General features: G+C 33.0%; 1 long non-coding RNA gene across 1 annotated transcript; it reads left to right on the top strand.

Moving 5' to 3' along the window:
* The first annotated feature begins 44,036 nt into the window (after nucleotides 1–44,036).
* LOC140695262 (uncharacterized) lies at nucleotides 44,037–47,471 on the top strand. Its single transcript, XR_012070958.1, has 2 exons — nucleotides 44,037–44,308; nucleotides 47,288–47,471. It is a non-coding gene; the product is annotated as an uncharacterized lncRNA (long non-coding RNA).
* The last annotated feature ends 24,618 nt before the right edge of the window (nucleotides 47,472–72,089 follow it).

Raw genomic sequence — 72,089 nt, 5'->3', positions numbered from 1 at the left:
TCGCAGGCAGAGAATACAAAGTTTTGATTGCCAAGTCAGTGGGGTGTGGAAATAGATATGCTGGGATGTTAAAATTGTAAAATAGATAAACAGGATTGTACTGTATAGCACAGGGAAATATATAAAACTTCTTAAGGCTGCTCACGGGGAAAAATGGGACAGCAAATATTCATTGTAATTAAAAAATTGTGTTCTAAAATGGAATTTGGAGACAACTATTTAAAATGATTAAAAATTAAAAAAAAGTTAAAAAAAAATGACCCTAAATATTACAGGTGTAAATATAAATTAGAGAGAAAAACAACTATGCCAAAGAGCAGTAAAATCATAGATTTTGTTTTTGGTTTCTTCTTAAGATATGCAGAATCAAAAGACTTCTAGCCAGGTGCATCATGAAGAAAAGAGACATGCTTCAAAGAAAAAAAGTCAAAAATAAATGTGGAGAAATAACAATTGTTCCCTCAGAGATACAAAAAAGCGATCATTTTGTCAACTCTTACATGCCAATAAACTGGACAACTCAGAAGAAATAGACATATGTGTAGAAAGAGACAGAGATAAGGAGAAACAAATAATTTGAACAAATTCATTAATAGAACAAAGAAAGAATCTGCATTAAAAAATCGTTAAGTAGAAGTGCAGATTTAAACATCTCCAGTGGAAAATATACAAAGCAGGACTTATACTCTTCTAAACATTCAAAAATAGTGAAGATGTAGGACACTCACATATTAATTCTGTGAAGCATTCATCACCCTGATAGCAGAGCCAACAAACAAAGTACAGGCAAAGAGAATTTCAAGCCAATATCTTTGATTGATATAGATTCAAAAATTCTTAAAAATATTATTAGCAAACTAAATCCAGCAATACATAAAATGAATTATACATCATGATAAACTTTACTTCATTGCAGGGTCATAAGAGAGGTGGAACATACATGAAATCAATCAGTTTGATACATCACATTAACAAAAGAAAAAGGGAAAATGACGTGGTCATCACAATAAATTGATAAAAAACATTTCACAAACTTCATCTTTTATTCATTAAAATAGCAGCAACAACACCAACAACAACAACAACAAAAAAATCAGAAAATACAACAACAACAGAAAACTCTTACCAAAGTAGGATTCAGGAAGTATATCTCAACATAAATAAAGTCATTAATAACAGACACACAGACAACATAATATGCAAAAGTGAATAACTGAAAAGCAAATTAAGGAATAAGAAAGGAATGCCCACTCCCACCATTTCTATTAAACACAGTATGGGAAGAAACTAGCAACAGCAATTGGAGAAGACAAAATTTATTCAAGTTGGATTGAATGAAGTGAAACTGTTATCAATTTAGATGACATGATAATCTATATAGAGAACCCTAAAGATTCTCCACACCAAAACAACTAAAACTAATAGAGACATTTAGCAAAGTAGCATGATTCATGATTAATATACCAAAACAGTCACATTTCTTTACACTAACAATGAAATACTCCATAATTTTAAAAATCCATATGAAATTAGATCAAAAAATGAAAAATCTATGAAAAAACCAAGATAATAAAATCTATAGGACACTGATAAATAAATTTGAAGATGATGCAAAGAAATGGAAAGAAATCTCAAGGTCTTAGTTTAGAGGAATTAATATTGTTAAAATATACATACTACAAAAGATGTCCACAGATATAAAGTGATTCAGATCGATATACATGATATTTTGCACAGAAATTAAAACAATCTTAAGATTTTTATGGAACTGCAAAAGTACCAGAACTGCAAAAGAAACAATGAGGAAAAAGAACAAAGTTGGGGTCATAACACATATCCCCCCCAGATTTCAGACTATATTACAAAAACAGTAATCAAAACAGCACAATAATGGAAAAAGAACAAATATCTATATCACTGGAACAGAACACAACTAAACTATGACAAAGGAAACAAAAATATACAATGCCTAAAAGACACTCTTCAGCAAGTGATGTTGAGAAAGCTAGACAGCTACATGTAAATAAATGAAATTAGAACACTCCCTCACACTGTACAAAAATAAACTTAAAATGTTTTAAATATCTGAATCTAATACATGACACAATAAAACCCCTGGAATCTAACATAGGCAAAACAAGACATAAATTGTAGCGAAATTTTCTTATGTCAATCACCCAAGCTGAAAAGTATAAAAGCAAAATAAACAAATAGGTCCTAATTAAACTTAAAACCTTCTACACAGCAAAATAAACAATATGAAGAGATGAAATTCCAAATGAGAGAAAACATTAGGAAACAATGCAATCAACAAAAGTGTGATTTCTAAAATACACAAATCGTTCATACAACTCCATTTCAAAAATCTACATACAACTCAGCCAGAAAATGAGCAGAACACAATTTTCTAAAGAAGGCACACAGATGAAAATCAGAGACATAAAAACATGCTCACAAAGCTAATCATTATACAAATGCAAGACAAAAATAAAATAATGTTTTACCTCACACTAGTGAGAAGGGCCATCATCAAAATGTCTACAAATAATAAAGACTGGGGAAGTTGTGGAGAAAAAGGGACTCTCCAACGCTGTTGGTGGGAATGAATATTGGTGCAACAACTTTGGAAATAGTATGGAAGTTTCTTTAAATAATTAAAATAAACCTATCATATGACCCAGCAATTCCACTCCTGGGGATATAAAACATAAACCCTGAAAACAAAGAATCCTAGGGTAAAACATAAGAAGTACACTCTGACATTGGACTTAAATTGATTCTACATATGTCTCCTCTGGCAAAGGAAGCAGAAGCAAAACTAACAAAATATGATTGTATCATTCTAAACAGATATACACTTCAGAAGAAATGATTAATAAAATGAAAAGTCAACCAACACATTGGGAGAATATATTTGAATATGATATTTTCCAATTAAGTGTCAATATCCAAATATATGGCAAACTCTTACCCCAAAACAACAACAAAAACGACCAAACAATCCAATTAAAAAAATGTCCGTAGGAACTGAATAGATAGATCTGAATCAATTAACTGTAGAAAACATACAGTTGGCTAAATGACACATGAAAATATGTTCAGAGTTATAAATTATTAGGAAAGTCATAACCCAAAAATGAAACAAGACCTCACAATTGTCAGAAGGTTGTCATCAAAAAAAAAATTAATATATGTTGGTGAGATTGAGGAGAAAAAGATCACTGTGGACAATGTTGATAGGAATGCAAAGTATTGTTTCCATTGCATATATACATAAAATTTATTCATCCATTTTTCTATCAAGGGATATTGAGTTTGTAGGCTCCTGTCTGAAGCCTCTAGAGAATAAGCCCATGGGCTGAACTGATAATCAATTTGTGAGGAATGTCACATATCCAGGCTGGATAAGAAATGGCCTGATCATTGCATCCAGTATGGATGGCTGGAGAACCTATGCTGGGTAAGATCCCCAGAGGAGGACAACCTAAGACAGGCACAGCCGGCTGGATAAGAGATGGCCTACTTAATGAAGATCCGTGGTGAACTTTAAAACAATCCTTGATCATTTAACATCCTGTGCCTACTGCAGGAGTATGGTGACATATATAGCTTAAGATTATTAACATTCTTAAAATTTAGATGATATGTGAGGCATTGTGTATATCCTATATAAACCCTTTTTCTAAAAATCATTAAAAAGAAAACTGCTCCGCTTCTCTCCACACAGTGTTTGTGTGTATAATATATCGTGCCCCTGACAGGGTTAATTTAATTTGTTGGGAGTATCTTAAAAGGATGTTGCATTAAATACTATGCTCTTTTTGCACCTATTGAAATGATTATGTGAGTTTAATTTCTCATTCTATTAGTGTGGCATGTCACCTTTATTGATCTGAATATTTTGAAGTATCCTTAAACCCAGGAATAAATCCCTTTACTCATGTATGTGTATGATACATTAAATGTGTTGTTGAATTCATTTTGCTTGTGTTTTGCTGAGAATTTTGGCACATATGCTCATCAGGGATAATATTCCATATTTTGCATCTAATGTCCTTTCTAGCATTGTTATGCAAATAAAGCTGGCATCATAAAACACGTATGGAATCTTTCACCCCTTCAAATTCTTGGAAGATTTTTGGAAGAATTGGTGAAAAATTGTCTTCAAATGTATGACAGAATACACAGGCAAAGTAATCTTGTAAATTTTTTCTGGTTTGGGAGGTTTGAATTACTGATTTACTCATACACAATTTTGCCCTATTTAACTTTCTAATTACTTCTTCATTCAGTATTGGAAGAGATATGTTTCTGGGAATTTGTCTTTTGTTCTAGGTCATTCAAATTGCTGGCTAGTGTTAATTTCTTATGATGCTATGCATCTCTACAACATCAGTGGTAATATCTTCTCTATTGTTTCTGAATTTATTTGAGTTTTTATTTTCTTATCCAACCTAAACGTTTGTCTACTTTATGTTTAAAAGAAAAAGACTTTCGTATGTTTTTTATCTTTTCAATTGTTTCTCTTGTTATTTGCCTTACTCTCATTGATTCAATTTTCTTCTTTATTCTTTCAGTTTTCTCCTAGATTCTTGATCTATAAAGTTAAGTATTGTGAATCTTTGTATTTCTTTTATTATTAAATATTATTTATTTATTTATTTATTTATTTACATATTTATTCATTTATTTATCATTGAAATATCCCATTTACAATGTTTCAATCTGTTATGTATAGCATAGTGTCCCCATACATGCATATATTTCTGTGCCTATAAAACTCTACTTCACAATATTTAACATGCTGCTCTGTGTCATACAAAAAAATTTTGAAAACTTCTATTTTTATATATAGTGGATAACATTTATAAATATACAGCTCCCAAATATATCCTCTCGCAGCCCCTTTCCATAGTTTTCATAAAATTGTTTAGTAGATCTGCGAGTGTATTTCAGTTTTGTAGATGAAATCATAGTGTTCTTATCCAAATATTATTTTAAGCTTCTTCATATGTAATGCCATGTATTATATTTCTTTCTTTTTCTGGCTTACTTCAATTAGAATGACACTTTTTGGAGAAATCTATTTTGCTACAGTTGTAATTGTTTTATCATTTTTTATTGCAGAATATTATTCCATTGTGTAAATATGGCATAACTTCTGTATACTGTCATCTTTTGTTGGACAATTAGGTTGCTTCCATGTTGTGGCAGCTGTATAAAGCACTGCTAAAGACAATGGGGTGCAGGTGTCTTCTTGAAATAGGGTTCCCTTTGATATATACCCAGAAGTGGAATTGCTGGATCATATGTTAAATTTATTTTTATCCATTAGAGGAAAATCCATCCTGGTTTCCAAAATGACTGCACCAAACTACATTCCTACCAGCAGTACAGGATGGTTTCCTTTCTCCACAGCTTCCCAGCATTTATTGTTTGTGGAATTTTGTATGATGACCATTGTGACTACTGGGAAGTGATACATCATTATAGTTTTGAATTGCCCTTCTCTGATAATGATAGCGAGCAATTTTTTTTCATATATCTGTGTGGCATTTGAATGTCTCTATTGGAGAATTGCTTGTTTACGGCTTCTGCACAATTTCAGATTGGGTTTCTTGTTTTTTTTATTATTATTAGGTTGTATGAAGTCTTTATATTTTGGAAATTTAGCCTTTGTCAGTTGCATCACTTCTAAATATTTTGTTTAAACCTGCAGGTTGTCATTTTGCTATGTTTATGGTTCCCTTTGCTGTGCAAAAGCTTATAAGTTTTATTAGGTCCCATTTATTAATTTTGCTCTTACATCCCTTCCCTGGGTAGTTTATTCTAGGAGATCATTGCTGAGATTTATCTCAGAGTGTTTTGCCTATGTTTTATTCTAGGAGATTTACTGTGTCTTGCTTATATTTAAGTCTTCAAGCTATTTTGAGTTTATTCTTGTGTAAGGATTGAAGGAGTGTTCTAACTCCATTGCTCTGCATGCTGCTATCCAGTTTTGCCACCAGTTGGTGAAGAAATGGTCTTTTCTCTGTCATATTCTTGGCTACGCTGTCAAAAATAAATTGAACATAGGCCTGTAGATTTATTCCAAGGCTCTCTATTTTCTTCCATTTGTCCATATGCCTTTTTCTGTACCAATATCATGTCATTTTCATTACTGTAGCTCTGCAATAGGGTTTGGAGACCTGATGGGGTATTCCTCCAGCCTCTTTCTTTTACTTCAATATTTCTTTGGAAACTATGGATTTTTTATGATTCTATGTAAATCTTAGTATCAATTGTTTCAGTCCTAAAAAGAAATGTTTTGCATAATTTGATAGGAAATCAAATTTTCTTGCCTGATCATTGTGGCTAGGACTTCCAAACGATATTGTATGAAATTGTGAGAATGGGCAACCTTGTCTTGTCTCAGGTTTTTGTGAGAAGGGTTTCAGTTTTTCACCATTGAGTATTTTGCTGGCTATATATTTGTCATAAATAGCTATTATTATGTTGAGATTTGGTCCCTCTGTACCCACTGTGATAAGAACATTTTTTGAAGATAGGTTTTAAATGTTATCAAATGTTTTTTCTGCATCTACTTAGATTATCATGTGGTTTTGTGTCCTCTCTTTATTTGATAAGGTGTATCACAATTGATTGATTAATTTGCATACATTACACCATCCTTGTGTTCTTGGGATGAACCTAACTTGATAATGCTGTATGATCTTTTTTTAACTGCTGTTGGATTCTGTTTGTTAATAATTTCTTAAGGACTTTTACATCTATGTTTATCAATGATATTGGCCTACAATTTTCTTTTTAGGTAGTGTCTTTGTCTCGTTTTGTTATCAGGTTGATGTTGGCCTTATGGTGTGAGTTTTGGAGTACTCTCTACTTATCAATCTTTTGGAAGTGTTTGAGGAGGACTAGTATGGATTTTCCTTTGTATGTTTGGTCAAATTCCCCAGTGAAGCTATTTGGGCCTGAATTTTTCTTTGCAGATATTTTTTATTTTATTGATAATTCTCTTCCATTTCTGGTGATCTGTCTGTTCAAATGGTCAATTTCTTCTTGATGCAATAATGGTGGGATGAATGTTTCCAGAAACTTCTCCATTTCTTCTAGGTTATCCAGTTTGTTTCCATGCAGTTGCTCATGGTATTCTCTTATGATATTTTGCAAATTTGATGTACTCTTTGTAGTTTCCCCATTTTCATTTCTTATGCTACATGTGTTCTCTATCTTTTCTTATTGGTGAGCCTGTCCTGAGTTTTGTCAGTATTGTTGACTATTTCAAAAAACAGTTTGATTGATTTTTTCTATTTTTTAATCTTTATTTCAATTCTTTCTCCCTTGATCTTTATTTTCCCACTTTCTGCTGACTTTTGGTATTGTTTGCTCTTCTCTTCATGATTAGTTAACATAGAATGCTAGATTGGTTATTTGAAATTTCTCTTCGACATTTAGGTGGACCTTGTCACTATGAACTTCCCACTTAAGCCTGCTTTAATTGTATTCCATAGACTTTGTTTAGTGTTGTGTCATATTTCTCAAGATATTTTTTATTTCTTCTTTTAATTCATCACCTCCCCCACTTGTTATAGAACCATGTTTTTTAATTTATATGCTGTCATTTTTTCTCCCTGTATTTCTGTGATTGATTTGTAGTTTCTTGGTATTATACTCAGAAAAGATGCTTTTTTTTTTGATAAAATGCTAATTTTTATCTTCTTAAATTTGTTGAGGCTTCTTCTGTACCTCAGTACATAAACTTTCCTAGAAAATGTTCCATGTGCACTGGAAAATAATGTATATTCTGTTTTGGAGAGAAGTAGTGTTATGGAAATATCAACCAAATACAATTATTTTATCATAACTTTTAGCATCTTTGTTGCCTTAATAATTTTCTGTTTGAAAGACCAGTCTAGTAATGGTAATGGGGATTTTAATTCTCCTACTGTGATTGTGCTCCCATTGATTTCTCCTTTTTATCTATTAATAATTGCTTTATGTATTTAGTTGCTCCTATATTGAGGGCATATATATTAATGAGTATAATATACTCATTTTGTATTGCTCCTTTAATCATTATATCATGTCCTTGTTTATCTTTCACTATGGCCTTTCTTGTAAAGTCTATTTTGTGTGAAGTCAGTACTGCTAGTCCTGCTTTCTTGTCTTGTGCATTTGCATGGAATATATTTTTTCATCTTCTTACTTTGAATTGATGTGCGTTACTCTTTCTAAATCGGGGCTCTTGTATGCTTCATAATGTAGGGTCTTGTTATATTATCCCATCTGACAATATAAATCTTTTGATTGAAGCACTAATTCCATTAACATTTGAACCAATTATTGATAAACTGGTGTTTATTTCCATTTTGAACTTCATTTTCCAATTAATTTGGTATTTCCTTTATGATCATTTCTTTATCTATTAGTGGCTTTATAAGTTTTCTTTTATTATCTTGGTTTTTTTCTGGTTTTGTGACCTCATTATTAGATTTTGACATATGGTTACCCAGTTTTGTATTTATATTGACCCATTACTATATCTGTTTATATTAACTGAAATGAATACAAAGTCAAACGCATAATACAGAGAATAGAAACAAGAATAAAATACTCTGTTTTGTCCTGTTTCATGTTCTGACACTTAAATATTTTGATGTCCTGTTTTACAACATCATGTTTATAATGTTTTAAGTCATTTTAGCTATTGCCTTTCTAATTATGCTTTTCTCTTTTCTATAGCATCCTGCTTCTTTATTTTTAGGGTTGATGCTTCATTATTTCTTTTTCTGTTGCTAAATACTTTTAGTATTTGCTTGTGTGGAGATCATTTATCTCTCCTTCTATTCTAATGGGTAGCCTTGCTTGATATATTATCTTAGATAACATATTTCTTTCATTCTGGACTTTGAATATGTCTTGCCACTGCCTTCTGCCTGTTGTATTTGTGTGGGAAACGTGTTTAAAAATATAATATATATAATTATATATATGTAAATAATACCTTCAAATGAATTTAACAAATAAGATGAAAACCTATTCTTTAAAAAATAGAAAACAATGATGAAGGAAATTAAAATTGATCCAAAGAAATGAAAAGAACTCTTATGTTAATGTTATGAAACAATGTGGTTGAAACAACCATACTACCCAAAGGAATCTACATTTAATGTGATTCATGTCAAAATACCCATGAGATTTTTCCATTAATAAGAAGAAATAATTTCAAAATTTATATGTAACCACAAAGATCTTGAGTTGCCAAAATAATCTTGAAAAAGAGTATTAAATATAATAGTGTAATGTTCTCTATTGTTAAACAGTCCTACAAAGCTTTAGTAACTTAAACAACATGATACTGTCTCAAAAACTGACACCAATCAATAGAAGAGAATAGAGCAAGCAGATATAATCCCTCTCACCTATGATCATTTAACCCATGAAAACGGAAGCAGGAGTATGAAAACAAGAAAAGAGATTCTCCTCAATACGTAGTGCTGGGGAGTTTGAACAAGCGAAATATAGATTAGTGTATTTCCTCACATTGTATTCAATCAGTAAACACAGAATTTCTTTTATTTATTATGTTTACTTATATTTCTTGCACCTGTAATTTACAGATCTATGTTTCGAACATTTATTTCACTTATCAAATGTATTCCTATTTTATTCTTTTTGGTATAAATTTACACAAAATTCTTTTCCTGATTTCTCTTTCTGATAATGTGTTTTTACTATATAAAAATGCAATGGATATTTGTATATTGATTTTGTATTCTGCAAGTTTACTAAGTTTATTCATTATTTCTAACAGTGACTGGAGGAGTGTATGGAGATTTCTATCTATGTATAATTATGTCATCTATAAAAATTTCACTGCTTGCTTACAAGTTGAATGCCTTTTATATTTTTTCTTGACTAGTTGTTCTGGCTAGAACTAAAGTAGTGTAATTTAGGACTTGTGAAATGAGGTACTTTTTCTTATTACTGGACCAGGGAAAAACCTTCCTGTATGTTAACATTGAACTTGAAGATAATCATGGGTTTTTTATATATGGTTTTTATTATGTTTAGTCATATTCTATCTAGAGCGAATATGTTAAGAATTTTTTTTAAGTTAAGACCAGATCTGTGAATAATTCTCCTACATATTTTGAGATTGTTGTTTTTGAATTCTTTGTTATATAATGGTTGGTATCACATTTGTTGATTTGTGTATGTTAAATAAAATTTATGTATCAGGACCAAGCCAACTTAACTATACTTTATAATACTTATAGTATGCCATGAATTCAGCTTGCTAATATTTACTTAGAATGGAATACACACATACTGAAGGAAAAATTACATTGTAGCTTGAGTGAATATTTATTTATTTAAAAAATTTATCTCCCATTTGAATTTGGCTTATGTTTAAAGGAATTTATGTCAAAATAAAGAATACAACTTTTAGTAGTGCTGGATTTACTACAGTTTAGTGATACAGAATCTAGCTATTATTAACAATTAATGTACAAAACACTTGCCTTAAAATGCCGCATTATACAAACAATGCCAATTGTTTCATGTCTGAGAAACATATTGCTTCCTAAAATGCATTACCTGATCTTTTCCTCCCCAACCCACATATACTGTTATTACTTTGTTTTTGATTGCTTGTTTGCCCCTTAATGGAGTCACTGTTTATTGAACCCAGGATCTTGTTTATACGTGTATTTATCAACATCATTTTGGAACACTTAACAGAAGCCCCAAGAGTATGGATTATAAAGATGACAAGAAAATTTATTCCTTCTAGGGACTGAAAAACCTCTGAATGAAATAATGGCAAAAGTAAACTTTTGTAAGTATACAATATGATTTTCTGTTAGTAATTTTAAAGAGGAATACTAAGTTACATTTGTTTTACTTATAGCACTGAAATATAATTTAAAACAAAAATTACCCCCTTTGAGATTTCTTAAATTTGATTCATTATTTTAATCTAGTTTTATTTCATGCATATTTACCATTTATTCATAAACATACCAAATACACTGATAAGTATTTTACCCATATTTTGAATAAAGAGCTACTTATTGTAAAATGAACAGATAAATAACTACTTCCATTTCCAAATCAAATTAAGATTCACCTTAATTACAAATTATAAAGTAATAGTTATAAATTTTCAGTACAGGTTTTACAAAAATTTCACTTAAATTTCCATAACTTTAAAATTATTTTCTACATTTTGTGCATTATTTATTCTCTGTTCACCAATCTGGTATAAATTTGTGTACAAAAGGATGGAGATTGGTTTTATTTCATAGACCACCAAATTAAATTATTTAAAAAGAGTTTTGGGGGATAATATTTGCAGATCACACTATATAAATAAGTATCCTATATGTTTCATTTTAACTGTATGAATGAGAAGTAAACACTGACTGAATGTTACACTTGAGTTGCAAGGAGACAAGTCGTTTTGTGATGTCACATCTACTGAAGTTGAGAACCATTGTGAAGGCCTAGCAGTTTATATGTGCAGGCCTGCCAGAGCAGCATTTGAAGCTGCAGTGCCCAAAATCTTGCAGATTAGAAAATTAGCTGTAGAAAAAGTTATTTGTGATGGAACATATTTCTTCAGAAATTCAAGATGTGTCTTGTAAAGATGGACCAACTGGTTCAGGAAACTCTGGTAGATCGCTACTGTGTGATCAAACATTCTCTGGGGACTTGTCTTGATGTCTATGATTGAAGTAAATGCTTTTCAGAATTTGTCTGAAGAATCCTTGATAAAAACACCATGTTGCATACATTGTATCTCTGAAGCAGATGAAGATAATGATTTTCGTTCCCTGACATTTCCAAGAAAACTCTGGAAAATGGCTGGGAGTGACAAATTTAAATCCATCTGGTGGGATGATAATGGAACTTCCATAGTGATTGATGAAGATGTCTTTAAGAAGGAAGTTTTGGAAAGAAAGGCCTCTTTCAGAATATTTGAAACTGGAAGTATGAAAAGTTAACTTAGACAGCTTAACATTTATGGGTTTAGTAAAGTGCGGCAGAGTTTTCAAAGATCTGTTTGTCTAGCTGTCTTTATGGCAGAAGAAAAAGAAGTCTCTATTTTAAGCAAGAAATTCAGTGATTGTAGTTATGACTTGGTAAAGTATATATAAAATTTTATTTTGTACATCAAACTATGGTAATATAAATGTAAAGCTAGATTTTGAAAATTGTATACAACTGCAAAAGCTAAAACTCTTTATTTTTTCTAAATATGAGGACAGTGCCTTAAGTAATCAAGATTATGAGAAATTTTCCTAGCAACTATGAAACTTAAGAGAAATCTAAATAAAGGTATTAAAGCTGCTTTTAAAAAGTGGATTTCACCATTACTGCAAATGCTAACTTTTTAAACTTGATGACTATACTATTTCAATGTGTATATTCCAAATAAGGAATTTGAAAAAATAGTCAGCAATGTACATATTTTGATGATATTATCTTTGCATAGTAACCTTGAAATCTGAGGTTTTATAGGTTAGGCTTATTGTAGTCTTTTATTTTGGTTTGAAATATTACTAAAATTTTTCTCCTTGTATTTTAGCTTCAGTTCTGCTATAATCCAAATCTTAAACGAGGCTGTCCCCAGGTTGTAGTGAGAATAAAAAGAAGAGTTGGGATTAAAAATGCATCTCTGGTGTCTTCATTGGCTTAAGATTTCAAAAAGAAGCACTATAAAGCAGGGGGTAATGTGCATAATCACAATTTTGATTTTCTGGCTGACACTAGTGGAGAAAGTGCATTTTTACTTTCAGCAAATTTAAACATGCCTCTAATAAGAAAGCCCTCTACTAGCCACATAAATGATGATACAACTACCCTGATCAGAGGTGGTTTTTCTCCTCCATCATCAATGTCATTTAGACCAACAGAACAAATTGCAGTGGATCAACGTACTATTTTAAATCAGTTGACCACAGTCCACGGGCACTCTCAAAGCAGCTACACTGAAGCAAATGGCCGTGTTGTGAACTTCATTACAACTACAAGTTCTACTTCTCAGAACAGCAACTTGTCTCCCATACAGACCAATTATTTTGTACTAATGGTGGATCCTTCTAATTTTCCAAAAAGTTATCACTACATAGCTGCCAATGAAGGTCATTTTTCTAAACTTCAACCAGGGAGAACCAACAGTTTCCAGTGACAGTGATAGCTGATACATCAACTACTACTCTTTAAAGGCCAACTCATCAGCCATCTTCAGGTTATGAACGTCATCCTAATTACAACTGATCTACCAGAGGATAACCAGATTATGCAGGATAACAAAGGTTAATATTAATGTTGGCAAATGTCAACAACTATCTGCAATTTTCTTATTTGAACAACAAACATAGATGTGTACCTGCATTTTCCTATATTTTTTTTAAAATAGAGTAAAGAGTTAAACGGGAGACTAAGTTACCATTTAAAGAAAAAAGAGATATTTGATTGATATGATCATTTGATGGAAAAATTTGGCTGTAAATTTAAATAATTTCTTTAAAGGAAGAAGAGAAAATGGAAGAAATAAGAAAAAGACTAAAATATGTAGAGAGGGAAAAGTACTAAGTGGTTTCTGGTTCATCCTGGAAAGTATTAAACGTGTTAAGTCAGGATAGGTTGCAACGGAAGATAAATACAGGAAGCAGCCAGGATTCACGGTCTCTATTATCTCATCCCTGGAATCATAAGGGTCACATGATGTAGTCTCAGATGGGACATTCAGCATGTGGTAGAATTTAATAAGTATTTTTATCTATGGTCTTCTTTGTGCTGTTCTCAAAGCATTTCAATTGGTGCTTTTATTCCTGCCCTGAAAAATCTACGCTATATTTTGTAGTCAATACTTTATGTTGCTTTTATGTTCCAGCCAAAGTCAAGCTTGTATCCTCAGGGTGGCCTTTAATGCCTTTCCAACTCTAAGCCCACAAACTCAACATAGTTTAGTCATTTCTTAATAGATCTGGCATCTGACTACCTTCACAGATCTTTATGTTTCACTGTTTCTGGAGATATATCCAGGCAACTGCTTGTCAACAGAGTTAGCTCCAAATTCACAACTTTTGCTCCAGGTAATCCTTGGACTTAGGATGTCCTCCTTTTACCTACTTAGATTTTCCCAGTCTCAGCACAGAAACCACCACCTCCAGATGTTTTCTGTGTATCACCCTTTCCTTGTCTAACTTGGATACCAGCACAGTAAGCACATCACTTGCCACAGGATACATTTTATTATTTAGTGAATGAAAAATACATGTTGACTTTAAGCAAAATCTACTTTCCTGAAACAACAAAACTCTCATGGTTTTCAAACTATTTTGTTATGGACTTTAGTCTTCACCACAAACTAGCTGTTTTCATATCGCAAGGAATAGTCACTCAAGACAGTAATTTAAGGTAGGTACAGGAGACAAAGTATTATTTTCTTCTTAACTCAAGCCTCCAGAGGCCTAAAGCATTCCATTCACACTTGCTGTATTTTTTTTTCCTGTCTCTTCATCACCCACCCACCCCAAAATAGCTGATTCTCTTCCCCTTATCAATAAATATAGTCTTCTAATTAATTTACTTTTTAGAATCAGAGATTTGTCCAGAAGAGACAGTGTCATTGCAAACATTTAATGCAGGAATATACACCCCACATAAATTGTGCCATTTCAAACCTTCACACAGTAAGTATCTATGTGGTACTAGACGCTTGGTTGTGGTGGTCATATTCAGTAACCAAATTGCAATCTTAAATGTGTGGACTAAAAAGAGGTGAGGGTGGTAGATTTAAAAATTTGTCAAACTGCAAGAATGCCAAATTTATACAGATATTAGGAAATATAAAATATTCATCGAATACTTTGTTTATATCCCATTAATTTAAAATAAAATGTGGAGCATTTTCAGAATGTGAAATACCATGTAATGCTGGAAAATTGTAGGCAAGTTCATGGAGCCTAAGGCTTCTGCTCACAATCATGCAGCCAGTGTCAGCTGATAAGACTGGAATGACAACATTGAGTCCTGAAAATGTGTCACCATTTGTGAAAAAGCCTTTGATAATCTGGAGAATGGGCAAATGGGCCAGGGTTAACTCCAGCATCATCCCACCAATATGACTTTTATCTAGAGAAGAAAAGAGCCCACTTGCAGCAGGAGATCTGTGTCTGGACAGCAGTGGTTTTTCCTAAAACAGAAACATCAAACTTTTAAGTTTGTCAGCTCAAATCTGATGGTGAATATTTTGTTGCTACATTAGCAGACTGGGGTTCAGATGGGCTGGTTAAACAGCTACTTTCCAGTTCTATTATCACACAGTGGGTCTTACTGTGATCATAATAACAAGTTTCTATACTGATAATTCAAACTCTTCAATTTAATTTCAAAATTAGAAATCCTAAAAAGAATATTATTTGTTTGTCCATCTGTAGTTTTCTACCTGGGAAAACCTAGACTATTGGCAAAACTACAAAAGTTGGCTGGTGTTTGAAATCTATTCTCTGAGCTCTGGCCACTGAATTCTTCCCACTAAATACTACAAATATGAGTACCACTGTGTGTGTGTATGAAGATGAATTGTTAAGCTGTAACTAAGTTTGTCTTAGTTGAGTCACCATTGAATTATTCCTCTGCATCTGGCAGAATCTCTGTGAATTAAGAGTTTCATTTCAGATTTTCTTTCGATCAGGGAGAGGTAGATTATATTTCTCCCAGTATACTAATTTTTACCTGTTCACTTAATCCCAAGCTAATGCTAGGGCCAAGCCACTGAACCCTTGAATTGGACAGAGGCATATACATTCTCCAGTCCCCAGAGCCCAGCACAGGACAGTGTCTCCTTTTTAATTTAAGCTTATGTCAAATTTTTTTCTTTTAATTCTCATTGTTGACACAACTTATTTTGTCTTTGAACACTCCTTGACTAATTTATTGAGGCTGAACTGCTGATTTATTCCCTTTAAGCTACAAATTGCAATAACCTTTCTTTCCTTGACTACCTGGATTAGAGTGAGCGTAGTCATCATTTTGAAAGCAGTCCTCAGTACTAAAAATGCAGAACCTTTACACTTCTTTGCCCAGCACTTCAGCGATAATGTTTGTTGTGGATCTGAGGAATTATCCTCACATCCCATAATGCAACCATGAGAAAACAGCACATTTTTATCCCAAATCAAGTTTTTGTCAGTATTGCATTCCCATTGCAAAAGAGTTAAGAATTATAGGAGTTCTGAGATTTTACCATTCTGAGATTTTTAGCAACCTAGCATGTTTATTTCTTACAGATGCTCTCGTGGAAATGAGACTTTCGGTCTGAGACAGTGAACTTTTGCATTCACAGCAAGAGCAGTCAGTTTTAAATTTGTATCCATTCCCTAATCTCAGATGAAGACACAAAATGAAATTTTGTTGCCTACAGAAGCAGTGGGCTAACATGATGAAAGTTTAAGGCATGGTAAAACACTAATTTTATTCATATCTTTATGTATAATTTAGTGGAATCACTTATTTAATTGTATCTTAACTAGGATAAGTATATCATGACTAAAATTAACTTGCTGCAAAAACAATCATGAGAAATGACATGGGAAAAAGTGACCAGTGACTTTCCATTTTTTCTTCCGCTTTTATTGAGATATAATAGGCATAAAACACTCTGTAAATTTAGGGGCACAGGATAGTGATTTGATTTACAAGTATCATGATATAAATATCATAGCAACTTTAGGGAGATTTCATTATCTCATTTAGATACAATTGTAAAGAAATACAATTTCTCTTTTGGTTGTGATGAGAAACATTATGGTCTACTCTCTTAACAACATTGATATAGAACATAAAGCAGTATTAATTGAAATTTTCATGTTACTACGGGGCATCCCTAGAACACGATTATTTTTCGGCTGGATGTTTAAAGCTTTTGAGTGCATTAATCAAATGCTCCATTCCCAACCCCTGCCTCTGTTAACTACAAATCTAATTTTTTTCTATGTGTATGTTTGTTTGTTTTTGAAGTGTACTTTTATCTATAACACTGTGTTAGTTTCTCTTATACAACATACTGTTTGCTGTTTTTAATATATTTCAAACAGATCACCAGAATATATCTAGTTATGATATGTTGCTATTTAAAGATATTTAATAGTTATTGGCTATTTCCCATACAGTACATTTCTTGTCCCTGACTCATTTAATTTGCAACTGGAAAACTTTCTCCCTTAAATTCCTCAAATTTTCTTTTCCTCACCCCATTTCCCTCCTTCTTCTGAACAACCTGTTTCTTTCTATATCTATAATTAATTTTCTGAGTTGTTATGTCCATTTGTTTTAAATTCCAAATATGAGTAAAATCATTCAACATTTGTCATCATTTTTTGACTTATTTCACTTGGCATATTACACTCTTGGTCAACCCATTTATTGCAAATGGCAAGAACTTATTCTTTTTAGAGCTGAGTAATATCCCATTGTATTTTTATGTGTGTGTGTGCATATATATATATATATATACCTATATATGTGTATATATATATAATGCATATATATATATAAAGTGTGTATGTGTATATATAGAGAGAGATTAATCTGTACTTAAGATGGGTAGATATATATACTATAAACACACATCTTATTTATCCATCATCTATTGATGAGCAATATATTTGCTTCTATATTCTGTCTATTGTGGATAATGCTACAGTGAATATAGGGTTGAATTTATCTTTTCTAATTAGTGTTTTTATTTTCTTGGAATAAGTATCCTGATATGTATACTTTGGATTAAATTTCATTATTAATTTTTATTCAAAGCTCCATGTTGTTTTCCACAGTGGCATCACATATTTACATTCACTCCAGCAGTGCATCAGGGTTGTTTTTCTTTCATCCTAACCAACACTTATGTTTGTTATCTTTTTGATAATAGTCATTCTGACAGGAGTGACGTAAAATCTCATTGTGTTTTGGACTTGCATTTTTCTGATTGTCAGTGATGTTGATCGGTTTCATGTGCCTGGTGGTTACCTTTCCCCGACTGTTTATTCATTTTTGGAATGGGCTTAATGACCATAAGTGTCTGATTTCATTTTCAGGCATTCTGTTGTGTTCCATTATTCTGTTTGTTCTTTGCCACTACCATATTCTTTTTAATACTGTAGTTTTTTGTTATAGTTTAAAATAAGGGACATTAACACATCCTCTTTGTACTTTGTTAAAGTTGTTTGTGTTTTTAGTTTGTTTGTTTTCTTTCCTTTCTTTCTCTTTTTTAGTGATTTCATCTCTTTTGTGTTTACATGTAAATTTTAGAATTATTTTTTGTAAGTGTCTGAAAATGCCCTTGGTATTTTGATAGGCACTGAATTAAATTTGTGTATTTTGATGGCTAATATTATCATTTAAACAATAGTATTTCCTCATCTATGAACACATTATATACTTTCATATGTTTGCATTAACTTCAATTTCTGTTGTAAATATTTTATAGTTTTCTGAGTACAGGTCTTTTACTTCCTTGGTTGTATACATTTCTTGATATCTTTTTGTAATGCAACTGTAAATGTGACAGTTCCCTCACTGTCTCTAACTGTTAGCTTGTTCTTTGTGTGTAGAAATGCAAGATTTCTCTATGTTAAGTTTACATTCGAAAATTTTACCTAATGCATTGATAAGCCCTAGTAGGTTTGTGGCGTCTTCTTTAGTATTTCTGTTTAAAGTATGTCATCTGCAAACAGATACTTTTACTCCTTTTCTTAATTAGCTAAATTTTATTTACTTTTATTTTGAATAGCTATGGCTAGAATTTCTATACTATACTGAATAAAAGTGGTAAGTGTGAGCATTCTTCTCTTCTTTCTGCTCTTATTGAAGATGCTTTAAGCTTTTAATCAGTGAGTGTCATGTTAGTGAGTTTCTTGTGATATATGACCTTAACTGTGTTGAGGTATGTTTCCTCATGCCCACTATGAGGAGGAATATATTCATAAATAGATACTGAATTTGTCAAAACATTTTATGACTCTATAGAGGTGACCATATAATTTTTATTCTTCAGGTTGTTTGTGTGGTGTATCATACTGATTAATTTTTGGGTATTCAATCACTTTTGCATCCCTGGAATAAATGGACTTAATCATAATGTATAGTCCTCTTAATGTATTGTTGGATTTGCTAACAATTTAGTGGTGATTTTTGCATCTATGCTTATCAGTAGTATTTAACCTGTAATTTTTTGAGGTATTTGTTCCAATTCTAGTTGAAGTGTGATACAGAAATGTGGGGTAGAAAGCCTACTTTCCTCTTGAATTTTTTGGAATACACTGAGAAGTATAGATGATATCTCTTCTCTAAATGTTTGGCAGAAATCACGTGTGAAGCTGTCTAGGACTGGAATTTTGTTTCTTGTGAGATTTTTTTAAATACTTATTCAATTTCTTTAGTGATAATCTGTTCATATTTTCTTTCGCATTCCATTCTGGAGATTACGTCTTTCTTAGAAATGGTCCGATTCTTCTAGGGTTTCCATTTTATTCGCATATAATTTGTTGTATCATATTATGATGCTTTGTATTCCTTTAATATAACCTGTAACTTCTAATTAGTTTCTGAGCTTATTAACCTGTAACCTTCTTTTTGCTCATGTGTCTGCTTAAAGTTTATCAACTTTATTTATTTTCAAAAGCCATTATTTAGATTGATTAAATGTTTGCATTTTTATTCCTTATCTTATTTAATAATGTTCTGTTTTTTCAGGTGACTTTCCTTCTACTAACAAGTTTTATTTATTATTTTGCTACGTCCTTGGTGGTAAGAGTATGTTATAAGAGAGAGATATTTCTTATTTGGATATGTGGGATTCTTTTGCTATAAGCATCCCTATTAATACTGCTTTTGTTATACCCCATGGATTTTGTTTTTGTTGTCATTTTTCTTTATATATTTTTTCTTTGATTTATACAGCTATCTAGTTGTTGTTAATAATGTTTGATTTATCCTCCACACTTTAGTATTTTTCTGAGGTTTTTTCTTTTAGTAAATTTCTATTTTCACAGAATCCATAAGTTTCTTCACACAAGGAGAAAAATAATAAAATTTATACATACATGTGAAAGACCCAAATTTTCTAAAATTATTTTTAAAAATGAACAAAGCTGTGGGTATTACCCTCCCTGAGTTTAGAACATACTACAAAGATATAGTAATCAATACTTCAAGATATGGCACTTATAAAAACACATAGATCAATGGAACAAAATAAAGAGTTCGAAAATAAACCCACACACATATGGTTATATAGTCTACAAAGATGGAGGCCAGAGTATACAATGGGAAAAAGGCAGACTCTTCAACAAGTAGTTCTGAGAAAACAGGACAGTACATGTAAAAGGAAGATGTAAAAGCACTTCCTTCCATAGTATAAAAAATGAGATAAAAATGGATTGATTTCCTAAATGCAAAGCCCGAAACTATAGAATTTCTGACATAGAACAGCAGCAGAACTGACATTGAGATAAATCATAGCAATAGTTTTTGGTGTCTCCAAATTGAAAAAAAAGGAAAAGTAGCAATTACAGTTTTTGTTTATGAGGAAAAAATAGATGTACTCTGCGATTCAGGGATTCTATTTCTTGGAAAAATGTGAAGTGCAAAAACTTTTGCAGAGCAAAGGAAACTTTCAACAAGACATACGATGACAGACAGAAGAGAAGGAAAAATTTCAGACAATGAGACCAGCAAGATGTTAATATCCATAATATATATATATATATATATATATATAGCATATATATATATATATATAGCATATTAGACTCAATATTTAAAAAATAAAGACCCCAAATTAAAAACAGTTGAAGAATCTTCATGGAAACTTTTCGAAAACAGACATGTGGATGATTTTCATGCTCATAAAAATAAACATAATGTTGTTATTCATTAGGAAAACATAAATTCAAACCAGAATGAAATATAATCTTACAGCAACCAAAATGGCCATTAACAAAAAGTCTACAAATGACAAACATTAATAAGAATGTTGAAAAGAGGGAACCCAGGTACACTGATGGTGAAAACATAAATTGATGCATCCACTATTCTGAAACTGTGGACAGTGCTCAGAAAACTAGACATAGATGCATTATATGTTGCAGCAATTCCTGTTTTTGGTATAAATCAGAGAAAACAAGAAAAGATTAAGTTAAAAGATATATTACCCCCAATATTCTTAACATCATCATTTAGAAGCCAAGGGTAGAAGCACAAATCAACTGCCCATCAACAGTTGATTGGCTGAAATAGATGTGAGATATTGATAACATAATAAATACTTCATCATTCAACATATTAAAAAGTAAAATTCTGCACTTTGGAACAATGTGACTGGATCCAGAGTGTGTTGCACATAGGAAAATAAGTCATACAGAGAAAAACACTATAAGTTGTCACTTAAATGAGGAAAATAAAGAGATAAGAGAAATAATCATTAAAAAAACAGAAAAAGAATCACATATATATGTGTAGTGTAACAAGTAGTGGTTTCCTGTGGGGAAAGGGAAGAAGGATGGAGAAGACAGAAATGCGCAAGCTACAAGTAATAAACTTGAGAACCAAAAGGACTATATTTACAGCACAGAGAATTATTTTAATAATTTAATTTATTTTAAAGAGATTATAGGGATAAATTTTAGTAAAATGTGCATGTAGGTGGGAAAAACATTGAATAAAAGAACCCAGGAAATCAAAATATTTTGTAGTACTATGACATTAAGGGAGGAGATTTGTTCACTTTCTTTAGTGTTCTTATAATGTCCTAATTAGTATTTAAGCTTTTAATTGAAAAAGTATATAATTTTAAAATTGAAATAAGTTTAAACTATTTTTGTCTCTCCCCTTACATCTACAGTCAGTAAAACGTTCACATCTGAACAAGAACAACTACAACACAAAACAATACTCCAGAACGCATGTGAACAGGTGAAGTTTGGTGGACAAAAACACAAAAAGGAGACTGAACTGAGGAAAGATCAGTGTTGGTGTCTGCAACCAAGGCCAACTAAATAGGATATCTGAGTCCACAAGTTCAGAGAACCCAGTAGAAACAGGGTCTCATCAGTTCACACAGCTTCAGCCTCCAACTGCACCAGAACTCATGGTCAAAAGTAACCAGGAGGCAGCCACAATGGAGACAGAATTTCCATATTTCAGACAATCAGACATTCATGAAACTGTCCTTAATCCCCGTTCACAGTGGTGGAAACAAGTTACATTGCAACACTGGACATGTCAAGGGCACTTGTCTGATTCCAAATACCCACCTGTCTTTACAACTTTCCTCAATGTGTACACTGATTCTCAAGGGATATCAGATAAAAGGAAGGGTTCGTTGTCCCAGTGGCATTAACTACCAGAGAATTCTAAGAAGTGACAATGAAAGCACATCTTTTATCCAGACAGTAGCGACCGCAAAGTGCCATTTTGAAATATTATCAGAGGTAGCTCAGGTAAGCAAACCAAAAATTGTGAAATAATGCAAGCTACCAGAAAACATATGCAAGGACTCCAACTCCCAATCTGTTATTTAGTGTAATCAGAGAAATAATTTATCAAGATCATGACCAATCTCAGTAACATTATAGGGCACGCTAACACACAGATAGACACACACAGACACTGAGACAGACACAGACACACATGCACACGCACACGCACCTGCACACACACACACACACACACACAGTGTCAACCCTGCAGCAAACAAACTTAAAGACATGGTATATTGCCATATAACTAATACAGAATCCAAATAAATGTCATACAGAAACTCAATACAAAATACAAAACTAAGAAAGCAGTTTAGTGAGCTTAGGAATAAATGAAATGATGAAAAGGAATACATTACCAAAGAGACTGAAACTATAAAATAACCAAACATTATTAGAGGACCAGGAGAACTTAATAAATGAGATGTAGAATGCAACAGAAAGCATTGGTAGTAGACTGTCTTTGTGGAAGAGAGATTAGCAAACTCACCAATACAAAACTAGAAATGATAGGAGATGGCAGAGATTCAAGATATTAAAACGTGAGGAAATTCTACAGTAGCCATCAGACTTCCTCAGGAAGTGCACATTAGAGGGGAATCCTGTAGGGGGCAGAAAGTTAGAAGGCAGCTGATGGTTTATTTAAAGAAGTAATAGTTGATAACTCCACGAAACTGTGTAAGGAACTGATGTACAAGTCCGTGAGCCAACAAAACACCAATAACTTTAAGACAAAGGGACCTCCTTCAAGATACATGATATGCAAATTGACAAGAAAATGACAAAGTAAAATTTTAAAGGCAGCCAAATAAAGTTATGATAATCTACAAAGGAACCACCATTAGGCTATCAGCAGATTTCTGAGCAAAAACATATGCCAAGGGTAAATAAAATTGTGTTTTCAAACTACTGAAATAAGAAATCACTCACCGAATAATATTTACACAGTTATCACTTAGATGTAAAGCGAAAGTGAAGACTTTAACAAACAAACCTGAATGAGATGAAAAAACAAAACCGAGACACCTTAAAAGAGGTGTAGAAAAGAAGTCTTCTAAGAAATATAAAATGGCAAAAATATGCAAAACATTGACCAAAATGCTAAGGAGAGACCACGAGAAAGTTGCAACTGTTTCTTTGGGTATGTTCTTAAATGCTACTATACTTTATGGATTAAAGAGAGAAGAAGAGGAAATAAGGTGCAATAAATATAGATACTTCAAACTGGTATCATTTTCACAAGAGTAAAAGAAATTATTTGAAACAGTAATCATAAAAACTGAAGAGTAAAATGAAACAATATTAAAGGAAGATGCTATCAGCGGAAAAAGGACTAAATTATACATGATATGTTTTATTTTTAATTGAAGTACATTAGATGTATAATATTGTGTAATTTCAGATGTGCAGCATAGTGATTCTAACCAGTTTGCAGATTATATTGCATTATGAAGTATTACAATACTTGTAACATAGAATTATTTTAAGCTATTGTTTATAATTCCCTTATATATGCAGATTATCATTGTTGCTACTCTACTTAATGTATACTTCTTTCTATCTTTCAATGTCCTACAATTAAATTCTCTTTCCCTTCCACTTTGGTAAACATAAATTTTTTCCCATAACTTTGAGTCTTCTCAAGTCTTGTCTATATAATCTTTTTACCTCTCCCTCATGTCTCTATCTATCTATCTATCTATCTATGTATCTATGTATCTATCTATCTATCTATCTATCTATCTGTCTATCTATCATGTACGTATGTATCTATCCTTCTATCTATTTATCTGTCATCTGTCAATAATCAAAGATGTACACAGATATTTGTTATTCTTTAGATTCCACAGATAAATTAAATTATATTCTTTTGTCTTTGTCAAAGTTACTTCACTAAGCACAATATTTACTTGGTCCTTTCATGATGCTGAAATAGCAATGTGTTATACTTTTTCATGGCTGAGTATTATTCCATTGCATATTTATAGAAACATCATTTCTTTTTAAGTCCATAGTCTGCTGTGGACTATTGGATTGCTTCCCTTTCTTGCATATTATAAACTGTGCTGTTGTGAACATTGGTTCTTCTCAATTTAGGGTGTTTTCCCCAGATTTTTTTTAGGAGAGTTATTACTGGGTCATATGGTAGTTAACTTTTTAGTTTTTAAACAAATCGGAATACTGATTTCCAAAGAAGTTTTACCAATTTACATTAATACCAAGAGTATACAAGAGATTTCTTACCTCCACATCGTCTCCAACACTTACTATTTGTAGACCTTTTGATAAAAGCCGTTTGACAAGTATGAAGTGATAACTCATTGTGGATTTGATTTGCAATTATGTAATAATTAGTAATGTTGTGAAATTTTATCACTTGCCTGTTACTCATCTGAATGTTTCTTTGGAAAAATGTTAACTCAGGTACTCTGCACTAGTTTTTGATTGGGTTATTGTTTTTCACCTTGAGTTGTGTAACCTAAATCCATGTTACATCTATTACCCTACATCTATTAACCCCTGGCCACTTGCATTGTTTGCAAATATGTTCTCGAGTTACACAGGCAGTCTTTTCATTTCATTGATAGTGTCCTTAGCTGTGCAGAAATTTTCAAGTTTGTTTAAGTCCCACTTGCTTATTTTTGCTTTAATATCTTTTGCCTTAGGAGACTGATACAAGAAAATATTCCTATGATGTATATCCAATAGTGTATCACCTATATTCCCTTCTAACAATTTTATATTATCAGGTCTTACATTTAGGTCCTTAATACGCTTGGAGCTTATTTTTGTATATGATGTCAGGGAATGCTCTCATTTCACTGTTTTACTTGTAGATGTCCAGATTTCCCAACACCATCCATTAACGGGGCTGTATTTTCTCCATTGTGAACTGTTGGCTCTTTTATCATAGATTCATTACTCATAGGTTTGTGGAATTAAATCTAGGCTCTCTTTTTTTTTTTTTTTAATTATATCTCTGTGCCAATGCCATACTGTTTTTATTACTGTAGGTTTGTAGTATAGTAAAGTATCCAGGAGGGTTATACCTCCAGATTTGATGTTTTCTCAAAGGTCATTTTGGCAATTTTTAATGGTTTCATGAAAAACTTACAGTTATGTATTTCTTGGTTCTGTGGAAAATACTACAGCTTCGTAACAAGAATTGCACTAAATCCTTAGGTTTCTTTGTGTAGTACAGACATGTTAACAATATGAACTGTTTCAATCCAAGACCACAAGACATTTTTCCATTTCTTTGAGTCATTTTTAATTTCCTTGTCAATGTTTTATAATTTTCAGTGAGTAGCTCTTTCACATATGTGGTTACATTTATTCCAAGATATTCGGGGGAATGGGGTTTTAAATATTATTGCTTTCAACGTCCATCTTAGGGTATCTCATGATCAATGTGGACAAATGCAAGAGACGTCTTTACATTAATCTTGTACCCTGCTTCCTTGATGAAATTATTTTTTTGTTCATATTAGTCAGTTTGGGGCCATTAGGATTCTTTGTGTAGATTTTTATGCCTTCAATACTGGTGACAATTTTCTCTCTTTGTTTCCGTTTTGTGTTCCTTTTACTTATTTTTCTTTTCCTTTTCCTTTCTTCTATTACTATTTTACAGAAGTGGTGACAGTAGGTATCCTTGCCTTGTTCCCGAATTTACCCAGAAGGCTTTCAGTCTTTCCCCTGAGTATTGTAAATTGTTATAAATGGACTTTAGTATGGTGTGAAATGTTCCCATTGTACTCACATTCATGAGAATTCTGATGATGAATGCATGTTGAATTTTGTCAAATGCTTTTTCTTTGTGTATTTTCATGGTCTTGTGAATTTTGTCCTTCCTTTATTAGATATGTGTCATGCTGCTTGACTTGTGTATGTTGAACCATCCTTGTCACTCTGGAAGGCATCCAAATGATCATTGTGTATAATCCTTTCTATATATTACTGGATTAATTTGTTGAAGTTTTTCGAGTATTTTTGAATCTATATTCATCAAGGATATAGGATTTTCATTTTCATTTTTTTTTGGTAGTGTCTTTGACTGGTTTTGTTATCAGGGTAATGGTGGCCTCATGGAATAACTTTGGGAATAGTCCTTCCTCCTTTTTTTAAAATACTTGGGGGGAAAGTGATTTTAGTGAAGAAATCCAGGAATTTTATTCAAGTGGTGTTTTTAAAATTATACATTTTATTTAACTTATACTGATTGCTCTATTCAAGTTCTCAGTTTTCTCTATATTCAGTCTTGACAGGATGTACGTTTTTAGAAATGTATCCATTTCTTTTTGGTCGTCCAGTTTGTCATCATGTAACAGCTCATAGAGCTTTCATAATCTTTCTTCTATTTCTGTAATATCAGATATTATTTCTACTGTTTCATTTCTTATTTTGTTTGGGTCTAGTCTCTGTATTTCTTTATAAGCCTGGCTAAATGCTTTTCTGTTTGTTAATATTTTAAGAAAATTAAAACTGCTGATTTTATGATTTGTATTTTATTTTTCAAATTTTATTTTATTTTCAACCTAATCATCCAAGATTTCTCATTCTACTGCCTTTGGGTTTTGTTTGTTCTTATTTCTTGTTATTTTGGGTGTTATGCTTGGTCCTTTGTATGAGGTATCTCTTGTTCCTTGTAGAAGGCCTGATTTATTCAAAACTTACTTTGTAGATTTGCCTTTGTTGCATCCCATACATTTATGAAGCTGTGTTTTCTTTGTAATTTGTCTCCAGGTATGATTTTATTACTTCTTTGATTTCATCATTGACCTTGTTTAATTGTATTTTTTTAAAAGATGTGGTTTTCTCTCATGTTTGTGCTTTTCCTATTCTTCTTTCAAGAGTTGATGCATAGTTTCATAGTTTTATGTATGAAAAAATACTTGCTATTATCTATATTTGCTTAAAGTTCCTGAGACTTATTTCATGACATAATATGTGGTTAATTCCTTACATAACATCCTGTGCACACTTGAAAAGTTCATGTGTTCTGCTTTTCTGATGCAGTGTCCAATAGCTCAGTTAGGTTCAAATGATCTAATATGCTATTAAGACCTCTGTTTCCTTACAGATAGTCTTTCTGAATGATCTGATCATCACAATAATGAGGTGTTAAACTCATCTACTATTATTGTTTTATAATGAATTAATTCTTTCATCTCTACTAAAATTTCTTTTTATACTTAAGCTCTATGGTTTTGGGCCATATATAATTTAATGAGTTTAATTCCCAATTTTTTTAATTGATGTCTTTTTCTTTATACAATCTCATATTTCTTTCATTTTGGCCCTTATTTTAAAACGTATTTTGTATGAGTAGAGCATTACAATCTGCACTTTCTTTTCATTTCCATGGAATAACTTATTCATTTATTTCAAGACTATGTTTATCTTCCACCATAAAGTGAGAATTTTTGGGGTGGAGGCAAAGATGCTGGAGCAGAAGGATGTTTGTAGGTCACCCTTTCCCACAAATGCACAAAGACTCACATCCACAGATACACTCAGCTAACCAGAGAACCTGCAGAACTGTGACAGAACATTGTCCTCTTCAATAGATAAAGATGCGAAAAATCTGGTAGTAGAAGAGGAAGAAAGAAACAAGAAAAGGCAAAACAGAGTGGGACAGGTACCACTGGGAGGGATCAGCAGAGATGGACTGGTGCTCATTCACTGCGTCTTCCCTCTCCAACTGAGAGTTCAGCAGGAAGGGGGATGAGCCTCCAAGGCTTGGACCTGTACAAAGTATAAGTTGACTGACAGAACTAAGTTGAACAGGCACAGAGGATCCCTGTGAATCCTAGCAAATGATGCAGCCTGGAAGCTGGGGGCAGGGCCACGCTGTCCGAACTGGTTGGTAGATGGGGATGGCTGCGATGCGGCATCCCAGGGAAATGGAGTGGGCTTTGTGACATGGCTGTGGGTGCACAGGGCAGAACAACCTGGGCCCTCCATAAAACAACAGCCCAGATGTGCCCTGTGGGTGGAAGGGTGCATTCCCCATCTCTGAAAATCCACATATTTTCTAGGTAAAGAGAGCTGGGGCTCAGACACAGCCACCATACCCTCTGGTGCTTTGCACTCAGGTGGCAGTCATGGCAAAAACTGCATCTACACCTAAGGACTTAGAAACCTCAAGGGCCACACGGAGACTTGTCTACATCCTGAGGCAGATAGGATCCTACTGTAATGGTTCCTCAGGGAACTTGTCTGCCAAGACAAATAAGGAGTTGGATTTTGGCTCCTACCAGGGACAGGGCAGTTCTTCATACTTCCCTGACCCCACTTCCAGTGTGCATAAACGAGGCAGAGCGTACAGTGGCACAGAGCAGTTGAGTGATTGGCCCACTGAGGGGGATGGTGGCCCACATATTTTGGGCTGGAATGCAGCCCCTGGCCATGGTGTTTAGAGGACATGATGCCCAATCCTGCGTGGTCAGTCTGCAACATCTGACTGCAGCATCGTGCAGGACAGTGACAAGCCAGCCCAGAGAAAAGAGAGCTGCACCTGACCCAGTGTTGGGTGTAGGAGCGAACTGCTTACCGACATGCCCTGGGAGCAGCACAGATAAGGTCTCCAATGGAGGGCCTCTGGAAAGAGCAAGATGAGCTTCCAAATCAGGATGAATACAGAAAGATTTCACATTAAAAGTACAGAGTCTCCAGGAGGACACTGACCACCCCCTTGTTTTAATCTGTTTTTCCGGTTCCATTTTCAATTACCCTCCTAACTTCTACATCATCTGCAATTATATATACCCCCACTTTAATCCCTTTGAAATTTTTGAAAATATTTTATTATTATTATTTTTCAAAACTCTGTTTCAACTTGCTTTAATATTACTCATTATACAATGTCTTCAAACCTTTATTTCTCCCTTCTTATAGTTCTTTCTCTCTCTCTCTCTTTTCTCTTTTGTAAGTTGTACTGCTACATAGGCATTAGGTAGATAAACTCCTTTATGACCAGAGTAGATAACTGAAACTCCAAAAACCAAAATGCCAGAGAGGTAGGAGCAAGCTGAAGAAGCAGAGAAACCATTCCCAATTAAAACAACAAGAGAAATCCCCTGAAAGAATGATCAGTGAAATAGACAATGATATCCAAATAGATCTAGATTTCAAAAAAGGAGTGATCAAAGTACTGAATGAAATAAAAGAGATAGTGTTTAGAGATATAAAATATGTCAAAAATGAAATGGAAGATATACAGAAGAGCAGAGAAGAATAGGTAAACACATTAACTGAGATGAGGAATGATCTAAAGGCATCGCAAATCTGACTAGATAACACAGAGAAATGAATTAGTGACTTAGAAGACAGTACAATAGAAAGCACCCAATCAGAAGAGCTACAAGAGAAACAATGAGAAACAAATGAAAAAAGCATAAGGGACTTATGGGATAATAGAAAGCATGCCAATGTTGGCTTGATAGAAGCCCCAGAAAGGGAGGAAAGATCAAAGGGGATTGAAAAGATGTTTGAAGAATTCATGACTGAGAACTTCCCAAACTTAAAGAAGGAATCAGATATACAAGTACAGGACGTTCAGTGTGTTCCAAACAAGAAGAACCCAAATACACCCACACAAAGACATATAATTATGATGGCCAGAGTCAGGGATAAAGAAATGATCCTAAAGTAATAAGAGTAGAGCAAAGAGTGAGTTACAATGGAATCACCATAAGGCTCCCAGCTGATTTCACTACAGAAATACTACAGGTCAGAAGGGAGTGGCAAGATATATTCAAAGTACTGAATGAAAAAAATGATATACTGTAGGATACTTTGACCAGCATGTCTACCCTTTATGGTAGAAAGAGACATTAATAATTTCACAGACAAGAAAAAGATTCAAGAGTTTAACAACTCTAGACCATTGCTAACAGAAATATTGAAATGTGTTCCCTGTAAAGAAAAGAAGCAGGATGCTACAGAAATGTGAAGCTCACAGCTGGAAAGGTGATAATTCATGAATTACAAACAAAATAAACACAAAATTTTTAAACAAGACATACAAATCATTGAGAGTGGGAGAGTGTGGCAGGAAAATAGAGAATTTTTTTTTTGGTCTTTCCTTTCAAAATTTTAGTTCTCGGTTACTATCATTTTAATAAAAGCAGTTATAATAAAGGTCTATAAGACATAAAAAAGGGTGACAAGAAGACAAAAACTTACCAGGGAGTCACTAAAACTGAATAAAATTCATGATAATACAAAGGAAAATTACAAAACCATAAAAGGAAGATGAAAGGAACAAAGAGGAAATACTAAATTAAATGGAAATTAAGGTTAAAATGGCAATAAACTCAAACCTATCATCAAATAATGTAAATGTTAAAGGACTAAATGCTCCAGTCGAAATTCATAGAGTTGCATGCTGGATAATAAAGCAAGAACTTTCAATATGCTGCATACAAGAGACCCACTTCAGAGAGAAGCACACAAATAGATTGAGAGTGAAAGGATGGAAAAGGATATTCCAAACAAATGGAAAAGCCAAAAAAGCAGGTGTTGCAGTACTGATTGCAGACAAAATAGTCTTTAACACAAAGGCCATAAAGTAAGATAAAGAAGGACATTATATAGTGACTGAAGGAGTGATAAAATATGAGGATAGCACACTCGTTAATACATACGCACCAAATACAGGAGCACCTCAGTACATAAAATAATTACTAACTGATATAAAGGGGGATTTATATTTGGAGATTTCAACACTGCATTAACATCACTGGACAGATCATCGAGACAGAAAATAAATTAGGCAACAGAGAAGTTAAATAATACAATAAAAATAATAAACTTGGTGCATATCTTCAGAGCATTGCACCCCCCAAAATAGGATAAACATTCTTTTGAAGTTCACGTGGAATATTTTCCAGGATTCATGATGTACTTGGGCACAAAAGAAACTTCAGCAATTTTAAAAAGATAGTAATTACCTCAACCATCTTTACCAAACACAATGCCATGTAGCTATAAATCAACAACAGAGAAACAAATGATAACAAAAGGAAAACATGGAGATTAAACACTATTTTATTATAAAACCAATGGTTCAATGAAGAAATAAAAGCTGAAATGAAAAAGTACCTTGAGATTAAAGAAAATGAAAGCAAAACCACACAACATTTAGGGGACACAGCAAAAGCAGTGTTGAGAGGGGAGTTTATAGTGATACAGGCCTTCCTCAAAAAAGAACAATCACAAATAAACAATTTAACCCACCAGCAGAATGCACTAGAAAAAGAAGAACAAAAAACCCCAAAAGGCAGCAGAAGGAAGGAAATCATAAATATTGGGGAAGAAATAAGTAAAATAGAGATTAAAATCACCGTAGGGAATACGCAATGAATGCAAAAACTAGTTTTTTGAAAAAATAAGTAAAATCAACAAACATCTGTCAAAACTCCAATAAAAGAAAAGAGAGAGAGCAAAAATTAGCAAAATAAGGAAGGAGAACGGAGAAATAACAACAAATAAAAAAGAAATACAGAATATCATTTGAAAATATAATGAAAAATGTATTGAAAAAACTGTATAACCTAGAGGAGATGGGAAAGTTTCATGGAAACATACTGCCCACCAAGACTGAAACAAGAAGAAACTGAACCTTTGAACAAGCAGAGCACTAGAAATGAAATCAAAATAGTAATGTAAAACCTCCCTACAAATAGCAATCCAGGATCGCACAGATTCACTGAGGAATTTTACAAAACATATAAAGAAAAACTCATATCAGTCCTTCTCAAACTCTTCCAGAAGATTGAAAAGGAAGGAATATTCCCAAAGTCATTCTATGAAGCCACAATCTCCCTGATACCACAACCAGGCAAACACACTACCAAAAAAGAAGATTATAGGCCAATATCACTTATGAACACAGGCACCAAAATCCTCACGAAAATAGTAGCAAATAGAATACAACAACACAGATAAAAGATTATACATCATGATCAACTGGGGATAATGCCAGGGACACAGGGGTGGTTCAACATACACAAATCAATCAGTGAAATGCAGCACATCAACAAGAGAAAGAACCAAAACCACATGACCATCTCAATAGATGCAGCAAAACCATTTGATAAAATTCAACACGCAAGTATGATAAAAAAAATCTCACCAAAGTGGGCATAGAAGGAACATATTTCAGAATCATGAAAGCTATAGAAAACAAACTTACATCCAACATAGAACACAATGGTGAGAAAGTCAAAATTTTCCAACTAAAATCTGGGACAAGGCAAGGGTGCACACTATCACCACTCTAACACAATATAATCTTGGAAGTCCTAGCCACAGCAACCAAACAAGAGAGACAATTAAAAGGGACGCAAATTCGCAAGGAAGAGGTAAAAGTCTCACTATATGCAGATAATATGTTACTATATATAGAAAACCCTACAAGATCCAGATAAAAACTACTGCAGCTGATCGAAGAATTCACAAAGGTAGCAGGTTACAAGATTTAGGTTCAAAAATCTGGCATATCTTTACGCTAATGATTCAGATAATACTATAGAGGTATAGTCAACATGAAAGCAATGTTTCTGTAGGAAAACAGACATATAGGCCAATGGAACAGAATAGAGAACCCATAAATGAACCCACAAACTTTTGGTCATTTAATCTTCAACATAGGATGCGAGAAAATACAATGGAATTGAGACAGTCCATTCAGAAAATGTTGTTGGGAAAACTGGACAGCAGCATGTTAATCAATGAAGCTAGAACACTCCCAATGAAGCTAGAACACCATACACAAAAATAAAATCAGAATGGATCAAAGACTTAAACATAAGACAAGGTATAAAAACCTCCTTGAGAAAAACATAGGCAAAACGTTTTCTGACATACGTCTCGAAAATCTTCTTGTAGAAGAAATAAAAACAAGAATAAACAAATGAGACCTAATGAAACTTACAAGCTTCTGCACAGTACAGAAACCAGAAGTAAAACAAAAGACAACCTATGGAATGGGAAAATAGTTTGCATATGAAACCGACAAAGGCTTAATCTTCAGAGTATATAAGCAGCTCATCCTACTGTAAAAGAAAAAAATAAACAACGCCATCCAAAAATGGGCAGAAAACCTAAACAAACGATTCTCCAAGGAAGACATACAAATGATCAAAAGGCACATCAGGAAATGCTCAATATCACTGATTATCAGAGAAATACAAATCAAAACTACAGTGAGCTTTCAACTTACACTAGACAGAATGGCCATCATTCAAAAATCCACAAATGACAAATGCTGGAGAGGCTGTGGAGAAAAGGGAACCGTCCTTCACTTCTGGTGGCAATGCAGTTTGGGACAGCCACTGTGGAAAACAGAATGGAGATTCTACAAAAGCCTAGGAATAGACTTTCCATATGACCCAGGAATCCCGCTCCTGGGCTTAAATCCAGAAGGAACCCTATTTCAAGATGACACTTGAACCCCAATGTTCATAGCCAGCACTATTTGCAATAGCCAAGACATGGAAACAGACTAAATGTACAGCGACATTTGACTGGAAAAAGATGTTGAACATTTATACAAATGAATACTAGTCAGCCATATAAAACAACAACCTAACGCAATTTTCAGCAACATGGATGGTCCAGGAGAAAATCAGTCTAAGTGAAGTAAGCCAGAAAGAGAAAGAAAAATACCATATGAGATGGCTCATTATTGGAATGTAAAAACAAAATGAAACAAAAACAAACAGCACAATTTCAAAACAGAAATAGACTCACAGACATAGAATACAATATTTTGGTTGCCAAGGGGGCAGAGGGCGGGGAGAGATAGACTGGGAGGTCAAAATTGTAGAATAGATAGACAGGATTGTACTGTACAGGACAGGGAAATGTATAAAAGATCTGACGGCAGCTCACAGAAGAAAAAATGAGACAACAAATGTATATAAGTTCATTTTAACTGAAAATTTGTGCTCTACGATGGAATTGGAGACAACTTTGTAAAATGACTGTTAACCAATAAAAAAAGTAAAAAAAAAGAAAAAAACATGATCCTAAATATTACAGGTGCAAATATAAATTATAGAGGAAAATAATTCTTCAAAATTGTAGTAAAACAGAAGATTTTGTTTTATGTTTTATTTTTAAGATAAGCAAAATCAGAAAACCTCTAGCCAGGTGCATCATGAAGGAAAGAGAGATGCTTCAAAGAAATAAAGTCAGAAATAAATAAGAGAAATAACAATTGTTACCTCAGTTATACAAAAAAGTGTTCATTTTGTTAACACATATTTGCCAATAAAATGGACAAATTAGAAGAAATAGACAAATGTCTAGAAAGAGGCAGATATAAGGAGAAACAAATAATTTGAACAAACTGTTTCTAGAAGAAAGATAGAATCTGCATTTAAAAAAATTGTTGAATAGAAGTGCAGATATAAACAGCTCCCGTGGAGCAATGTACAAAAATGCAAAGCAGAACTTATACTCTTCAGACTATTCAAAAATTGTGAAGGTGTGGGAAACTCTCAAATTAATTCTATAAAGATTTCATCACACTGATAGCAAAGTCAAAAACAAAGTATGGGCAAAGACAACTTCTAGCAAATATATTTGATTGATTTAAATGCAAATATTCTACAAAATATTATTAGCAAACTAAAGCCAGCAAAACCAAAAATGAATCATACACCATGATCAACTTGGATTATTTGCAGGGTCACAAGAGAGGTTCAACATACACAAATCAATCAGTTTGATAAACCACATTAACAAAGGTAAAAGAGAAAACGACGTGGTTATCCCAATAAACCCATCAAAAGCATTTCACATAATTCAACATTTATTAATTAGAACAGTGACAACAACAACACAAGAACAACAACAGCAACAACAACAATAGAAACCTCTTACCAAAGAAAGATTCTGGAAATATATCTCAAAATATCTAAAGTCATTTATTACAGAAATATATACAACATAATATGCAAAAGTTAAAAACTGAAAGCCAAATTAAGGAATACGACAAGGATACCCACTCTCACCATTTCTATTAAACACAGTATGGGATGTCCTAGCAACAGCAATCGGAATAGAAAAAAATTTATTCAAGTTGGATTGAATGAAGTAAATCTGTTATTAATTTAGATTGAGATAATAATCTATATAGAGAACGCTAAATATTCTCCACACCAGAACAACTAAAACTAATAAAGGCATTTAACAAAGTTGCCTGATTCATGATTAATAAACAAAAACTGTCACATTTCTTTACACTAAAAATGAAATATTCCATAATTTTAAAAAATCCATATGAAATCAGATCAAAAAATGAAAAACCTAGGAAAAAACAAAGATAATAAAATCAAAAGGACACTGATAAATAAATTTGAAGATGATGCAAAGAAATGGAAAGAAATCTCAAGGTCTTAGTTTAGAGCAATTAATATTGTTAAACTATACATACTACAAAATATGTCTACAGATATAAAGTGATTCAGATCGAACTACATCATATTTTCCACAGAAATAAAAACAGTCCTATGATTTGTATGGAACAGCAAAAGAACTAGAACTGCAAAAGAAACAATCAGGTAAAAGAACAATGTTGGAGGCATAACCCATAACCCTCCCAGATCTCAGACTATAATACAAAATTACAGTAATCAAAACAGCACAATACTGGAAAACAAACATCTATATCACTGGAACAGAATGCAGAGGCAGAAATAAAACATCACACCTATGGTCAACTAAACTATGACAAAGGAAACAAAAATATACAATGCCTAAAAGACAACCTTCAGCAAGAGATGTTGAGAAAGCTAGATATCTGCATGTAAATCAATGAAATTAGAATACTCTCTCACACTGTACAAATATAAACTCAAAATATTTTAAATATCTGAATCTAATACATAACACAATAAAACTCCTGGAAACTAACATAGGCAAAACAATAGATAAATTGTAGAAAAATTTTCCTATGTCACTCTCCCAAGCTGAAAACAATAAAAGCAAAATAATCAAATAGGTCCTAATTAAACTTAAAAGCTTCTACACAGCAAAATAATCAGAATGAAAAGATGAACATCCAAATGGGAGAAAACATAAGGAAACTGTGCAATCAACAAAAGGCTAATTTCTGAAATACACAAATCGTTCATACAACTCCATTTCAAAAATCTACAAACAACTCAACCAGAAAATGAGCAGAAGACAATTCTCTAAAAAAGACACACAGATGATAAACAGGAATATAAAAGCATGCTCACATTGCTAATCATTATAGAAAGGCAAGACAAAAATAAAATGTTTTATCTCACACTATTGAGAAGGGTTTTCATCAAAATGTCTACAAATAATAAAGACTTTGGAGGTTGTAGAGAAAAAGGGACTCTCCAACGCTGTTGATGGGAATGAAAATTGTTGCAACCACTTTGGAAACAGTATGGAATTTCCTTTAAATAATAAAGATAGATCTATCATTTGACCCAGCAAACCCACTCCTGGGCATATAAAAAATAAAACCTGAAAACAAAGAATACTAGGGTAAAACATAAGAAGTACACTTGACTTCATTTGATTCTTCTCACTGGCAAGGGAAGCAGAAGCAAAACTAACAAAAGATGATTGTATCAGTCTAAACAGATTTACACTGCAGAAGAAATGATCAATAAAATAAAAAGTCAACCAACACAATGGGAGAATATATTTGCAAGTGATATTTTACAATCAAGTGTTAATATCCAAAATATATGGCAAAGTCATACACAACCACAACAAAAAAGACCAAACAATACAATTTAAAAAAATGTCCATAGGAACTGAATAGATTGATCTGAATCAATTTTCTGTAGAAAGCATACTCTTGGCTATATGACACATGATAATGTGTTCAGAGTTATAAATTATTAGGAAAGTCATAAGCCAAAAATGAGACAAGACCTCACATTTCTCAGAAGGCTCTCATCAAAAAGAAAAGAAATATATGTTGGTGAGATTGAGGAGAAAAGGGAACGCCGTGGAAACTCTTGATAGGAATGCAAAGTGTTGATTCCATTGCATATATACATCAATTTTCTTCATTCATTTTTCTGTCAAGGAATATTGTGTTTGTAGGCCCCTGTCTGAAGGCTCTAGAGTATAAGCCCATGGGCTGAACTGATAAACAAGTAGTGAGGAATGTCTCATATCCAGGCTGGATAAGAAATGGCATAATCAATGTATCCAGTATGGATGGCTGGAGAGCCTATGCTGGGTAAGATCTTCAGAGGAGGACAATCTAAGACAGGCACAGCTGCCTGGATAAGAGATGGCCTACTTAATGAAGATCCGTGGTGAACTTTAAAACAATCCTTCATCATTTAACATCCTGTGCTTACTGCAGGAGTATGGGGACATAAATAGCTTAAGATTATTATCATTGTTAAAACTTAGATGATATGTGAAGCATTGTGCATGTCCTATATAAACCCTTTTTCTTAGAATCAATAAACACAGAACTGCTTCGCTTCTCTCCACAAAGTGTTTGTGTGTATATTATACCGTGCCACTGAAAGGGTTAATTTAATTTGTTGGGAGTATCTTAAAAGGATGTTGCATTAATACAATGCTCTTTCCACACCTATTGAGATGGTTATGTGAGTTTTATTTCTCATTCTATTAGTGAGGCATGTCACCTTTATTGATTTGAATATTTTGAAGTATCCTTAAACCCAGGGATAAATCCCTTAAATCATGTATGTGTATGATAAGTTAAATGTGTTGTTGAATTCATTTTCCTTCTGTTTTGTTGAAAATTTTGGCACATATGTACATCAGGGATAATAATCTATATTTTGCATATAATGTCCTTTCTAGCATTGTTATGCAAATAAAGCTGGAATCATAAAACAAGTTTGGATTCTTTCACCCCCTTCAAATTCTTAGATGGTTTGGGGAAGTATTGGTGAGAAAGGTTCTTCAAATATATCACAGATTTCACCAGCAAATTCATCTTGTAAATATTTTCTGGCTTGGGAGGTATGGATTACTAATATACTCATACACACTTGTGCTCTATTTAACTTTCTAATTTCTTCTTGATTCAGTATGTGAAGACATATATTTCTGGGAATTTATCTTTAGTTCTAGGTCATTCCAAATTGTTGGGTATTGTTAATTTCTTATGATGCTATGCATCTCTATAACATCAGTTGTAATATCTTCTCTTTTATATCTAATTTTATTTGAGTTTTTATTTTCTTAGCCAACCTAAATGTTGTTCCAATTTATGTTTAAAATAAACGGGCTTCGTTTTTTTTTATCTTTTAAATTGTTTCCCTTCTTATTTGCCTTACTCTCATTCATTCAATTTTCTTCTTCATTCTGTTTTCTCCTAGATTCTTGATGTGTAAAGTTAAGTACTGTGAATCTTTGTATTTCTTTTATTATTAAATACTATTTATTTATTTATTTATTTATTTACTTAATTATTTACGTATTTATTCATTTACTTATCATTGAAGTACTGCCATTTACAATGTGTCAATCTGTGGTGTTTAGCAATGTGTCCCACTTCATGCATATATTTGTGTGCTTATTAAACTTAACTTCACAATATTTAACATACTGCCCTGTGTGATACAAATGAAATTTTGAAAACATCTATTTTTATATATAGTGGATAACATTTATAACTCTACAACTCCCAAATATATCCTCTCCAAGCCCCTTTTAGCAGTAACCATAAGATTATTAAGTAGATCTGTTAGTGTGTTTCAGTTTTATAGATGAAATCATAGTGTTCTCATCCAAATTTTTTTTTAAGGTTCTACATATATCATGTCATGTATTATTTTTCTTTCTCTTTCTGGCTTACTTCAATTAGAATGACACAATATGGGGACATCCATTTTACTGCAAATGTCATTGTATTATCATTTTTTATGGCAGAATATTATTCCATTGTGCACATATGGCATAAATTCTGTATACTGTTATCTGTTGATGGACAATAACGTTGCTTCCATATCATGGCTATTGTATATAGCACTGCTAAGAAATTTGGGGTGCAGGTGACATTTTGAATTAGGGTTCTCTTTGATATATACCCAGAAGTGGGATTGCTGGATCTTATGTTAATTCTATTTTTATTCTTTTGAGGAATCCCCATCGTGTTTTCCACAGTGACTGCACCAAACTACATTCCTACTGACACTGTAGGAGGGTTCCCTTTCTCCACAGCTTCCCCAGCATTTATTGTCTCTGGACTTTGGATGATGGCCATTGTGACTATCGTGAGGTGATACTTCATTATAGTTTTGAATTGCCCTTCTCTGATAATGATAGCGAGCAATACTTTTTTCATATATCTGTGTGTCATTTGTATGTCTCTAATGGAGAATTGCTTGTTTAGGACTTCTGCCCATTTACGGATTGGCTTCTTGTTTTTTTTAAGTATTATTATTAGGTTGTATGAATTCTTTATATTTTGGAAATTTAGCCTATGTCAGTTGCATCACTTCTAAATATTTTCTTTATCCTGTCGGTTGTAATTTTGCTTTGTTTATGGTTCCCTTTTTTGTCAAAAAGCTTATATATTTAATTAGGTCCTATTCACTAATTTTGATCTTACATCCATTACCTGGGTAGTCTGTTCTAGGAGATCATTGCTGCGATATATCTCAGAGTGTTTTGTGCATGTTTCCTTCTAGGAGATTTACTGTGCCTTGACTTACATATAATTGTTGAAGTCATTTTGAGTTTATTCTTGTGTATGGAGTGAAGGAGTGTTCTAAATCCATTGCTCTGATGCTGCTATCTAGTTTTCCCAACACCAGTTGGTGAATAGATAGAGCAACCAGATATAATCTCTCACACCTATGATCAATCAACCCATGAAAAAGGAAGTAAGAGTATAAAATTAAGAAAAGACATTCTCCTCAATAATTACTGCTGGGGAGACTGAACATGTAAAAGATAGATTAAAATATTTCCTCACATTGTATACAATCCATGAGCACAGAATATCTTTCTATTTATTTTGTTTACTTATATTTTTTGCACCTGTAATATATAGATCTATGTTTAGAACTTTTATTTCACTTATCAAATTTATTCCTATTTTATTCTTTTTGGTATAAATTTACACACAATTGTTTTGCTAAATTCTCTTTCTGATAATGTGTTGTTACTATAGAAAAATGCAACAGATATTTGTGTGTTGATTTTATATTCTGCAAGTTTGCTAAATTTGTTCATTATTTCAAACAGTCACTGGAGGGGTCTATGGAGTTTTCTATCTAGGCATAATTATGTCATCTGTAAAACCTTCACTGATTTATTACAAGCTTGATGAATTTTATATTATTTCTTGACTAGATGTTCTGGTTAGGACTTCTAGTAGTGTAATTAAGGACTTCTGAAAATGAGCATCTTTAACTTATTACTGGACGAGAGGAAAACTTTCCTGTATGTTAACATTGAAATTGAAGTAAATAATGGGTTTTTAATATATGGCTTTTATTATGCTTATTTACATTCAATCTAGAGTGAATTTAAGAATATTTTTATAAAAATGTTAAGATCAGACCAGTCAATAATTTTCCTAAATATTTTGAGGTTTTTTGAATTCTTTTTTTTAATGGGATGGTATCACATATATTCATTTGTGAATGTTAAATAATATTTATGAATCAGGACTAAATCCAACAAAACTACAGTTTATAATACTTATAATGTGCCATGGATTCAGGTTGCTAATATTTACTTAGAATGGAACTTACAGATATTGAAGGAAAAATTCACATTGTAGCTTGAGGGTACATTTATTTGTTTAAAAAATTTTATCTTTCATTTTGAATTTGGCCTCTGTTTAATGGAATTTATTTCTAAATAAAGAATATAACTTTTGGTAGAACTGGATTTACTACAGATTACTGACACAGAATATAGCTATTATTTATAATTAGTGAACAAGACACTTGCCATAAAATGCCGTATTATACTAACAATGCCAACTGTTTCAAGACTGAGAAAAATATTGCTTCCTAAAATGTATTACCTGGTCTTTTCCAACCCAGCCTTCATATGCAGTTATATCTTTGTTTTTTGATTGTTTGTTTGTTTGCCCCTTAATGGAGGTAATGCTTAATGAACCCAGGATCTTGTGCACAAGTCTATTTATCAACATCATTTTGGAACATTTAAGAAAAGCCACAAGTGCATGGATTATAAAGATGACAAGATATTTTATTACTTCTAGGGAACGATAAACCTCTGAGTGAAAGAATGGCAAAAATAAACATTTGTAAATATTCAATAAGCTTGTTTCTTTTGCAATTTTAAAGTAGAATATTAAATTACATTTGTTTCAATTATAGCACTGAATTTCAATTTTAAACAATAATTCCGCTTTGGGATTTCTTAAATTTGATTGATTATTTTAATCTAATTTTATTTCATAAATATTAAAAATTTATATATAAACATAACAAATAAACTGATATTTATTCTTCTCATGTTTTGAATATAGAGCTACTTATTCTAAAGTACACAGATAAATACATACTTCCATTCCCAAATCAAATTATTTTTCACTTTAATTACAAATGATGATGAAATTGTTATACATTTTCTGTACAGGTTTTACACAAATTTCACTTTAAATTCCAAAACTTTAAAATTATTTTATATATTTTCTGCATTATTTATACTCTGATCACAAATCTGTCATAAATTTGTGTTCAAAACTATGGACATTGTTTTTAATTAAAAGACTCAAATATTTAATTGTTTAAAAAGCTTTTGTGGGGATAATATTTGCAGATCACAGTATAAAAATAAGCATTCTATATGTTTCATTTTAACTGAATGAATGAGAAGTAAACACTGGCTGAAAGTTACACTTGAGTTGATAGGATACCAGTCGTTTTGTGATGTCACAGCTACTCAGGTTGAGAACCATTGTGGTTGCCTAGCACTTTATTTGTTCAGGAATGCCAAAGCAGTATTTGAAGTATTTGCTCAAAATCATGCAGATTAGAAAAGTAGCTGCAGAAAAAGTTATATGAATTGGCATATGTTTCTTCAGAAATTCAAGATGTGTCATGTAAAGATGGACCAACTGCTTCAGGAAAATCCGGTAGATCTCTATTTTGTGATCAATCTCTGGGGACTTGGACGTGAGGTCTATGATTGAAGAAAATGCTTCTCAGAATTTGTCTGAAGAATCCTTGATAAAAAGGCCATGTTACACACGTTGTGTCCCTGAACCAGATGAAGATAATTATTTTCGTTCCCTGACATTTCCCAGAAAACTCTGGAAAATGGCTGGGAGTGACCAATTTAAATCCATCTGGTGGGATGATAATGGAACTTCCATAGTGATTGGTGAAGATGTCTTTAAGAAGGAAGTTTTTTTAAGAAATGCCCCTTTCAGAATATTTGAAACTGGAAATATGAAAAGTTAAGTTAGACAGCTTAACCATTATGGGTTTAGTAAAGTACGACAGAATATTTAAAGATCTGCTTGTCTAGCTGTCTTTCTGACAGAAGAAAAGGAAGTCTCTGTTTTAAGCAAAGTATTCAGAAACTTTAGTTACCACTTGGTAACGTATATATAAAATTTTATTTTGTGCATCAATCTATGGTAATATAAATGTAAAGCTAAATTTGAAAATTGTATAAAACTACTAAGGCTAAAATGCTTAATTTTTCTAAAAAATGATGACAGTGCCTTATGTATTCATATTATAAGAAACTTTGCTGGCAACTATGAATCTAAGCAGAAATCTAAATAAAGGTATTAAAGCTGCTTTTCAAAAGTGGCATTCACCGTTACTGCAAATTCTAACTTCTTAAATTTGATGACTGTACTATTTAAATGTGTATTTTCCAAATAAGGAACTTCAAAATGTCAGCAATATTCATATTTTGATGATATTACCTTTGGATAGTAAACGTGAAATCTGAGGTTTTATATGTTATGCTTATTGTAGTGTTGTCTTTTGGTTAAAATTCTTACTAAAATCTTTATACTTTGGTTGTAGCTGCAGTTCTATCATCATCCAAATTTTAAACGAGGCTGTCCCCAGATTTTAGTGAGAATAAAAAGAAGAGTTGGGATTAAAAATGCCTCTCTGGTGTCTTCATTGGCTGAAGATTTCAACAAGAAGCACTATAAAGCAGGGGGTAATATGGATAATCATAATTCTGGTTTTGTGGCTGACACTAGTGGAGAAAGTTCATTTTTACCTTCTGCAAATTTAAACATGCCTCTAATAAGGGAGCCCTCTTCTAGCCACATAGTTGGTGATACAAATACCTCGATAAGAGGTGATTTTTCTCCTCCATCATCAATGTCAGTTAGACCCTCAGAACAAATTGCAGTGGATCAATGTTCTATTTTAAATGAGTTGACCACTGTCCACTGGCACTCTCAAAGCAGCTACACTGAAGCAAATGGCCGTGTTGTGAACTTCATTACAACTACAAATTCTACTTCTCAGTACAGCATTTTATCTCCTATACAGAGGAATTATATTGGACAGATGTTGGAGCATTCTAGTTTTCCAAATATATATCATAACATATCTGCCAATGAAGGGAGTTTTTCTAAACTTCAACCAGGGAGAAACCCACGGTTTCCAGTGACAGTGATAGCTGATACATCAGCTACCTCTCTTTCAAGGACAATTCATCAGACACCTTCAATATATGAACGTCATCCTAATCACAACTGATCTACCAGCGGACTACCAGATTATGCAGGATAACAAAGATTAAAAGTGAAGTTGGCAAATGTCAACAAATATCTGCAATTTTCTTATTTGAACAATAAACATAGATGTGTACCTGTATTTACCTTATTTTTTTAAATAGAGTTAAGTGTTAAATGGGAGACTATGTTACTATTCTAAGAAAAAATGAGATATTTGATTGATATGAACATTTGATGGAAAAATATGGGAGTTAATTTAAATATTTTCTTGTAAGGAAGAAGAGAAAATGCAAGAATTTGGAAAAAGACTAAAACATGGAGAGAGGGAAAAGTTCTAAGTGGTTTCTGGTTCATCCTGGAAAGTATGAAAAGTGTTAAGTTAGGATGTGTTACAACAGAAGATAAATGCAGGACCCGGCCCAGGGATCATGGTCTTTATTATGTCATCCCTGGAATCATAAAGGTCACATGATATAGTCTCAGATGGCACAATCAGCATGTGGTAGAATTTATGAAGTAATTTTATCTATGGTCTTCTTTGTGTTGTTCTCAAAGCATTCCAATTGGTGCTTTCATTTCCTCCCCTCAAGATTCTACACTATATTTTCTTTTTGATAATTTATCTTGCATTTATTTTCCAGCCAAAGACAAGCTAACTTCCTCAGGGTGGCACTTAATGCCTTTTCAAATCTAAGCAAACAAACTCAACTTTGTTTACTAATTTCTTTATAAATCTGGACTCTGCCTACCTTGGCATATCTATATGATTCACTGTATCTTGAGATACATCCAGGCAAATGCTTGTCAACTATGTTAGCTGGAACCTCACCACTTTGCTCCAGCTCATCCTTGGGCTTTGGGTGTCCTCCTTTTACCTACTTAGACTTTCCCAGTCTCAGTTCCGAAACTACCTCCTTCAGATGTTTTCTGTCTGTCCCCCTTTCCTTGTCTAACTTGGATACCAGCACAGTAAACACAGCACATGCCACAAGATGCATATTAGAATTTAGTGAATGAAAAATACATGTTGACTTTAAGCAAAATCTACTTTCCTGAAACAACAAAACTCTCATGGTATTCAAACTATTTTGTTTTGGTCTTTACTCTTCACCACAAACTAGCTCTTTTCATAGCCCAAGGACTAGTCACTCAAGACAGTAATTGGAGGTAGATACAGGAGACAAAGTATTATTTTCTTATCCATTCATGCCTCCAGAGGCCTAAAGCATTCCATTCTCATTTTCTTCATTATTTCCTGTCTCTTCATCACCCACCCAACCCAAAATAGTTGATTCTCTTACCCATACTAATAACTATACTGCATTCTAATTAATTTACTTCTTAGAATCAGAGATTTGTCCAGAAGAGACAGTGATATTGCAAATATTTAATGTAGGTTTATGCACCCCCCCATAACTTGTGCCTTTCTAACCTTCACGCAGGAAGAATCTAAGAGGTACTAGGACCTTGGTTGGGGTGATCGTATTCAGTAACAAAATTGCAATCTAAAATGTGTGGACTAGAAGTAGGTGAGGGTGGTGGAATTAAAAATTTGTCCAAATGCATGAGTACCAATTTTCTGCAGATATTAGGAAATATAAAATATTCATGGAAGACTTTGACTATTTCCCATTAATTTAAAACAAATGGTGAAGCATTTTCAGAATGTGAAATGCCCTGAAGTGATGGAAAAATTGTAGGCAACGTCAGAGTGTCTAAGGTTTCTGCTCATAAACATGCAGAAAGTGTCAGCTGATAAGACTGGAATGACAACATTGATTCCTGAAAATATGTCACCAGTTGTAAAGAAAGCCTTTGATAATGTGGAGAAAGGGCAAATGGGCCAGGGTAAGATCTTGCAAAATCCCACCAATATGTCCTTTACCAAGAGAAGAAAAGAGGCCACTTGAAGCAGGAGAGTTTTGTCTGGACAGCAGTGGTTTTTCCTACAACAGAAACATCAAGCTTTTAAGTTTGTCAGCACAACTCTGATGGTGGCTACGTTGTTGCTTGCATTAGCAGTCTGTGGTTCAGATGGGCTGTTTCAGCAGCTATTTTCCATCTCTCTTATCAGACAGTGGGTCTTAATGTGATCATCTGAACAAGGTTCTATAATAAGTCAAAAACTACACTTTACTCTCAAAATTAGAAATCCTAAAGATGAATATTGTTTGTCCAACTGTAGTTTTCTACCTGGGAAAATCTCGACTATTGGCAAAAGTACAAAAGTTGGCTGATGCTTTGAAAACTATTCTCTGAGCTCTGCCTACAGAACTCTTCCCACTAAATACTACAAATCTCTCTACCACTGTGTGTGTGTGTGAAGATGGATTGTTAAGCAGTAACTAAATTTGTCTTAGTTGAGTCATCAGTAAATTATTATTCTGCAACTGGCAGAATCTCTGTGAATTAAGAGTTTCATTGAGCCACCAGATTTTCTTCCGATCAGGGAGAGGTATATTATGTTTCTCCCAGTATATTAATTGTTACCTGTTCATTAAATTCCGAGCTGATGCTAGGGCCAATCAACTGAACCCTTGAATTGGAATGAGGCATATACATTCTCCAGTCCCCAGAGCCCAGCACAGGACAGTGTCTCCTTTTTAATTTAAGCTTATGTCTAATTTCTTTTTTCTTCTAATTCTCATTGTTGACACAACTTATTTTGGCTTTGATCACCCCTTGACTAATTTAAAGGGACTGAACCACTGACTTATTCCTGTTCACCTAGAAATTTGAATAACCTTATTTTTTGTACTACCTGGAATAGAGTGAGCGTAGTCAACATTTTGAAAGCAGTCTTCAGTCCTAATAATGCAGAACCTTTATACTTCTGTGCCCAGCACTTGAGTAAGAATGTTTGTTGTGGATCTCAGAGATTATCCTCACATCCCCTAATACAACCATGAGAAAACACCAAATTGTTTTCCAAAATCAAGTCTTTGTCAGTATTACATTCCCATTGCAAAAGAGTTAAGAATTTTAGGAGTGCTGAGATTTTACCATGATGAGATTTTTAGCAACCTAACATGTTCATTTCTTACAGATGCTATTGGGGAGATGAGACCATTGGTCAGAGACAGTGAACTTTATCACTCACAGAAAGAGCAGCCAGTTTCAAATTTGTATCCATTCCCTAATATCAGATGAATGTATATTGAGAAATTTTGATGCCTGCAGAAGCAGTGGTCTGTTAACATGAAGAAAATAAAGGCATGGTAAAACACTAATTTATTAGTATCTTCATGTATTATTAGAATCACTTATTTATTAATATTTTTACCTAGGATAAGTATATCATGACTCAAGTTTACTTGCTGCAGAAACAATCATGAGAAATGACATGGTAATATGTGAATATTGACTTTCCATTTTTCCTTCCGCTTCTATTGAGATATAATTGGTGTAGAATACTGTGTAAGTTTAGGTGTACAGGATAGTGATTTGATTTACAAGTATCATGAAATAAATATCATAGCAACTTTACGGAGAATTCATTATCTCAGTTAAATACAATATTAAAGAGATACAACTTGTCTTTTGGTTGTGATGAGAAAACTTAGGGTCTACTCCCTTAACAACATTCATATATAACATAAAGCAGTATTAATTGTAATTTTCATGTTACTATGGGGCATCCCTAGTACACATTTATTTTACGGCTGGCGGTTTGTAGTTTTGAGTGTATTAATCAAATCCTCTTTTCCCATCCCCTGCCTCTGTTAACTACAAATCTATTTTTTTCAAAAATATGTTTGTTTTTGAAGTGTACTTAAATATATAAACAGTTTTTGATCCTCATACACAACGTAGTGTTTTTTCTATTTTTAGTAAATTTCAAACTGATCACCAGAATATATCTAGTTATTGTATTTTGCTATTTAAAATATTTCATACTTATTTTTTATTCCCCATACAGCACATTTCTTGCCCTGACGCATTTAATTTGCAACTGGAAAACTTTTTCTCTTAATTTCCGTCAAATATTTCTTTTTCCTCACACCATTTCCCTCCTTCTTGTGATCAACCTGTTTCTTTGCATATCTATATCTCCTTTCAGTTGTGGTATGTTCATTTCTCTTAAATTCCAAATATGAGTAAAATCATACAGCATTTGTCATTCTCTTTCTGACTTATTTCACTTAGCATATTACCCTTTTTGTTTACACATGTTGCAAATGAAGAAGTTATTCGGTTTACAGCTGAGTAATAACCCATTGTAATTTTATCTGTGTGTGTGCATATATATATATATAAATATAGATAAGTCTATGAAATATAAAAATAAAAATTATAGATGTGTATTTATATATACTATAAACACACATTTTCTTTATCCATCATCTATTGATGAACATTTAATTTGCTTCTATATCCTCTCTATTATAAATAATTCTGCAGTGAATATATGATTGAATTTATCTTTTCTAGTTTTTGTTCTTATTTTCTTGGAATAAGTATCCAGATATGGAAATGTTGGATTATATTTCATTCTAAATTTTTAGATAAAACTGCATACTGTTTTCCACAGTGGCAGCACAAATTAAATTCACTCCAGCAGTGCATCAGTGTTGTTCTTCTTACATCCTCACCAACACTTATATTTGTTATCTTTTTGATAATATTCATTCTGACAGGACTGACATACAATCTTTTTGTGTTTGGGCTTGCATTTTTTTGATGGTTTGTGATGTTGGCCAGTTTCTTATGCCTGCTGAATACCTTTCCCCACTGTATATTCATATTTTGTAATGGGCTAAATGACCATAACTGTCTGATTTCATTTTCAGGGATTCTTTGTGTTCCATTATTTTCTTTGTTCTGTTCCACTACAGTATTCTTTTTATTACTGTAGCTTTCTATTATAGTTTCAAATCAGAGAAAGTGATACATCCTCTTTATTCTTTGTCAAATATGTTTCTGTTTATTGTTTGTTTTCTTTTCTTTTTTTTTAGTGATTTCAACTCTTTTGTGTTTACATGTAAATTTAAGAATTTTTTATTTTAAATTCTGAATGTGCCCTTGGTATTTTGATATTCACTGGATTTAATTAATTTATTTTCTTGGCTCGTACTGTCATTTAAACAATATTATTTTCGTCATCAATGAACACAGTATATCCTTTCATCTGTCTCCATTATCTTCAATTTCTGTTATAAATATTTTATAGCTTTCTGTGTAAAGGTCTTTTGCTTCCTTGTTTGGATATATTTCGAAATTTTTTTTTTTGTAATGCAACTGTAAGTGAGACAGTTCCCTCACTTTCTTTATCTGTTAGCTTGTTGCTAGTGTGCAGAAATGCAAGATTCCTGTACGTTAATTTTACATTCTGAAATTTTACCAAATGCATTGATAAGCCCTAGTAGTTTTGAGGTGCCATCTATAGGATTTCAGTTTAAAGGATGCCATTTGCAAACAGATACTTTTACTCCTATTCTTAATTAGCTATGTTTTATTTCCATTTATTTTGGATAGTTATGGCTAGAATTTCCAATACTATACTGAATAAAAGTGGTAAGAGTGAGTATTCTTGCCTTCTCCCTGCTCTTACAGCAGATGATTTCAGCTTTTAATCAGTGAGTGACATGTTAGCTGAGTTCTTGTCATATATGACCTTAACTGTGTTGAGGTATGTTTCCTCATGCCCAATTTGAGGAGAAATATAATCTTAAAAAGTTAATGAATTGTCACAATATTTTATGACTCTATTGATGAGACTATATAATTTTTATTCTTTAATTTGTACTCTGGTGTATCATATTGATCAATTTGTAGGTAATGAATCACTTTTGCATCCCTGGATTAAAATGTTTTTAATCATAATATATAATCCTGTTAATATATTTTTTATTGTGCTAACATTTCAGTGATGATTTTTACATCAATGTTTATCAGTAGTATTTAGCCTGTAATTTTTTGGGGTATTTGTTCCAGTTTTAGTAATAGTGTGATACAGAAAGGTGGGGTAGGGAGCCTTCTTTCCTATACAAATTTTTGGAATTCTCTGAGAAGTATAGGTGATAGCTCTTCTGTAAATGTTTGGCAGAATTTACCTGGGAAGCTGTTTAGACCTGGAATTTTGTTTCTTGGGAGTTTTTGTTTAATTACTTATTCAATTTCATTAGTTTTAATCTGTTCTTTTTTTCTATTTCTCATTCCATTCTGGAGATTATGTCTCTCTCAGAAATTGTATATTTCTTCTAGGGTTTCCATTTTATTTACAAATAATTTGTTGTATATTCTTATGATGCTTTGTATTTCTTTGATATAAGCTGTAACTTCTCATTTATTTCTGAGCTTATTAATCTGTAATCCTTTATTCCCATGAGTCTGGGAAAAGTTTATCAATTTTATTTATCTTTCAAAAGGCATTATTTAGTTTGATTATATGTTTCTATTATTAATCATTATTTTATTTATTTATGTTCTGACTTTTCAGCTTTCTTTCTTTCTACTAACAATTTTTTTCTTATTTTGCTACATCTTTGTTTGTAAGATTATGTTATAAGAGAGAGATGTTTCTTATTTGTATAAGTGGGATTATTTTGCTATAAGCATCCCTGTTAATAAGCTTTTGTTATACCCCTTGGACTTTGGTTTTGTTGTCATTTTTCTTACATATATTTCCTTTGATTTTTACAGCAAAATTCATTTGTTGTTTAATATTGTATGATTTATCCTCCACATTTTACTATTTTTCTTAGGTTATTACTTTTAATAAATTTCTATTCACACAGAATCCATATGTCACTTCTCAAAACAAGGAGTAGAAAATAAAATTTATACAAAAATGGGAAAGAACCGAATTTTCTAAAATTATCTTTGAAAAATGAACAAAGCTGTGGGTATAATCCTCCCTGAATTTATAACTTACTACAAAACTACAGTAATCAAAACATCAAAATATATCACTAAAAGTGACACATAGATCAATGGAACAAAATAAACAGTCTGAAAATAAACCCACACACATATGGTCAGTTAGTCTACAATGAAGGAGGTAAGAGTATACAATGGAAAAAAGGCAGTCTCTTCAACAAGTAGTTCTGGGAAAACTAGGACAGTACATGTAAAAGGAAGATGCATGAGCACTTCCTTCCAAAGAATACAAAATAAGATAAAAATGGATTAATTTCCTAAATGTAAAATCTTAAACTATACAATTTCAGAACAAAAACATGATGAGAAATGACTTTGAGATATATCATAGCAATATTTATTGCTGATCTGTCTCCTAAGTGAAAAAGAAAAGAAAAAAGTAGAATTATCAATAACAGTTTTAAGTTTATGTAGGAAAAATTAGATGTACTACGTGATACATGGTTTCTACTTCTTGTATATGTGTGAAGGGCAAAGCCTTTTGCAGACAAAGGAAATCTTCTACAAGACATATGACAACACACAGAACAGAAGAAATAATTTCAGACAATGAGACCAACAAGGTGATAATTTCCATAAAATATATGTAGCATAGTAGACTCAATATTTTAAAACACAGGCCACAACTTTGAAACAGATTAAGGATCTTCATGGAAACTTTTCAAAAACAGACATGAGGATGATTTTCATTCACATAAAAAGAAACATAATGTTGCTATTCATTGGGATATCTTAAATCAAAACCAGAATGAAATATAATCTCATAGCAACAAAAATGGCTATTAAAAAGGCTTCAAATTACAAACATTAATAAGAATGTCGATAAAAGGGAACCCAGGTACACTGTTGGTGGAAACATAAATTGATGCATCCACTATTATAAAACTGTAATCAGTGCACAGAAAACTAGAAATAGAAATATTATATGTTGCAACAATTCCAGTTTTTGATATAAATCTCTAAAAACATGAAAACATTAATATTAAAAGATATATTACCCCCAATGTTCTTAACATCATCATTTAAAACAGCCAAGATAGATGCACACCTAAACTAACCATCTACAGATGATTGGCTGAAGTAGATGTGAAATATAGATAACATAATAAATACTTAGTCATTGTCATATCAAAAAATATAATTCTGCGATTTGGAAAAATGTGACTGGACCCAGAGGGCGTTGTACATATAAAAATAAGTCATACAGAGAAAAACACTTTAAGTTATCACTTATATGAGAAAACTAAAGATATAAGAGATATAATCATAAAGAAACAGGAACAGAATCACATATATATGTATAGTGTACCAAGTAGTGCTTTCCTTTGGGGACAGACAAGAAGGATGGTGAAGACAGAAATGTGCAAGCTACCAGTTATACATTAGAGAAGCAACAGGGCTATATTTACAACACAGAGAAATATTTTAATAATTTAAATGATTTTAAAGGGATTATAGGCATATATTTTAGTAAAATGTGCATGTATGTGGGAAAAACAATGAAGAAAATAACCCAGGAAAATCAAAATATTTTGTAGTAGTATGACATTAAGGGAGGTGATTTGTTCACTTTCTTTAATGTTCTTATAATGTCCTAATTATAATTTAAGCTTTTAAATGAATAAGTATATACTTTGACAAAAGTGACATAAGTTTAAACTATTTTTGTCTCTCCCCTAAAATCTACAGTCAGTAAAACGTTCACATCTCAACAAAAATAACTACAACACTAAACAATACTCCAGTACACATGTGTAAAGCTGAAGTTTGGTGGGCTAAAACACATAAAGGAGACTCAACTGAAGGAAGAGCAGATTTGCTGCCTACAACCAAGGCCAACTGACTAGGTTGTTTGAGCCCACAGGCTCAGAGAACCCAGTAGAAACAGGGTCTCAGTGGTTCACACAGCTTCGGCCTCCAACTGCACCAGCAATCATGGTCACAGGTAACTTGGAGGGAGCCACAATGGAGACAGAAATTCCATTCTTCAGACACTCAAACATTCATGAAACTGTCCTAACTCCCCATTCACATTGGTGGAGACAAGTTACCTTGCAAAACCGGACATGGGAAAGGCACTTGCCTGATTCCAAATACCCACCTGTCTTTACACATTTCTTCAATTTGTAAACTAAGTCCCAAGTGATATCAGATGAAAGGAAGGGTTCACCATACCAGTGACAACAGTGGCATTATCTACCAGAGAACTCTAAGAAGTGACAATGAAAGCACAAGTTTTATCCAGACAGTAGCGACTGGAAAGTGCCATTTTGAAATATTATCAGAGGTAGCTCAGGTAAGTAAAATCAAAAATTGTGCAATATTGCAAACAACCAGAAAACAAAAGCAAGGGCTCCAACTCCCAATCTGTTATTTAGTGTCATGAGAGCAATAATTTACCAAGATCATGACCAATCACAGTAACATTATTGTGCATGCACACACACAGATACACAGACACAGACACCAAAACAGACACAGACACACATGAATAAGCACACGCACACACACACACAATGTCAACCCTGCAGCAAACAAACTTAAAGTCATGGTATATTGCCATATAATTAATAGAGAATCCAAATAGTTGTCATACAGAAACTCAATACAAAAAAACAAAACTCAGATAGCAGTTTAGTGAGCTTAGGAATAAATTAAATGCTGATAAGGAATACATTACCAAAGAGACTGGAACTAAAAAATATCCAAACGTTATTGGAGGACCAGATGAACTTAATTACTGAGATGAAGAATGCAGCAGAAAGCACTGGGAGCAGACTGCTTTTGTGGAAGAGAGATTAGCAAACTCACCAATACAAAACTAGAAATGATAGAGGAGCGCAGAGATACAAGATATTAAAAAGTGAGGAAATTCTACAATAGCCATTCAGATTTTTTCAGGAAATGCACTTTAGAGTGAAATCCTGGAGGGAGAAGAAATTTAGAAGGTAGCTGATGCTTTATTTATAGAAGTAATAGTTGATAACTTACCGAACCTGTGTAAGGAACTGATATACAAGTCCGTGAGCCAACAAAACACCAATAACTTTAAGTCAAAGAGACCTCCTTCAAGATACGTCACATGCAAATTGGCTAGTCAATGACAGAGTAAAATTTTAAAGGCAGCCAAAAAATGTTATGATAATCTACAAAGGAACCCCCATTAGATTTTCAGCAGATTTCTCAGCAGAAAACATAGGCCAAGGGTAAATTAAATGGCATTTTCAAACTACTGAAGTAAGGAATCTCTCTCCCAAGTGTACTCTACATTGCACAGTTTTCACTTAGATATAAAGTGAAAATAAAGACTTTACCAGAAAAATAAAACCTGAATGAGATGAAAAAAACAAAACTGAGACACCTTACACGGGGTGCAGAAAAGAGGTATTCTAAGGAATATAAAATGGCAAAAATTTGCATAACATTGAACAAAATGCTAAGCAGACACCATGAGAAATTTGCAACTGTTTCTTTGGTTATGTTCTTAAAATCTACTATAGTAAAATAATTAAAGAGATAAAATAGGAATTCAGGGGCAATAAATATATATACGTCATTCTGGTAATGTACACTAGAGTAAAAGAAATAATTTGAGACAGTAATCATAAAAGATAAAGAGTAAAAATAAATCAATATTAAAGGAAGCTGCTATCAGAAGATAAAGGACTAAATTATACATGAGATGATTTATTTTTAATTGAAGTACAGTAGATGTACTATATTGTGTAGTTTCAGATGTACAGCATAGAGATTCCAACCACTTTATGGATTATACTGCATTATAAATTATTACAATACTTTTAACATTAAATTATTTTAAGTTATTGTGTATAATTCTCTGATCTATACAGATTATCCTTGTTGCTTCTCTCCTTTATGTACACAACATTATATCTCTCAATATCGTACCATAAAATTGTCCTTCCCTTCCACTTTGGTAAACATAAATTTTTTTCCATATCTTTCATTCTGTTTCAGTCTTGTCTATCTAATTTCTCTATCTTTCTGCCACGTCTCTATCAATCAATCTATCTATGTGTCTGTCTATCTATCTATCTATCTATCTATCTATCTATCTATCTATCTATCTACCATGTGCCTATGTATCTATCTTTCTATTTATCTCTCATCTATCAATAGATAGCTATAGATAGATGTACATAGATATTTGTTATTCTTAAGTTTCCACACATAAATTATATTATATACTTTTGTCTTTGTCTAAGTTTCCTCACTAAGCACAATATTTACTAGGTCCATTCAGGATGCTGAAATATCAATGTGTTATAGCTTTTCATGGGTGAGTATTATTCCATTGCCTATTTATAAAATCATCATATTTTTAAGTCCATACTCTACTGTGGACTCTTGGATTGCTTCTAAGTCTTGCATGTTAAATACAGTGCTGTTGTGAACATTGGTTCTTCTCAATTTAGGGGGTTTTCCCAGATTTTTCCTAGGAGAGGTATTACTGTTTCATATGGTAGTTCTGTTTTAGTTTTTAAAGAAATCCGAATACTGTTTTCCATAGAAACTGTACCAATTTACATTCCTGCCAAGTGTGTACAAGAGATTTCTTTCCTCCACATCATCTCGAACACTTTCCATTCGTAGACATTTTGATAATGGCCTTTTGAACAGTGTGAAGTGATACCTCATTGTGGTTTTGATTTGCAATGATCTAATAATTAGTTATATTGAGCATTTTTATCACATGACCATTACTCTTCTGTAAGTTTTCTTTGGAAAAATATTAACTCAGTTGCTCTGCTCTTGTTTTTGATTGGAATTTTGCTTTTCAAATTGAGTTGTATAACCTAAATCCATGTTACATATATTAACCTACATCTATTAAACCCTGGTCATTGCATTGTTTGCCAATATATTCTCCAATTACACAGGCAGTGTTTTCATTTCATTGATTGTGTCCTTAGCTGTGCAGAAGTTTTCAAGTTTGTTTAGGTCTCACTTGCTTATTTTTGCTTTTATTTCTTTTGCCTTAGGAGACTGATATAAGAAAATATTCCTATGATATATAAAAAATAGTGTATCACTTATATTCACTTCTAGCAGTTTTATAGTATCAGGTCTTACATTTAAGTCGTTAATACACTTGTAGTTTATTTTTGTATATGATGTCAGGGAATGCTCTCATTTCGCTGTTTTACATGTAGATTTCCAGCTTTCCCAACACCACACACTGATGAGACTGTCTTTTCTCCATTGTGTACTTTTGCCTTTTTTATCATAGATTCATTGCTCATAGGTGTGTGGAAATGTTTCTAGGCTCTCTGTTTTTATTGATTATATCTTTGTGCCAATGCCATGCTGTTTTTACTACTGTAGGTTTGTAGTATAGTAAGGTATCTGGGAGGGTTATATCTCCACATTTGTTGTTTATTCTCAAGATCATTTTGGCAATTTTTAAAGTTTTCATGTAAAACTTAGAGTGATTTTTTTCTGCTTTGGAAAATTCTACAACTTCGTAACATTTATTGTACTAAATGTGAAAGTTTCTTTGTGTAGTACGGCCACGTTAACAATGTGAACTCTTTCAATCCAAGACCACAAGATATCTTTCCATTTCTTTGAATCATTTTTAAATACTTTGTCAATGTTTTATAATTTTTAGTGTGTAGATCTTTCACATAAGTGGTTACATTTATTCCAAGATATTCCAGGGAATAGGATTATAAATAGAATTGCTTTCAATGTCCATTTTAGGGTATCTCATGATTAATGTGTAGAAATGCAACAGACCTCTTTACATTAATCTTGTACCCTGCTCCCTAGCTGAAATTATTTGTTATTCTTAACAGTTAGTGTGGAGCCCTTAGGACTCTCTGTGTAGATTGTTATTCCATCATTACTGGTGACAATTTTGCTTCTTTCTTTCCATTTTGTGTTTCTTATACTTCTTTTTCTTTTCCTTTTCGTTTATTGTATTACTAAGTTACAGAAGTTTTGAGAGTAGGAGTCCTTGTCTTGTTCCCGAATTTACCCAGAAGGCATTAAGCTTTTCCCCCTGAGTATTATAAATTGTTATTAATGGCCTTTACTATGCTGAGGGATGTTCCCATTATACACACTTTCATGAGATTTCTGTTCATGAATGTATGTTGATTTTTGACAAATCCATTTTCTGTGCGTATTGACATGGTCCTGTGAATTTTGTCCTTCCTTTATTAGATATGTGTCATGCTGATTGACTTGTGTATGTTGAACCATCCTTGTAACTCTGGAAGGAATCCAACTGATCATCATGTATAATCCTTTCTATGTATTGTTGGATTAATTTGTTGATGTTCTTTTGAGGATTTTTGAATGTATATTAAACAAGAATATTGGATATTCATTTTCTTTTATTTTTTTGTTAGTGTCTTTGGTTTTGTTATCAGTGTAATGGTGGCCTCATAGAGTAACTTTGGGAATTTTCCTTCCTCCTTCATTTTTTGAAACTGTTGGGGGGAAAGAGGTTTTTGTGAAGGCATCCAGGCATTTTGTTCAAGCGGTGTTTTCAAAATTATACATTATATTTAACTTATACTGATTGCTCTTTCAAGTTTTCTGTTTTCTCTTTATTCAGTGTTGGTAGGCTGCATGTATTTAGAAATGTGTCCATTACTTTTAGGTTGTCAAATTGGTTGTCATGTAACTGCTCATAGTGCTTTCATAATCTTTGTTTGTATTTCTGTAATAAAAGATGTTATGTCTACTGTTTCATTTTTTATTTTGCTTGGGTCCACTCTGTGTATTTCTTGATAAGCCTGGCTAAATGCTCACCAGTGTGCTAATATTTTTAAGAAAATCTAGCCCGTGATTATAGGACTTTCAACTTATATTTTGATTTTTATTTCACTTATTTTCAACCTACTAATTAAAGATTTCTCATTCTAATGTCTTTGGAATTTGCTTGTTCTTATTTATAGTTAATTTGGGTGGTATGTTTGGTTCTTTGTGTGAGATGTTTCTGCATCCATGTAGAAGGCCTTAAATGTCCTATACTTCCCTCATAGATTTGTCTTTGCTGCATCCCATACATTTTGTGAATCTGTGTTTTCATTGTAATTTGTCTCTAGGTATGATTTTATTACCACTGTGATTTCATCATTGACCTTGTTTCATGTTTTTTTTTTTAAAGGACTTGGTTTAATCACATGTTTGTGCTTTTCCTGTTCTTTCTATAGTTGAGGCATTGTTTCATACTTATGTGTTTGGAAAAATACTTGCTGTAATCTATATTTGCTTAAAGATCCTGAGGCACTTTTCATGGCATAATTTGTGGTTAATTACTTAGATAACATCCTGTGCACACTTGAAAAGTTTATGTGTTCTGCTTTTCTGATGCAGTGTCCAATAACCCAGTTAGGTTCAAATTATCTGATATATTATTAAGAACTCTATTTCCTTACAGATATTCTTTCCAGATGATCTGGCTATCAGAATAGTGAGGTGTTATATTCTTCTACAATTATTGTTTTATAATCAATTAATTCCTTCATGTCTACTAATATTTCTTTATATAATTAGTATCTATGGTGTTGGGTCCATACATAAATTAATGAGTATAATACCCTATTTTAATATAGATACTTTTTCACTATATAATCTCATATATATCTTTCACTGTGGCCCTTATTTTGCAACGTATTTTGTATGAGTTGAGCATTGCAATTTGCACTTTCTTATCATTTCTATGAAGTATATCTTCCATCTATTTCAAGGCTGTGTTTATCTTCCACCATAAAGTGAGAATTTTTGGGTGGGAAGGCCAAGATGGTGAGGTAGAAGGATGCTCGATACTCACCCTTTCCCACAAATGCACCAAGTCTCACATCCACAGACACACTCAGCTAACCAGAGAACCTGCAGAACCCTGGCAGAACATTGTCCTCTTCAATAGGTAAAGATCCATAAAATCTTTTAGGAGAAAAGGAAGAAAGAAAGAAGAAAAGGCAAAACAGAGTGGGGCAGGTCCCACAGGGAGGGAGATGCAAAGATGGGCTGGCGATCATTCACTGGGTCTCCTCTCTCCAACTGAGTGTTCAGCAGAAACGAGGGGTAGCCTCCAAGGCTTGGATCTGTACAGAGTATAAGTTGACTGACACAACTAACTTAAACAGGCCCAGACACTCAGCCCAAGATGCAGCCAAGAAGCTGGGGGCAGGGTCATGCTGCACGAGCTTTGTGGAAGTTGTGAATGGCTGCACTGAGGCAATCTGGGGGAATGGAGGGGGCTTTGTGCCATCACTGTGAGTGTACAAGGCAGAACATCCTGGGCCCTCCATAAAACAACAGGGCAGATTTGCCCTGTGGGTGGAAGGGTGCATTTCCCATCTCTGAAAATCCACAAAAGTTTCTAGGTGAAGAGAGCTGGGGCTCAGACACAGCCACCATACCCTCTGGTGCTTTACACCCAGGCAGCAGCAGGGGCAAAATCTGCATCCACGTCTGAGGACTTAGCAGACTTAAGGGCCAGACGGAGACTTCTCTACAGCCTGAGACAGATAGGATTCTTCTGTCCTGGATCCTCAGAGAACTTGCTTCACCAAGAAAAACAAGGAACTGGATTTTGGGCCAGACCAGGGTCAGGGCTGTTCCTCAGTCTTCCCTGAGCCCATTTCTGGTGGGCAAACCCGATGCAGACCATAGAATGGCACAGAGCAGTGGAGTGACTGGCACCCTGAGGAGGCATGAGGACCCCTACATTTTCTGCTGGAATGCAGCTCCTGACCATGGTGCTAGGAGAGGGCATGATGCCCACTCCTGCCTTGTCAGGCTGCAACATCACACTGTAGCATCAGGCAGGGCAGTGACAAGCCAGCCTAGGGTAAACAGATCTGCTCCAAATGCAGTGTTTGGGGTAGGAGCGATCCGCTTGCCGACAGGCACTGGGAGCAGCACAATTGAGGGATCCAGTGGAGTGCCTCTGAAAACTGGAAGATGAGCTTCCAAAATAGGATGAATACAGAAAGACTTCACATTAAATGTACACAGTCTCCAGGAGGACACAGACACCCTGTTTTTAATCTGTTGTTACCTGTTCCATTTTCTGTTACCCTAAAATTTTTACTTCTTAGGCAATTATACATACCCTAATTTTCATCCCATTGAAATATTTTAAAAATATATTTATTATTATTGTTTTTCAACTTTCTCTTGTATTATGCATAATACAATGTCTTCAAACATTTATTTCCCACTTCTTTAAAATTCTTTGTCTCTCTTTCTCTTTTTTCTCTTTTCTAAGTTGTATTACAACATAGACACAAGGAAACACAGTAGATAACTAATACTAAATAAACCACAGTGCCACAGACGTAGGGGAAAGATGGACAAGCAGAAAAAACATTCCCAATTAAAAGAACAAGAGAAATCCATTGAAAGGATGATCAGTGTAATTGACATTGATAGCCTACTAGATCAAGATTTTAAAAAAGGAGTGATCAAATTGCTGAAGGAAATAAAAGATCATGTTTAGAGATATAAAATTTGTCAAAAATGAAATGGAAGCTATAAAGAAGAACCGAGTAGAATAGGTAAACTCGTTGAATGAGATAAGGTAAAATCTAAAGGCATCGCAAAGCTGACTATATAGTGCAGAGGAATGAATTAGTGACTTAGAAGACAGTAAAATAGAAAGCACAATATCAGAAGAGCTACAAGAGAAACAATGAGAAACAAATAAAAAAAGCATAAGGGACCTATGTGATAATAGAAAGCAGGCCAATATTGGCATGATAGAAGTTCCAGAAGGGGAGGAAAGGTCAAAGAGGATTGCAAAGTTGTTTGAAGAAATCATGACTGAGAACTTCCAAAATATTAAGAAGGAATAAAAGATCCAAATACAGGAAGCTCAGAGTGTCCCAAAAAGGAAGAACCAAAATACACTCACACAAAAATATATAATAAAGATGGCCAGATTCAAGGATAAAGAAATGATCCTAAAGAAAGCAAGAGAATAGCAAAGAGTGAATTAAATGGGAATCCCCATAAGGCTCCCAGCTGATTTCACTACACAAACACTACAGGACATAAGGAAGTGGAAAGATATATTCAGAGACTTGAATGAAAAAAATGATATACCCTAGGATAATTTAAACAGAAATGCTATACTTTATAGTAAAAGGAGACATAAAGGATTTAACAGACAATAAAATGATACAAGAGTTAAGCAACAATAGACCCATGCTAAAAGAAATATTGAAAGGTCTTCTCTAAAAAGAAAAGTAGCAGGATGCTACAGAAATTAGAATCTCACAGCTGGAAATGTAATAACACATGAATTATAAATAAAATAAACACAAAATTTTAAAAAAAGACATACAAATCATTGAGAGAAGAAGAGGGAGGCAGGAAAATAGAGAAATTTTTTTTTGGTCTTTCCTTTTAAATGTTTTTGTTCTCAGTAGGAAAGTTTTGAGATCATTTTACTATCAGTTTAATAAAAGCAGTTTTAGTAATGGTCAAAAAGACTTATATAAAAGGGTAACAACAAGACAAAAACTTATCAGGGTGTCACTAAACTAAATAAATTTTATGATATTTCAAAGAAAAATGACCAAACCATAAAAGGAAGATGAAATGAACAAATAGGAAATCCGAAATCAACCTCAAAGATAAGGTCAAAATGGCAATAAACACAAAAATATCATCAATTACTGTAAATGTTAATGGACTGAATGCTCCAGTCAAAAGTCAGTGTGGCAGACTGGATAAGAAAGCAAGAACCTTCAAAATGCTGCATACAGAGGCCCACTTCAGAGAGAAGTACACATATAGATTGAGAGAGAAAGGATGGAAAAGGTATTACATACAATGGAAAAGACAAAAAGGCAGGTGTTGCAGTACTGGTTTCTGACAAAAGAGTCATTAAAACAAAGACCATAAAGAAAGATAAAGAAGGACATTTTATAATGATTGAAGGAGTGATACAAGATGAGGATAGCACACTCGTTAATACATATGCACCAAATAGAGGAGCACCTAAGTATATAAAATAATTACTAACAGATATAAAGGGGGATAGTGATGGGTATCTAATCATAGTCGGAAATTTCAACAAAGCATTAACATAACTGGACAGATCATAGAGACAGAAAATAAATTAGGCTTCAGAGAAGTTAAATAATACAATAGAAATATTACACTTGGTGGATGTATTCAGAGCATTGCACCCCCCACAAAATAGTATATACATTCTATCCAAGTGTACATGTGACATTTACCAGGTTTCATGATATAGTTGGTCATAGAAGAAACCTCAGTAATTTTAAGAAGATAGAAATTACCTCAAGCATATTTACTGACCACAGCACCATGAAGCAAGAAATCAACAACAGAGAAACAAAGGAGAACAAAAGGAAAACATGGAGATTAAACAATATGTTATTAAAAAACCAAAGGGCCAATGAAGAAATCAAAGCTGAAATGAAAAAGTACCTTGAGACAAAAGAACATGAAAGCAAAACCACACATAATTTATGGGACACAGCAAAAGCAGTGCTGAGAGGGGAGTTTATAGCGATACAGGCCTTCCTCAAAAAAGAAGAACAATCACAAATAAACAATTTAACCAACCAGAAGAATGAACTAGGAAAAGAAGAACAAAAAACCCCAAAAGGCAGCAGAAGGAAGGAAATCATAAATATTGGGTTGGAAATAAATATAATTGAGATTGAAAAAACCATAGAAAAAAATCATTTGTCCAAAAGCTGGTTTTCTAAAAAAGTAAGTGAAACTGGAAAACCTTTGGCCAAACTCAAAAAGAAGAAAATAGAGACAGCACAAATTATCAAAATAAGATAGGAGAATGGAGAAATTACAACAAATAAAATAGAAATACAGAATATCATACGAGAATATTATGAAAAATTTATGGATGTAAACTGGATAACCTAGAGGAGATGGAGAATTTTCTGGAAACATACTGTCCACCAAGAATGAATCAAGAATAATCTGACCCCTTTAAGAAGCAGAGCACTAGAAATGAAATCAAATTAGCAATATAAAATATCCCAACAAATAACAGTCCAGGACCAGACAGAATCGATGAGGAATTCTACTAAACATAGAAAGAAGAACTCATACCAGTGTTTCTCAAAATCTTCCAGAAGATTGAAAAGGAAGGAATACTCCCAAAGTCATTCTATGAAACCACAATCACCCTGATACCGTAACAAGCAAAGACACTATCAAACAGGAGAATTATAGGCCCATATCACTGATGAAAAAAGATGCCAAAATCCTTACCAAAATAGTAGCAAATAGAATCCAAACACAGATAAAAGATTATACATCATGACCAAGTGGGGATCATGCCAGGAACACAGGGGTGGTACAACATATGCAAATCAATCAATGTAATACAGCACATCAACAAGAGAAAGGACCAAAACCACATGATCATCTCAATAGATGCAGGAAATCATATGAAAAAATTCAACACCCACTTATGATGAAAACTCTCCCCAAAGTGGGCATAGAGGGAACATATCTCAGCATCATGAAAGTTATAGATAACAAACCAACAGCTAGCATAATACTCAACGGTGAGAAAGTTAAAACCTTCGCACTAAAATCTGGGATACGACAAGGACACACACTATCACCACTCCAACTCAAGATAGTCTTGGATTTCCTAGCCATAGCAATCAAAGAAGAGAGAGAAGTAAAAGGGATGCAAATTTGAAGGGAAGAGGTAAAAGTCTCACTATATGCAGATAATATGTTACTACATATAGAAAACCCAACAGGATGCAGACAAAAACTACTAAAGCTGATCAAAGAATTCAGCAAGGTAGAAGGTTACAAATCAAGGTTCAAATATCAGTGACATTTCTTTATGCTAATGATTCAGATAATACTATAGAGCTACAGTCAACATGACAGCACAGTATCGGTAGTATATCATACATATAGGCCAATGGAACAGAATAGAGAGCCCAGAATTAAACCCACAAACTTTTGGTCAACACATCTTCAACAAAGGAGGCAAGAAAATACAATGGAATTGACACAGACTCTTCACCAAATGGTGTTCGGAAAACTGGACAGCAACATGTAAATCAATGAAGCTAGAACACAAAACACAAAAATATAATCAGAATGAATCAAAGACTTAAATATAAGTCAAGATACAATAAACCTCCTTGAGGAAAATATAGGCAAAATATTATCTGTCATAAGTCTGAAAAAGTTTCTCGTAGAAGAAATGAAAGCAAGAAAAAACAAATGAGACTTAATGAAATTTACAAGCTTCTGAACAGTAACGAAACTGGAAGTAAAACAAAAAGACAACCAATGGAATGGGAAAAAAAAATTGCATATGAAACCGACAAAGGCTTGATCTTCACAGTATACAAGTAGATCATCCAACTGAATAAAACAAAATAAAAAACCCAATCCAAAAATGGGCAGAAAACCTAAGCAAGTGATTCTCCAAGGAAGACATACAAATGATCAAAAGGCACATCAGTAAATGCTTAATATCACTGATTACCAGAGAATTGCAAATCAAAACTACAGTTAGGTATCACTTCACACGAGTCAGAATGGCCATCACTCAAGAATCCACAAATGACAAATGCTGGAGAGGCTGTGGAGAAAAGGGTACCGTCCTTCGCTGCTGGTGGCAATGCAGTGCGGTGCAGCCAGTGTGGAAAACAGGATGGAGATACTTCAAAAGCCTAGGAGTAGACTTACCATATGACACAGGAATCCCGCTCCTGGGCATAAATCTTGAAGGAACCCTATTTCAGAATGACACCTGCACCCCATTGTTCTTAGCCAGCAATATTTACAATAGCCAAGACATGGAAAAAGCCTAAATGTCCATCGATAGTTGACTGCATAAAGAAGAGGTGGTATATTTATACAATGGAATACTAGTCAGCCATATAAACCGACAGCATAACGCCATTTTCAGCAACATGGATGCTCCTGGAGAAAATCAGTCTAAGTGAAGTAAGCCAGAAAGAGAAAGGATTATACTATATGAGATGGCTCATAAGTGGAATCTAAAAACAAAACAAAACAAAACCAAAAGAGCACAAATACAAAACAGAAATAGACTCGCAGACATAGAATACAAAGTTTTGGTTGCCATGGGGTTAGGGGTTGGAAGAGATACACTGGGAGGCCCAAATTGTTGAATAGATAAACATAATTCTACTGTATAGCATAGGGAAATGTATAAAAGATCTTACGGCAGCTCAAAGATGAAAAAATGGATCAAAAAAATATATATATGTTCATTGTAACTGAAAAATTGTGCTGTAAGCTGGAATTGGAGACAACTTTGTAAAATGACTGTAAATCAATAAAGATAGTTAAAAATAGAAAAAAACATTATCCTAAATATTACAGGTGTAAATATAAATTATAGAGAAATAAAACTATGCTAAAGAGTAATAAAACCAAAGATTTTTTTATGTTTCCTTTTTGAGATAAGCAATTTAAAAAACCTCTAACCAGGTGCATCAGAGAAAATGTAGATGCTCCATAGAAATAAATTGAGAAATAAATGAAGGGAAATAACAATTGTTACCTCAGATATACAAAAAGGATCATTTTGTGAACACTTACATGCCAATAAACTGGACAACTAAGAAGAAATAGACAAATGTCTTGAAAGAGACAGAGATTAGGAGAAACAAATAATTTGAACAAACTGTTTACAAGAAGAAAGATAGAATCTGCATTTAAAAAAATTGTTGAATATAAGTCCAGATTTAAACAGCTCCTGTGGAGAACTGTTCAAAAATACAAAGCAGAACTTATACTCTTCAAACTATTTAAACATAGTGAAGATGTGGGAAACTCCCAAATTAATTCTATGAAGCTTTCATCACCCTGATAGCACAACCAACAAAAAAAGTACTGGCAAAGTGAACTTCAAGCCATTATATTTGATAGATTTCCATGCAAAAATTCCACAAAATATTATTAGCAAACTAAGTCCAGCAATACATAAAATGAATCATACACCAGGATAAACTTGGATTCATTGCAGGGTCACAAGAGAGGTTCAACATAAACAAATCAATCAGTTTGATACACCACATTAACAAAAGATAAAGAGAAAATGACATGGTCATCCCAATAAATCCATAAAAACATTTCATAAAATTCAACATTTATTCATTAAGACAGCAAAAACAGCAACAAAAACAACAACTAGAGCAACAACGACAGAAACCTCTTAGCAAAGTAGGATTCAGGAAATATATCTCAACATATCTAAAGTCATTAATTACAGACACACCTACAACATAATGTGCAAAAGTGAAAAACTGAAAGCCAAATTAAGGAATAAGACAAGGATGATCACTCTCGCCATTTCCATTAAACACAGTATGGGAAGCTATAGCAACAGCAATCAGACAAGAAAAAATGTTATTCAAGTTGGATTGAATGAAGTAAAACTGTTATTATTTTAGATGACATGATAATCTATGTAGTGGTCCCAAAAGATTCTCCTAAACAAAACAACTATATTTAATAACGACGTTTAGCAACATAGCATGATTCATGATTAATATAGAAAAACTGTTACATTTTTTACACAATGATATATTCCTTAATTTTAAAAGATCCATATGAAATCAGATCAAAAAATGAAAAAGCTATGAAAAAAACCAACATAATAAAGTGAATAGGACACTTATAAAGAAATTTGAAGATGTTGCAAAGAAATGGAATGAAATCTCAAGGTCTCAGTTTAGAGGAATTAATGTTGTTAAAATATACATACTACAAAAGATATCTTCAGATACAAATTGATTCAGATTGAACTACATGATATTTTCCACAGAACTAAAAACAGTCCTATGATTTGAATGGAACTGCAAAGAAACAATGAGGAAAAAGAACAAATTTGGTGGTATTAATCATAACCCTCCCAGATCTCAGACTATATTACAAAATTACAGTAATCAAAACAGCACAATGCTGGAAAACAACCAAACATCTATATCACTGGAATGGAACACAGAGGCAGAAATAAAATATCACACCTACGGTCAAATAAACTATGACAAAGGAAACAAAAATATACAATGCCTTAAAGACAGTCTTCAGCAAGTAATGTTGAGAAAGCTAGACAGCTACATGTAAATCAATGAAATAAGAACACTCCCTCACAATGTACAATAATAAACTCAAAATGATTTAAATATCTGAATCTAATACAAGACACAATGAAACTCCTGGAAACTAACATAGCAAAATAGGACATAAATTGTAGCAAAATTTTCTTATGTCACTCTCCCAAGCCAAAAACAATAAAAACAAAATAAACAAAAAGATCCTAATTACATTTAAAAACTTCTACACAGCAAAATAAACAAAATGAAAAGAAGAAATTCCAAATTGGAGAAAACATTAGGAAACAATGCAATGAACAAGAGGCTAATTTCTAAAATACACACAATGTTCATACAACTCCATTTCAAAAATCTACAAACAACTCAGACAGAAAATGAGCAGAAGACAATTCTCTAAAGAAGACACATGGGTGAAAAACAGGAAAAGAAAAACATGCTCACATTGCTAATCATTATACAAAGGCAAGACAAAAATAAAATAATGTTTTACCTCACACTTTTGAGAAGGGCTGTCATCCAAATGTCTACAAATAATAAATACCCAGGAGGTTGTGGAGAAAAAGGCACCCTCCAACGCTGTTAGTGGGAATGAAAATTGATGAAACCACTTTGGAAACAGTATGGAAGTTCCTTTGAATAATAAAAATAGACATTTATTATGACCAAGCAATCCCACTCCTGGGAATATAAAACATAAAGCCTGAAAACAAAGAATCCTAGTGTAAAATATAAGAAGTACACTCTGACATTGGACTTAATTTGATTCTACATATGCCTCCTCTGGCAAGGGAGGCAGAAGCAAAATGAAGAAAATATGATTGTATCACTATAAACAGATTTGCACTGCAGAAGAAATTATCAACAAAATGAAAAGTCAATCAACACAATGGGAGAATATATTTGCAAGTGATATTTTCCAATATAGTGTTAATATGCAACTATATGGCAAACTCATACACCACCACAAAAACAAAAAAATACCAAACAATCCAATTTAAAAAAAGTCCATAGGAACGGAATACATAGATCAGAATCAATTTTCTGTAGAAAACATAGAGTTGGCCAAATGACACATGAAAATATGTTCAGAGTTATAAATTATTAGGAAAGTCATAAACCAAAGATGAGACAAGACCTCACAATTGTCAGAAGGCTCCCGTCAAAAAGAAAAGAAATAGATGTTGGTGAGATTGTGGAGAAAAGGGAACATCATGGACACTGTTGATAGGAATGAAAAGTATTGATTCCATTGCATATATACATCAAATTTTCTTCATCCATTTTTCTGTCTATGGATGTTGTGCTTGTAGGTCCCTTTCTGAAGGCTCTAGAGAACAAGCCCATGGGCTGAACTGATAAACAAGCTATGAGGAATGTCACATATTCAGGCTGGATAAGAAATGGCCTACTCAATATATCCAGTATGGATGGCTGGATAGCCTATGCTGGGTAATATCCTCAGAGTAGGACAAATTAAGACAGGGACAGCAGGCTGGATAAAAGATGACCTACTTAATGAAGTTCTGTGATGAACTTTAAAACAATCCTTGATCATTTAACATCCTGTGCTTACTGCAGGAACATGGGGTCATAAATAGTTTAAGATTATTAACATTGTTATAACTTAGATGATAGGTGAGACACTTTGCATGTCCTATATACACCCTTTTTCTAAGAATCAATAAACAGTGAACTGCTTCGCTTCTGTCCACACAGTGTTTGTGTGTATATGATATCGTGTCAATGACAGGGTTAATTTAATTTGTTGGGAGTATCTTAAAAGGATGTTGTATTATATATAATGCTCTTTCTGCACCTATTGAGATGATTATGTGAGTTTTATTACTCATTCTACTAGTGTGGCATGTCACCATTATTGATCTGAGTATTTTGAAGTATACTTAAACCCAGGGATAAATCACTTTTCACATGTATGTGTATGATACGTTAAATGTGTTGTTGAATTCATTTTGCTTGTGTTTTGCTGAGAATTTTGGCACATATGTTCATCAGGGATAATGTTCTATATTTTGCATCTAATGTCCTTTTTAGCTTTGTTATGCAAATAAAGCTGGCATTATAAAACAACTTTGGATTCTTTGACACCCTTCAAATTCTTGAAAGTTTTGGGGAAGAATTGGTGAAAAGTAGTCTTCAAATGTATGACAGAATTCACCAGAAAAGTCATCTTGTAAATTTTTTCTGGTTTGGGAGGTTTGGATTACTGATTTACTCATACATACTTTTGCTGTATTTAACTTTCTAATTACTTCTTGATTCAGTATTGGAAGACATATGTGTCTTGGAATGTGTCTTTTGTTCTAGGTCATTCAATTCATTGGCTAGTGGTAATTTCTTATAATGCTATGCATCTCTACAACATCAGTAGTAATATCTGCTCTTTCATTTCTAATTTTATTTGAGTCTTTAATTTCTTAGCCAACCTAAACGTTTGTCCACTTTATGTTTAAAAGAAACAGACTTAGGTATAACGTTTTTATATTTTCAATAGTTTCTCTTATTATGTGCCATGCTCTCATTCATTCAATTTTCTTCTTTATTCTTTCTGTTTTCTCCTAGATTCTTGATGTGTAAAGTTAAGTAGTGTGAATCTCTGTATTTCTTTTATTATTAAATATTATTTATGTATGTATATATTAATTAATTTACTTATTTATTTATTTACATATTTATTCATTTATATATCATTGAAATATGCCATTTACAATGTGTCAGTCTGTGGTATTTAGCACAGAGTCCCCGTACATGCATTTATTTTTGTGCCTATTAAGTGTTACTTCACAATATTTATCTTACTGCCCTCTGTCATACAAAAGAAATTTTGAAAACATATATTTTTATATATAGTGGATAACATTTATAATTCTACAGTTCCCAAATATATCCTCTACTAGTCCCTTTCTGCAGTAACCATAAGATTATTAAGTAGATCTGCAAGTGTGTTTCAGTTTTGTAGATGAAATCATAGTGTTCACATCCAAATTTTATTTTAATGTTCTACATATGTCATGTCATCTGTTATTTTTCTTTCTCTTTCTGGCTTACTTCAAGTAGAATGACACTTTTTGGGGACATCCATTTTGCTGCAAATGTCATTGTTTTATCATTTTTTATTGCAGAATATTATTTCATTGTGTAAAAAGAGAAGCATAACTTCTGTTTACTATCATCTGTTGTTGGACAGTTAGATTGCTTCCATGTTGTGACTGTTGTATTTAGCACTAAGAATATTGGGGTGCAGGTGTCTTTTTGAAATAGGGTTCCCTTTGATATATACCAAGAATTGGGATTGCTGGATCATATGTTAAGTCTATTTTTATACTTTAAAGGAATCCCCATCCTGTTTTCCAGAGTGACTGAACCAATCTACATTCCTACCAACAGTGTAGGAGGGTTACTTTTCCCCACAGCTTCCACAGCATTTATTGTTTGTGGACTTTTGAATGATGGCCTTTGTGACTATTGTGAAGTGATACTGCATTATAGATTTGAATTGCCCTTCTCTGATAATGATAGTGAGCAATTTTTTTTTTCATATATCTGTGTGGCATTTGTATGTCTCTATTGGAGAATTGCTTGTTTAGGGCTTCTGCCCATTTTCAGATTGGGTTTCTTTGTTTTTTTTATATTATTATTAGGTTGTATGAAGTCTTTATATTTTGAAAATTTAGCCTTTGTCAGTTGCATCATTTCTAAATATTTTCTTTAATCCTGTAGGTTGTCATTTTGCTTTGTTTATGGTTCCATTTTCTGTGCAAAAGCTTGTAAGTTTAATTAGGTCCCATTTATTAATTTTGCTCTTACATCCATTACCTGGATAGGCTGTTCTAGGAGATCATTGCTGAGATTTATCTCAGAGTGTTTTGCCTATGTTTTCTTCTAGGAGATTTACTGTGTATTGACTTACATTGAAGTCTTCAAGCAATTTTGAGTTTATTCTTGTGTATGGAGAGAAGGATTTTTGTAATTCCATTGCTGTGATGCTGCTATCCAGTTTTCTCAACACCAGTTGGTGAAGAGGTGGTCTTGTCTCTGTCATATTCTTGGCTACTCTTTCAAATATTAATTGAACATAGACCTTTAGATTTATTCCTAGGCTCTCTATTCTGTTCCATTGGTCCATATGCCTGTTTTTGTACCAATATCATGTCATTTTGATTATTGTAGCTCTGCAATAGTGTATGGAGACCAGGCGGGTTATTGCTCCAGCCTCTTTATTTGTCTTCAATATTTTTGTGGAAATTATGGATCTTTTTTGATTCTATATAAATCTTATGATCATTTGTTTCAGTCCTTAAAAAAATGCTTTGCATAATTTGATAGGAACTCAGTTTAACTCTGTGGATTGCCTTGGCCATTATGGTCATTTTAACAATATTATTTCTTCCATTACGAGACCATTGGTTATCTTTCCAATTCTTCAAATCTTTCTTGATTTCCTCAATCAATGTTTTCCTGTTCTCAATGTATAAGTCATTCACCACCTTGGTCAAAGTTATTTTTAAGCATTTTATAGTTTTGGGTGCAGTTATAAAAGGGGTTGTTTCTATGCTTTGTTTTCCTGTTGATTCAATGGTAGTGTAAAGAAATGTGGTTGGTATTTGTAGATTAAACTTGCTACATTGCCCAGTTCCTTTTTTAGCTTAAGTATTTTTTTGTGAAACGTTTACAGTTTTCTATATATAGTGTCATGTCTGCATATCGTGACAATTTTACATCTTTTTTTTCCAGTCTGAATAGTTTTATTTATTTTCCTAGCCTGATCGTTGTGGCTAGGAATTCTAAGGCAATATTGAATTGAAGTTTTGGAAATGGGCATACTTGTCTTTTCTCAGGTTTTTG

Source organism: Vicugna pacos, unplaced genomic scaffold, assembly GCF_048564905.1.
Source record: "Vicugna pacos unplaced genomic scaffold, VicPac4 scaffold_192, whole genome shotgun sequence".
NCBI classification, from domain to species: Eukaryota; Metazoa; Chordata; class Mammalia; order Artiodactyla; family Camelidae; genus Vicugna; species Vicugna pacos.
Note: the sequence above shows the minus strand (reverse complement) of the source record. Positions and strands in the feature narration are given on the sequence as shown.